General features: G+C 42.0%; 5 protein-coding genes and 1 long non-coding RNA gene across 7 annotated transcripts; 2 read left to right on the top strand and 4 right to left on the bottom strand.

The window, feature by feature from the left end:
* Window positions 1–12,672: 12,672 nt before the first annotated feature.
* On the bottom strand, window positions 12,673–17,324 carry slc25a47a (solute carrier family 25 member 47a). The gene is made up of 6 exons (XM_080790946.1): window positions 17,125–17,324; window positions 16,331–16,374; window positions 16,168–16,239; window positions 15,383–15,562; window positions 14,633–14,897; window positions 12,673–14,100 (listed from the first exon to the last, which is right to left on the bottom strand). The coding sequence occupies exons 1-6, from the start codon at window positions 17,159–17,161 to the stop codon at window positions 13,787–13,789; spliced, it is 912 nt and encodes a 303-aa protein (XP_080647072.1). The 5' UTR covers window positions 17,162–17,324; the 3' UTR covers window positions 12,673–13,786.
* Window positions 17,325–18,046: 722 nt separating this feature from the next.
* On the bottom strand, window positions 18,047–29,590 carry LOC308334282 (mitochondrial basic amino acids transporter-like). 2 transcript variants are annotated; one of them, XM_080790943.1, is made up of 5 exons: window positions 29,270–29,590; window positions 25,498–25,541; window positions 24,392–24,475; window positions 22,546–22,759; window positions 18,047–21,748 (listed from the first exon to the last, which is right to left on the bottom strand). In XM_080790943.1, the coding sequence occupies exons 1-5, from the start codon at window positions 29,295–29,297 to the stop codon at window positions 21,177–21,179; spliced, it is 942 nt and encodes a 313-aa protein (XP_080647069.1). In that variant the 5' UTR covers window positions 29,298–29,590; the 3' UTR covers window positions 18,047–21,176. The 2 variants fall into 2 exon arrangements, with proteins under 2 accessions (XP_080647069.1, XP_080647070.1); XM_080790944.1 differs by lacking the exons at window positions 25,498–25,541; window positions 29,270–29,590 and having other exon boundaries at window positions 24,388–24,437.
* A 3,341-nt stretch (window positions 29,591–32,931) lies between these two features.
* Window positions 32,932–34,340, bottom strand: LOC308334562 (complement C1q-like protein 3; the record flags this gene model as incomplete). The annotated part of the gene is made up of 4 exons (XM_080791360.1): window positions 32,932–33,218; window positions 33,502–33,630; window positions 33,769–33,840; window positions 34,232–34,340. The coding sequence occupies 4 exons, from the start codon at window positions 34,338–34,340 to the stop codon at window positions 32,932–32,934; spliced, it is 597 nt and encodes a 198-aa protein (XP_080647486.1).
* Window positions 34,341–37,762: 3,422 nt separating this feature from the next.
* LOC308333850 (5'-3' exoribonuclease 2-like) lies at window positions 37,763–39,431 on the top strand (the record flags this gene model as incomplete). The annotated part of the gene is made up of 3 exons (XM_080790357.1): window positions 37,763–37,900; window positions 38,834–38,908; window positions 39,294–39,431. Exons 1-3 carry the CDS (start codon window positions 37,862–37,864, stop codon window positions 39,429–39,431), a joined length of 252 nt encoding a protein of 83 aa, XP_080646483.1. The 5' UTR covers window positions 37,763–37,861.
* A 184-nt stretch (window positions 39,432–39,615) lies between these two features.
* On the bottom strand, window positions 39,616–44,386 carry LOC308333851. The gene is made up of 5 exons (XR_013965828.1): window positions 44,277–44,386; window positions 41,630–41,739; window positions 40,814–40,903; window positions 40,231–40,262; window positions 39,616–39,726 (listed from the first exon to the last, which is right to left on the bottom strand). It is a non-coding gene; the product is annotated as an uncharacterized lncRNA (long non-coding RNA).
* Window positions 44,387–49,803: 5,417 nt separating this feature from the next.
* Window positions 49,804–65,827, top strand: vrtn (vertebrae development associated; the record flags this gene model as incomplete). The annotated part of the gene is made up of 10 exons (XM_080791359.1): window positions 49,804–49,868; window positions 51,512–51,660; window positions 52,237–52,477; window positions 52,674–52,943; window positions 53,654–53,740; window positions 55,131–55,232; window positions 57,904–57,941; window positions 60,585–60,591; window positions 63,162–63,478; window positions 63,947–65,827. Exons 1-10 carry the CDS (start codon window positions 49,811–49,813, stop codon window positions 65,825–65,827), a joined length of 3,150 nt encoding a protein of 1,049 aa, XP_080647485.1. The 5' UTR covers window positions 49,804–49,810.
* Window positions 65,828–72,089: the final 6,262 nt, after the last annotated feature.

The following is a 72,089-nucleotide window of genomic DNA, read 5'->3' as shown; positions in this document are numbered from 1 at the left end:
CTATCAATCAGCTGCCTTGAACAGTCACCATAGGAAAGAACACAAAAACAGCTAATAAAAGCAACAACAGGTTGGGTAATAAAAAGATAATAAAGAAGAAAAGAAGGAAAAAGAGAGCAAGGCCAAGACAAGCTTCTTACTATCAAAAGATAAAGATAAAGACAACTTTATTGTCCATTAAATCTTGCATAACGTTGCATTTTGCCTTTGGCACACTGGCAGTCAGTATACAACATTAAAAACATCATTACATAAAATACACAAATGCATTAAAATACTATATAGAATGCATTCCCATAACGCTGCAACAGTGATCATGGGCTGTAGGGATTAGGTAGTAGAGCTAGTTAAATATTTTCTTATTTAAAATGTCCACGGCACAAACGACGTCTTGTTGAAACCCTCCTTTTCTTTGCTAATAGCACTCTAAGCCTTCTGCCTGATGGTAATGGGTCAAATTCAGGGCAAAGAGGGAGGGTATATACTAAAGTTAAATATTTCTAAAACCCACAGACACACTTAAAAACTTTCAACCTGGTGTCCTCATGTTGTTCTAGTATATTGGCTATTGTTTTGCTATGTCTATCATACAACAAAAAATATGAAATAGGACATTCATTTAAACAAGACAAAACAATGCAATATGGAGATACGAGGTTTGCACCCGACAGCTATGATGTGTCATCGTTGGCAGGCGGCCTCACATACAGTGTGTGTGCATTGTACTGTATGTGGGGCTGTAGCGTTTAATGTTTAGCCCGGTGCATGTTCATGTGAGGACTGTGTTGCCCACGGCTGTTCAGTCAGCTTTCTAATTATTACCCAGAGGCGGACGTGTGGCCCCCATGTCAACACTTAACATACTGAGTCAATTTGCCGCGTGCGTGTGTGTGTGTCTGTTGGACTCACATGTCACGTACATTGCCCGTGCCACTGAGCCGACAGTTAACCTGAGAGAAATCTCCCCACGCAGAGGCTCTGCTCAGGGATTTCGTGTAGAATTCTGCCCGGCGGGGCCTGCGTGATGGATAACCAGGCCCACGAGATGGTTTATAAATGACTCGGAAGATGGCTGACGCACCTTTTCCCCACTTTTTCCCATATAATCTCATTTCACTCACACTCTGACAGCATAAAATGTGACTTGTATTTGATTGATTGAGCATTTTATTGACATATATTTGTACATATCTGTCAAAAGTATGGAACATAACGAAGCTATTACGGTATCAAAGCCTTCCTCAGCATGAAGAAAGTGGTCAGTGATATTGTGTGTACAAGGAGGGACGGACGGATGGACAGACAGACAAATCAACAACCTGCAAATGTGTCAAATAGTTGATAAAGTGCCTGATAAAGACAGGACCTCGTGAAATCCAGGTCAGGTTCTCTGCTGGCAAGAGTCTGAGCCGGGCATGAAGCACAGCATTATGTGCATTGGTGGAAAGTACTCGAGTACTGTACTTGAGTACAATTTTGAGGTATTTTTTTTCCTTTTCTGTAGTATTTCCAATTTTCAATACTAATATGAAGGGCTTTTCTGGTTATATCCTTTTAGCAGACCTTTATTGTACTGTAGGCCTACTTCCCTGTGCCTGTCCGTTAAACCGTTAATAAAATATTCAATCAATCTTTGTAGATTTAGATTTATATTATTTGACAAGCTTGTGAGCTTGTAGATCTGCTAATATATATTTTATATATATATATATATATATATATATATATATATATATATATATATATATAATAATTTAGTATATTAAGTATATCTTGATGCCAATACTTTTGTACTTTTACTTAAGCACATTTAGATTACCGGACTTTTACTTACAACTTGTAGTGTTTCTATGTTGCAGTATACTGGATACTTTTAAAAAACAAATGTTTTTTTCACCACTGATTACCGGTATGTGTGAACATCCTGAGTGGACGGTCTCACCAGCCTCCTCACATTCTCTGAGCTCAGCCATAACCTCGACTCTTTAACAACACTAAGACCTGAAGGCGATTCTGAAAATTCCTTGTAAATCAGTAGTTCTCAACACTTTCAAGATCTTTGAAACATTTTCAAAAATAGCAGATGTACAAGCTCGCAGCGTGGCACGAAGTTGCGCGATGATGTGGTCAACAAGCTATTGCTGAACACTGATGTGGTCAATAAGCTATTTGGACAGCTACCGGCACCGTGCCCCAGTTCAACACAACACAAGTTTTTAATTATTGGGCATCCTCTCCTTTGCCTTTCTCAGCATGTTGTCAGTGTTAAGACTCACTCTCCTGTGTGTGTGTGTGTGTGTGTGTGTGTGTGTGTGTGTGTGTGTGTGCGTGCGTGCACCCGCCCGACCTGGTCTGAACTTTTTATCATTGCACCGGGCTGTCAAGATCTTAAGAGTGATCTGAGATCCTAACATCAAGGTTGTTTGGACTTGCTAAGCGACTGATTTATAGATAGTTGCGCATCAGTGTTCCACGCCGGGAATAGTCAATCTACAAGCTAACACCACATCGCTCGGCGACACATTGTGAGCTTGTAGATCGGCTTTTTTTTTGTGTGCGACATGACATGCGATAAAGTAAAAGTCCTACCTGCCTACTCGTTGTCTCCCTGAAGGCAGAGGCCTCTCTCTTTCTTAGCTCAGGAGATTGAAAAATGGACGCCCTACCTTTTTTTTCACAACATGGTGGTTGTTGCTGGTCCCTGGAATACAATACATAGTAGTTTTGTGCTAGGACAGGAAGAAAAATACCAAACAAGGGTGTGTCTCAAAGGATAGAGCTTTTTTTGTCTTTATGACGATTGAAATGTACATTGTACTTCGCATTCAAAGATTCTCACACACAACGATGGAACACTATTAAACATTATAGAGTTTTGAGCGGTTCACATTCACACACCGATGGCGCAGGCAAGTAGGGGGTTACACGGGGCACCGGCGGAGGTCCCCTGGAGGTGGCCGGTGGTCCATACACCGATGGCCGGGCTCTGGAGGTGGCCGGTGGTCCATACACCGATGGCCAGGCTCTGGGCACGCCGGGCATGGACCGCCGGCAGGAGCCAGGAGGGCACGTTTTTTGTAGGGTTGGGATTCGGGAACCGGGATCAGTTCCAAAGTTTTTAATTTGAAGGACCACTATAACTCTGAGAGTGTACAGGGACCACAGCTATTCTCGCCAAATGCTCACTTATTTTCACAAGAGTTCTATTTTTGTCATATGTTCGCCTACTATTACATGCCCAGAATAGGGATGCTAGGGTTCACGTGGTTTAAGCGCTGACATGCTGTTTTAACTTTAGTGTGTGTTTACATGTTTAATTACCTGTTGCACCATAAAAACTAGAGCCTGAGAATCTAGTCTGATGTGTGCTCAGAAGATACATGTCTTCAATTTTGTTGATAAAATTGGATAAACGCAAGCACTCCATAAAACCCAAGACACTCAATTAGTTTGGTGTTACCAAAAGCCACATCATGTCTGCAAACACTTTGGAATGTCTTTGTGTGTTATTTATCTGGCTCGCAAAACAAGAATACCCGGAAAGTGTGTCCACATCGACTACCAGCGCCAGAGATTTTTTGTCTTTGAGTTGGTTGAAGTTTTTAACTGAACATCTGTTTGGTGTTAATGTGTCTCCTGTGCAAAATAAACAACAACGCCGGCGGTACAGAGAGAATCTATGACCCAAGACAGCATCAGGTCTGAAGGTGAACATTGGAAAGACAGTTGCTTGTTGATGTGCACTGTGTGTTGTTGTAGTGGTCAGAAGAACAACAGCGCCCTCTCTCCTCCTCCACTATTCAGCGCTCTATCAGTCTATCTCCTTCTGTGCTCTTCCTTTATCCACTGTTCATTTGACTCTGTCTGTCTGTCTGTCCCTCATTTAAGATTCAACTTTACCCCAAAGCAAACCTTTTTCTTTTCCTTCCCACTGCATTTCTCCCAAGAGTCTCTTCCTCACCTTTCTTTCCTCCTCTCTCTCCCTCTTCCTCTCGATGCTATCTCCTTGTGTCTAGCTGCTCGAGTCTAGCATATTCTCTGGTATACTGATTCTGCATCCCCCAACACCCACCACCATTCACCCCCCCCCCCCCCCCCCCCCCCCTCATGGTTCTCTTGGTGCTGCCATGGTGCTATCTGAGGTAGCACGGGAGCTGCAAATTTACCCAGCAGCACGCGTCACTGGCAGCGTAGACAGACATCCCAAAATAGCCCCGGCCGAGAACCCAGTGAATGGATGGATGGGGGCCCAGGTGGTCGTTACAGAGAACAGAACCCAGTGAATGGATGGATGGGGGCCCAGGTGGTCGTTACAGAGAACAGAACTCAGTGACTGGATGGATGGGGGCCCAGGTGGTCGTTACAGAGAACAGAACCCAGTGAATGGATGGATGGGGGCCCAGGTGGTCGTTACAGAGAACAGAACCCAGTGAATGGATGGATGGGGGCCCAGGTGGTCGTTACAGAGAACAGAACCCAGTGAATGGATGGATGGGGGCCCAGGTGGTCGTTACAGAGAACAGAACCCAGTGAATGGATGGATGGGGGCCCAGGTGGTCGTTACAGAGAACAGAACCCAGTGACTGGATGGATGGGGGCCCAGGTGGTCGTTACAGAGAACAGAACCCAGTGAATGGATGGATGGGGGCCCAGGTGGTCGTTACAGAGAACAGAACCCAGTGAATGGATGGATGGGGGCCCAGGTGGTCGTTACAGAGAACAGAACCCAGTGACTGGATGGATGGTGGCCCAAGTGGTCGTTACAGAGAACGGAGAACCCAGTGAATGGATGGATGGGGGCCCAGGTGGTCGTTACAGAGAACAGAACCCAGTGAATGGATGGATGGGGGCCCAAGTGGTCGTTACAGAGAACGGCTCCTGACAACAAAATGTGGCCTTTCAGCCAGGCGCGCGTCACCCGTCCCAACAGGTCTCACGGGCGCGGGCGCGTGCACATGCGTGGAAAAAAGGCAATGCTCGCGAACTGTAGTGCATAGCAGATTTTTATTTATTTTGTCATTTTTAACCCTAACCCTAAAGTCTAATTGCACACCGCCACCAGTATCACACAACTAAAAATGTGACAATCTACAAGCTCACACAATAAGCTTGTAATGTAGATCGGCTCTTTTGGGTGTGTCTGACAGCAGTGCACAAATACGTGTAAATCTAGCCTAAATCTACAGTACAAATTATTTGTCTTGCGAGCACCAGGAATGGTCCTCACAATGTCCATTTTCTCAAATTCTCAAACGGATGCAAGCACACACACACACACACACACACACACACACACACACACACACACACACACACGCTGGCTGAGCAAAACCAGCCTTTTCTGAATCTGGTCTGTGCTAATCCAATGGGACGGTTACGACGTGCGGCAGACATGTTTAGACTAGCAGTTATTCTGGATGTGTTTTATTCCTTCATGTGGTTGTTGTGTGTTTCACTGTGGAGCATTTATTATTGGACAGTTTGGGTGGAGATCAGCGTTGCCATGTCTTCTTGTTTCTCTGTAAAGTTACTTGTAAATAGCCTAGTTGCGGTTGCGTTTTTTGGGGTGCCTTGATTCTAAAATGCTGTTGTTTATTTGCTGTTGTTTATTTCCTTGTTAAGCCAGCCTGGGATCAATCTGATCCGGTTGGGAGTGGAAATGACGTCATGTTGTATGTAGGAGGACTGCCCTTAAGTCGATCAGACCCCCCCTTAATTAGTCTGACCTGTGCTGCGGGTTACAACAAATCATCCGTTACCTGTGAGATTAGGGTTATGTTAGGGTTTGGGATAGTGTTAGTAATGGTCAGACTAATGGGAGGTCGTTAACATGTTGTAGTCACTGGTTCGTAGTAGTCATCAGGCTGGAACCACCAAACCGGAACCAGTATTACCCAAAATAATTCCCTGCGATCAAGGCCATCATAATTGTAAGGCCTACTCAATAAAACCCTTGATATGCGGCGTAGTTTCGCTTATAGGAATAGTTTGTTTGGTATATCCATCTTCTATTCCAACTCGTAGCGACTGGTGAGTTAATCTCACTAGTAGTTACTCGATTTAGCATTAAATTAGGATTGGGGGAACCAGAACAATAAAGCAACGCCGAAAAACGGGAACCAGCTAAACCGGAACCAAAAAGCCAAAAAACAGAAATGTAAATTGTATTCATATGTTCCAGTGTTCAATGTCTAGAGCAGATATGAGCGCTGAACCATAAATAGAAAACAATAACAGAAAACATGCAGGCTTTCAACAGATGACACGAGGTTATAAAGCCCAAGTCAAGTGTGTTAAAGTTAATCTTTTCAGATGTTATGTGCATTCTTGTGCTAAGCCTCAGCCACTAGCATGGCCTCTTTTGGCCAACAGGCGTGAAAACTTAATCCGTCATGTCTTGGCCCAGGAGCACCAATTATCCCGTCCGGCCTCAAGTTTTGTGCAAATCCCTTCACAGTAGCTCGACGTATAATATCCTGCTAATACTAAGAAAATATGATCTGCTCGGTAGAGGTAATTGTAAATTACTATGGATTTAACATATAGGCTGTCAGAACTCAGAATTCATAAATATGCAACTCTATGATTTATGTAAATTGTTGCCCTTTTAATAAACTCAGAAACAGGGCACATTCACACATGGCTGGTCCATTCAATTTAAGTGAGAAAAGGTGTCACAGCCAGTCACTGCAGAGCGACGATCTTTAGATGTTTGCATAATTGGAAGGCGTCGTTGCATAAGAGAGCGACACATGGGGGATATGGGTTCATTGATAGCAGAGCTGCCAAAGGCATCCATCTAGTAGCAGACAGACTCCTCTGATTCACAAAGCATTCCTCCGTGGTACAGTCCTTGTTCTGTGTTGTTTGTTTTAATGAAGCTTGGCATGTGCTTTGGGGCCCAGACTGAAAAACAGTGAAATGACATCCTCGCTGTGTGTTGAGTTTATAGTTTGCGTGAGCCACTAACGATCCAAAGAACAGCATCGTGTTCGCCAGATGTTAGTACTGTAGATGTTTAGTGAATGCGAATCAATCCTGACTGACACATGAAATCAACCAGTCAGTCCGTCAGTCAGTCAGTCGGTCAGCTCAGCAATGCAGAGATACAGCGTAACTGCTATTTAAGGAGACTGACATTGCATTAAAGGGCCCCTTTTGCAGCCAGATCTTATTTTTATTATTTTTGGGAGACAAACACTTTCCTTGGGTTTTTATGTGGTTAATATGTGTTTTTAGATATTTTAGTATTTCAAAGTGTCCATGATGTCCTGGACACTGGGCTCACTTACTTCCTGGACTACATCAAGGAAGCTTTGAGAAGGAAGAGAAGTGGTCACGTGACTGGTCTGTGCCATGATACTTTCATGACACTTTTCATTTACTTGGGAACGATGCAACTTGGGAACCTAATAATACCCATTGTCATAGCACCTGTTTTAACTATCTGTATGTGTCCCTTTTGTGCCCATACTGTATATAGAGATCTCTGTAGTATGCAATACCCATTGTCATAGCACCCATTTGAACACATTTATTGCCCAGGGTTATTAATCCATTAATAAAATGTGCCTATAGCGTTTATAGCGCCTGGAGCACTTTTACCGACGGACCGGATGTTGTCCCGGATGTGGTTGTAGCAGCTAAGTGTAGCCAAGTAGCGATGCGATCGACGACAACGGGAGGTAATTAAATCTAACGCGACTACCGACTGGCACTTTTACCGACGGACCGGATGTTGTCCCGGATGTGGTTGTAGCAGCTAAGTGTAGCCAAGTAGCGATGCGATCGACGACAACGGGAGGTAATTAAATCTAACACGACTACCGACTGGACTAACTTCTCCGACAGGACTGATATATGGCTGTGTATTTGGTATTTGGAATACATGAAATGTATGTAAGATTACAGACATTCTATGGCTATTAACAATATTGGAAAGGTGATGATTAGGAAAGCCAGACAATAATGCCAGACAATATTGTTGGCTGGTATGAGTGTCACAGAAAAAGCACTTTAATACTTGTCCCAGACAAGCGGACAAGCCTTGATGTCAAGCCCTGTTTTGTACCGTGACCTTGAGTGCCCTGAAAGGCGCCTTATAATTGAAATGTATTTTTATTATTATTGAAGTCATTCATTGAGTAAATCTGTTGTTTGAGTTCATTAAGGCCAAAGCTCTGTTCTTTGAGTCTTTATAACAGGCAAGGAGGTGATTAGCATTCACAGGAACTGTGAAAGCATTCATTTAACATGCATGATAGCACAAGTACAGTACACACTTAAGTTTCAATCCCAGTTGGTGGGGAACCCCAACTAAAAATAAAAGGTGTTAATGACAGAAATGAGCAGTAAAGAATTGTGTGTGTGTGTGTGTGTGTGTGTGTGTGTGTGTGTGTGTGTGTGCGCTCGCTTCATTCAATCATCTCGGTGTTCTCATGGAATCTGGATTTCATATTCGTTCCGTTATAATCACATTTGTTAGTTTCACAATAACCTTGTTTGTCTCCGCAGCACTAAGAGGTTGGGGAGGAACATACTGTTCCTCTTGGCTCTGAGTGACTAAGATTTTGGTAAATTATAATTATTATTGAGCGCTAAAGCGATTTGGAAGGGGTGTTAGTAATGCTGTGCGTTGACCACAAAACACAACAAAAGGAGAGAAAGATTATCGCGCTGGGACGTGTTGTGAGCTTGTAGATCGGCTCATTACGACGGCATCAAGGCACGCCAAAACTAGGCTAACACTAAAACATTCCAGATGACTAAAACTAAATGAAAACTATTCAAAAGACTATGACTAAAACTAAAATCAAACTTTGCTGCCAAAAACAACACTGTCACCAGCTCTACTGTTCATTCAACTCAACCATGTAACTACAATGTTCTTGGCCTGTGCTGCATGTCAAGTATCCCTCTCTCCTTTACAGTTACAGGCCACTCCCATAGTTAAATTATAGGCCTACACTATATAGGCAGCATATATAGAATTATATACCATAGAGCTAGCTATATTATAGTCTATTATAATTATAAAGAGTGTTGTATACATTATTCCACATGGCGTTATATTCCATAATTATATGGTCCCTCCCAACGGAACAGCAGACAATGTGTAGTAAAGGATTCACCACTGCAGTAACCGTATCTATCCATACAAATCTTTCCTCTGAAATCACATGGAGATTGGGAGAGTCCCGCCTTGTGTGTACAAGTAGTAGCTACTATGAATTATATAAAGGAAGCGTGTGTCCTTATGTCACTCTACTGTAGGCATTTATGCTGTAACAGCACTTAGATCTGTGTCTGTCCTGGCTGGCTCCATGCTTCCACAAATCACAGTCATCTCATTGGCTGTGGAAAAACGGGCTGGGTGTGTATGATATTATGTTATATAACTCAGTAGTCACAACCCAACCAATGTTGCCAGGTCAGATTATTATAAGCGACTTTGAGCTTGTTGCTGCTTTTGGCTTTGAGGACCTTTGCGCGACCTAGTCCTGATGAGTGAGTCTGACCCCGAAACACCGCCTAAGCCAATGGAAGGTTGAACCCATACTCTGAAACGCTGCTGCTCTCTAGATATATAGCCTATTATAACTCTATGGTCTCAACACAGTCTGTAACGCCACAGAAAAGGGCGACAGATGCACAACGGAGAACGCTTGTTTCACCACGTTCTCAAACATTTTCATATCAAGGAGCCCCAGAATTATGTGTAATTGGCCGCCGACCCCATCTGAAAAATATGTTCTTCCAGGGACCCCCCCAGAAGCAAAGATTTGAGCTTGTAGTTCTTCTATTCTTTTAATCTTTTAATAGCTAAAGTATAACTAAATGTTTAAAACACCACCAGGGGTTCCCGTCCAGAATGGGTTAATGATACACGTGTCATTCTTGTTTTTCTGTAAAGTTGCTTATTTGTGTAGTTGCAGTTTTTAGGGCTTGTTTCCTAATGCTGTTTAAACCAGTGTTTCATTTTCAAGTTAAGGACCCCCAAATTAATATATATTTGTCTGCGTGCCACCATCTGAAATGGTTTCATGCCATGGACCCCCATACAAGATTTGTGTTGTTAAAATGTTGGAAACATATTCCACATTTTTAAAAATGTCTTCCAAATGGCAGATCTACAAGCTCACAACGCATCACATCACAATGCGTTGTGTGAGCTTGTAGATCGGCCTATACAGTACAATGTATGTTTAAAGGTCAAGCTTTTGGGCTTGTTTTCATAGACCTGGTTGCTTGTTTCTCTCACAACACCTGGCAACACTGAACTGAAGTCAGCCCTTGAGTGTCAGTTCATAACATGCATTGCATACAGTAGGCGGGAGGGGAGGGGCTGCCCCACCGACTTTGCGTAACAGCACATGTGGGGAACCCTGCATGACGTACTCTAATGTTGCCCTTTTGACCCACTAGGTGTCGCTTCAGCACCGTGGTGGAAAAAGTACAAAATAAATGTTTTACTTAAAGAAGAATTCCATACTAGAAGGCTTTCTTAACTTTATTTGTAGTTGTTACATCCCCACCAACGACTACAAATAAAGGTAAGAAAGCCTTCTAGTATGGAATTCTCCTTTAAGCAAAAGCATCAATACTGCTTACAAAATAAAAGCCTCGATTTCAACATTTACTTGAGTAAAAGTACTGGTTGCACAAGTTTTCAAATGTATAAAAAGTATTTTGAAAACAGCAGATCTACAAGCTCCCAATGCATTGCGACGCATTTTCAAATGTTCGAAATGCTTGAGTGATTAATGTATGTGGAGTAAAAGTACAATATTTTTCTCTGAGATGTAGTGGAGTAGAAGTAAAATTATAGAAAATTGGACATACTCCATTAAAGTAAAAGTACACGAAAAATTGTACTTAAAGGACTTTAGTTTTTTTTAAACTATGTTTTAGGTTACTTTCCACCACTGTTCAGCACCACACCTCACTTAAGTTTAATGACACTGTCCTCACTCGTGTGTACAGTATTTTGTTACCCTGATATTTCGAATATTAATTTTTAATTGTGCCATGATTGGTTTTTCTAAAGGTTGAATTGTTTGTGAAATCACTAAACTTGTCTTGGCAGGCTGTTCCTACTAAGGGCTTAATCTCTAATAAATCTGCAGATCGTGCTAAAATGAGTGTAAAAGAATTAAAATAGCTGCAGAGCCTAGGAATGAGTGACAAGTATGACCGCTAATGGGAAACCTCTAATGGAAAACTAAAACCAAAAGGGTTTATGATCCTAATACAAATACCACTGATTAATTGTGGCCCAGGCAGTCAAGCATCACTGACTGACTGTATTGTGTGGAAGGAAACTGTAAAGGGGTTTTCCGTCACACTACTGTATAGCAATCAATCAATCAAAACGCATAGATTCCAAGACACTTTTAAATATACTGGCATATTTTGTTTGCTTTCATTTGCATCCATAAGGCCATTAGTATACATTCTGTTAAAATGTACAGCTTTATCCCAAGATCCCTCAGATGCACAGATTATTTATTACACCTAAACAGCACTTTCCATTTGCCATTAAAACAGTGAGACACTTCACGTGCACATTCATATGCTTGTCAGTCCATTTTAAAATTGTGCGCTTTGCAGTTTACTAAATACAGCAAGACGTATGTACATAGTGCAAGTACTAGCATGGCTATGAGTCCTGCTTTGTGCTTAACTGATCAATATTGGAACATTCTTTTATTGTTACTGTGTAGTGTGTACAGTGGTGGTTGATGCCTGGATAATTTCAACAGTCACACCTGCCCTGAGTCACTGGCAGCCCAACTCAAACGTTAAATCAGGTCTGAAAAGCAAAAAAACAAACAACAAAACACATGGAAACAGATTTCGGATTTGAACAGCATTCCTAACTGTTTTGAAATGTGATTCAAATCTCATTCCTAAAAATGTCTCAGTCTGGACACTCGGACAATGAAGCCTGATGAGATGTAGCCCTACTCGCCGTGTCACAATCTCATTATACAAGTAGAGAGTCACATGGTTGAACCCAACCATTATGCTCCTTGACGTTACAGCAACAAGGAAACGTAACAAAATAGCAGCATACTAACAATATAAATAGCAGTAAAACGTGTACTAAAAATATAATACATGATTTGTGGTACGTTTATCTAAAAAATGAGCCTCCACTTTCTTTCCCATCCGAATGACGGGAGCTTTTTAAAAGCATTGGGCAATCTGCTTATTGGTTGTTGACATTCATACATCCTTACTTTGAGTAGACATACCGATACCGAGGCAATGATCAGAACATATACATCTCCTCCTGTCCTAAAAGCAAATACACTAGTATTTTTCAGATTGCAGCAATGCCCTTAGTTTCTCTGTATGCAACCAAGTCTATAATCTAAGGCAGTGGTTTTCAAACGCTTTGTGCCCAAGGCACACCGATGGGCAATTCACCTGTATTCACAGCGGAAAACAGCATATCTCCAAGCTCACAGCTTGTAGATATTGTCGATTTTGGAAAATGTGTGAGGAAGGAAATGACAAATTAATCATTTAAATGTGAAACCTTTGTATGTCAGGTTGAAAGTAAACAAACAGCAGAGGGCGCCGTTCTTTACTTTTTGTTTTTGCAGATGGGTTCCCAGATTGGGTTGAAATTGGTTAACATCTTTGTTTTAGGGTATAGAATTTGCCTTTGTAGTCTGTACTGGGAAATGATGAGTGCAAAAACAGTACTTAATTTCCTGATACAGTATAGTACGTTTAACCGCTTAAACCCTACTACAGTTCATTCACGATGTGATGGCAATCACAGCCACTACTGGCCAATCACATTGGGTCGTAGGCTAATCTAATAGGGCACACCTGGACCTGTCTGACGGCACACCAGTGTTCCTCTGCACACCGTTTGGGAACCACTGATCTAAGTATGAGAATAACAACCTGATGAGGAACGCATCCATCAAAACAACTTCTGCCAACAGTTCTGGCGTCAAAATATAAAGCAATATGTTCAAGACAACATAATTGTATATATAAATAAACAGAATACGTTTTACTTTGTGGTCACAGTGTCTTTAAGCAGGCACTAATACTTCTTGCTGCATGCTGTGAAATGCGGCAATGCAAGATCATGTTAGTGTCGTTGGTGACACTTGTACAAGATTTAACATTACACAGCTATTTATGTCAAATTATGGCTGCCATGAAAAAGGTTACCATGTACTGGGTAGCCCTGAACGAGACCGTGAGAAAGGTTCTGACTGTAGTTCATCTGGCTAGCTTGTGCACAATACGAGGACCCTAATGTTGTTACAGCCGCAAATGTGCCAACACGCCAATATTTATTTCCGTCTTAAGTATACCGAGGCCCTGAGCATGGGAAACTGATCCCCAAAATAAATATTATACCATATTATACCAGCGTAATGCATGGAATCCAGTGGAAAATAACTAACTAGCAAGAAACACTAGGGATGCACCAATGTATTGGTCACATATATCGATATTGATAAATCTGCCATTAACCGATATTTATCTGTTGGTTGTGCGTTGGTTATCTAAAGCCTACCAAGCTGTAGTAGATATTTGTATCCCTGGTACAAAAGGCTAAAATTAAATGTAATAAAAACAATAAAAACTAAATAAACATATATCGGTATCAGCGATCAGCTAAATTGTTATTTTAAACATCGGTATCGCAATCGGCCAAGAATTGCCCTAAGAAACACAATGACAAAATGTAACAGACAGGTTCCTGCAATGCGTGTGGTTGCACTTCTCATAATGTTTGCATTGGCAGTGGCCACTACTCTAACCCAAGTCTGGGTGGGATACCATCCTCAGGTTTGGCTCGGAGGACGTCTAGGAGAACCTCGTATGTAACAAATACTACCATGTTCACGGGGAACGCACGGAGCAAGTTTATGCCCAGGCTCCTGAAGAACACGGCCGCTCCCTCCGTCCTCGCTGTCTCAGCGATGCAGTGGAAGAAGCCCTTGTATCGTTTGATCTCCCGCGCTCCGTCCATTTGCAGACGGGCCTTGATCACGTCCATAGGCGTTCCCACGGTCCAACCCGCCATTCCTGCCAGCCCGCCGGCCAACATCACAACACTCCACTCTGGAAATCCACAAGACATTATTGTTTAATAAAGCAGTGAGATACAAGAGGCCGTGGTTAACAAAGTGGAGTGCCACAACCCCCTAGCTGTTCGGAAATCACGGTAAATTACAGCCTTGCGTAGTTTATTGCTTTTATAAAACGTTTACTAAAGATGGCAACATGAAAACCATACACCATACACAAATCTTGAAAATGTGTTCAAATCTTTGAATAGATACTGTATGTATTTTTGAAGCAAACACTTCTTAACTCAAATATTTGCTTCTAGGGGCCCTGGAACAAAATATTTTGAGATAGGGGTCGGCGGCAGTATACATTTTTAATTTTGGGGGTCCTTGAGATGAAAAAGTTTGAGAATCACTGTATAGTTGATGTTTTAGAAGATTTAGAATAAGTAGAATCAACCTCGGGTCTTAATGGCTTAAAATAACATCTTAAAGACAATTTCACTACAGGAATATTTTCTAGCACTAGGGTTCAAGTGGTTACGCATATTCTTGAAAGAGACAAAAGGCAGAGTCTGGCTCACCTGGTCCATTCTTGCCAGAGTGACTCAGCCAATCAGAAATGATGCTGTACGTTAAAAAGTACGTGGCAAAGGATGGCCCATCTCTCAGCATGAGGGGGAGTGCCCCTCTGTACAGTCCCAGCACCCCTTCCTCTCTGATGATACTAAGGAGGCAGTGGACTGGCCCGTGGTATTTGGGTTTGGGCAAGTTGACGCCTCCCTTCAAGGACTCCGTCTGACACTGCAGGCGCACTTTAACCATGTCACCTGGTGACATCACCGATACCTGTCACAAGGAAATTGCAGGGGCTGAGTTAAACATGGTGATTAGAACATAATAAGTTAAACATGGTGATTAGAACATAACAATCACTTCACTCTTCCTATGAGCAACGTTGGTAGATTTTTGGGTCCAGTGATTTTCCACAAGCTCTTAAAAAGCTTCCTTCATTCAGATGGGAAAGAAAAGAAAGCATTAATTTTCAGTGGAAACTGGAAACACATAATTAGGCCGGGAAAAACTGGTTCAACCCCCGGTGTAAAAGGGGCAACAGTGTATTATTTTTAAATTTTATGTAGACCTAGCACTCTAGTCTATAGTGTATACTCAGGTTCTTAGCTCGCTTATGATCCTTGATCACTATCTCTATGTATTTGATATTACCATGTGGTGTTCTTGCTTACTGTAAATCCCTCTGGATTAAGCACGTCTGCTAAATGCCTAAATTGCATTGATAATTATTGTATAATGCCGGCTCCATGGTTGATTACCTGAGCCACGCCTCCTGCCAAACCAGAGAGGAAAACCTCCAGTCTGGTATTGGAGTCTCCTGAAGCTCCTCTGAACTGGCGGAGACACTGCAGGCAGTTCCTGTACGTGCCGAACACCACGGAAGACGTCATGGAGATCGTGGTGACGGGCAAGGACATGCCTTTGTAGAAACCAGGAACCTGTTGAAGGCACAGAGCAAGGCGTTCAGAGGCACACAGTGAAATCTATATATCTTGGATTATCCAGTTTTTTAAATTTCATGAACCCAGAGAGTTTGATATGCATTAGCCCATGGACCCCCGTCTGATACAATGTCCGTTGTATAAAAGACCCTCAGTCCATTCGATTCCTCAATCGTTTAGCTGGGGGGTCCTGTAGTCTAGATCGAATCCACATGGATTTTTTATTTTGTCCCATGGGGTTAATTTGTCTTGCACATATCCTAACCAAATCACCCCCCCCCCATACGTTGTATTGGAAGTATACAACGTGCCCTGCCCTACTAGTAGTAGGAGCGCTGTAAAACAAGCGCTCCATCAGCGCCCATCGACTCCGTCGCCTTTACTAATTAACTTTTTTCTGTTTGACCTTTTTTTGTTAAGTGTCTTGCTCATCTAAAGAAGTTGAACTGATTTTGAGGTTACATTAACTCATTTAGCTGCAGGGGACGCCTTGGAACCTGCTCAAGGACCCCTATGTGTCCCCCGGGCCCCACGATGAGAACCGGTGCTCTACATTGTCAAAAGCAATGTGTGTGAAAGACATTGTTGTGTGTCACACTCACCCCTTCTTTAGCAAATGTCGCTGCTGTACACTGCCATATTCCAGTGAACTGCTTCTGTGTTTGTATTCTGACCTGAGTAGGGAGGAATTCAGCAGATAAAATCTATATGAGCACCAGACCTTATGAAATCAGATTTAATTTAGGCTGCATTCATTGTACTGACCTTTACAGTGTCCAGAGGGTAGCCTACTGCAACTCCACAAGCACCTAAATGACAAAAAACTCACTTAACATCTTTGAAGCTTACATACGGTATATCACTCGCACTATAATAATGGCAAAGTGAGCCCCCCCCCCCCCCCCCCCCCCCCACACACACACACACACACACACACACACTGTATACACAGTAGTACAGTCTAGTAGACAAGCATACACATAAAGACAGTTTTGCAATTTGCAACCACATGGTGGCAGAAGTGGCCAATAAGCATGTGCCATTATTAACAAAACATTATTTATAACAGCTTGATAACAAGACTGTAAACTTGACTTGCATACATGCAAGTGGTGCGAGAGATTAATTCTGCTCATCATGCTTAATTTATAAAACGATTGGGCTATCAATCATGCTTATGATAATTAATAACTAGCAGGGTCAGGGTGTGGGCAATGCATTTAGTATAGGGCTTGAGTGCAACTGTAAAGTTTCTGAGACCTTCGCCAGACGTATGGACGTCTGGTCCATCGAGGTCAGGAAACGTTTCTATCTTTAGATTTGTTTGGCACATTATGCCAGATGATGACGTAGGGCAGTCTAATGGTTATTATGCCGAAGGTGTCGGCAGATCATGATCATGTTGATAATGCAGAGATACAGATACACTATATGATAATCAGTATGTCTGAATGCAATGCATGTTTTTTCAAGCATAAGGAATATACTCTGCACATTGCCGGCTTATTGTAAACACGTGCATACTGACACTGTACATATTATGCTAACTGCCAAGTTACCTCCAATGGACCCAGCCACAAAGTCAGCGATATGCATTCTGTCCGGTTACAGTTCTGTGGCTCGATTCGGATACTCGGACAGTCCATTCTATCCCGTCATAACCTTGAAAGTAACTATTGCCATTGAATTGAGCTGCTAGGTCTGTGTGTGACTAGCCTGTGTGCTGCGCAGCTTGTTGTTTTCATTGCTAAACTGAAGACGCGTGCCACAGACCTTGTGTTGTTACGAAACGCGCGACTCACTCCGACTTTAGCCGAAGATAGCCGATCATGGGGCTATCTTCGGCTAAAGTCGGAGGGCGCGCGCACACACACACACACACACACACACACACACACACACACACACACACAGTTCATTCATATAATCGGGGAATAAGGGATTTTATATAATTTTATACAGTAAGATAACATAATAAAACTGCAATTTCCATTTTTTCTTTTCTTTTGAACTGCTGTCGGGATACTATAGGCATATACTAAAATATACTAAAATAAGTCAATTATATAAACGTACAGAATAAGCGAGTAGTTTTAATTAGGGGGTGGGGTGTGACTTCGAAGTTCTGCAAACAATAATACAAAATAATATATAAGCTCTAAATGTGCACACACGCTGTACATTCAAGTTCTTACAGAGGTCTAACAAAGTATTTTCTATATTGATCTGCAGCTCCCCCATGTGGCTCCCTCCCTTGTTGCGTCTAAATCTTGCAGCACATCACTTCTTATTCGTTATCCTTGTTTTTGACTGTTACTTGTTCTTGTTTTAACTGTTTCTCATAGCGTTATGTTTTCATTGTTTACTTTTTCAGATGTAGTGATACAATACTATAGCCTACTAGTGCTAAAAATATAGAAAAGGACAACCAACCACTATAATCTAAAGTCAGTCATGTTTTATTTTCCAATTGTACAGATTATGATTAATCAATCCAGACAAACGGGTTAACTGTTTCAGCTTTTGAGGTATGTTACAAAAATATCAGTTTGTCTCAGTTTTTGCATTCTAATCTCAGTCGTGTAACCCGATAACTGCAATCGGAGACTTTTAAAACTGCTTAAACGTATAGACATTCAGGTGACCACATTGCTAATGTAGACCGAAAAATATTTTATATTATAAATATACCGGTATGTACATTTCCCAACACTTTAAAACAATCTAGCACACATCTTGATATTTACAATTCTGTACATATTGCATCTGTTAGCTGTATAATTGCAAAATACCAATCAACTATTACTTCTGTGAGATAGATACACTTGGATCCAACAGTCACAGGTCAAATCCAGTGTAACAATGACCTTACATAGAGAACAGTCCCTGTTAAAGAGGTGGAATGCCGGGTTAAGGTAACAGATATATCACAACATCCATCTACAGTGGTTAATACTTTAATTTTGTTAGCAGCACCGCCACCGTCTTGCTGTTATAACAACATAACTGCATTTACCTGTTGTCCCAGGCCGTGCTAGTCACTGATTAGACAACTAGACAAGGACACCAGGTGAATGTAATTTAATTTCTAGTACAATTTAACAAGCTACGAGGACTAGGAGTGTGCGATCGGGGTATTTTAACCACTTAACCCTATATCATTACGTCACATAGCAGACCTACAAGCTAACAATGCACCGCAACGGGACGTGTTGTGAGCCTGAGTGTATAGATATGCAATTTTTTGCCAAATGTAGGTATATCAGGACATTGCAGATGTTTTATAGCCGTTGTTTGTATTCTGCTGTTGTGTAATTTTCTCTGCCTCTTGTTCAGTTCGCATTTGTAAAAGAGACCTTTGTCTCAATGTGATTTTACTGGTACAGGTTAACCCATTCTGACCGGGCACCCATTTTGGTGTTTAGCATCATGTTATGCTTTACCTATTGAAAAATAGCAGATCTACAAGCTCATATCGCGCCACCGAGTGGCGCGATACGAGCTTGTAGGTCTGCTATTTTTGAAAAATTCGAAGAACGACTGACATTTTTAGAATCTGATCTCAGGTCAGAATGGGTTCATCAGACCAGTGTGTGACCAGTGTGGAAACCTTGTATGAATCTGATCTCAGGTCAGAATGGGTTAAACGTATGCCCACAATAGGGACACTAGGGTTCAAGTGATGAAGCATCAATGACTTTTCCAAACAAGAGGCTGCAAATTGCAATACAACAAGCACTTAAAGAAAACATTTGTTGATTGCACAGTGCATTGAGTGCAATCAACAAATGTTTTCTCAAAGTGCTTGTGGTTCTCAGAGCTACAGAGCGTTACATTCAACATGCTGCAGTATTAGTGCATCTCTGTGAATATCTTTGCACACAAATGAGTGTCCAAAGTATCCAGTGGGACACGCGAAATATGTCCACAAACTAGCCGTTGTTACCACTTTGTAGTCTTATTTATAAACCATTCACATCTTACTATTTAGGCAGATTGTACATCATCTCATTCACAATCTTTGAGACACACATACTGTATGTCATTGTGCAAAACAGTTGCCACATAGCTGCTTGCGAATCAGTTCAAATGATTTCTCTGCTTTCGCCTGTACATAATAGAGCATCAGTTTTTACCGACGGGATTGAATTACGAAGGTTGATTTTGTTTTAGACGAGACTAGATTGATTTGCAGGAATAATTTCAACATTCAGGCAAAGAAAGAAGACAGAAAACATACATACATATCTGATACTGACTTCACACGCATGCACAGAGCACACAACCCCCACATTCTAGCAAATAGGGACATTTAAATACTTTTAGATGACAAAAAACAATAAATAATAAATAAATCTCAGATTAAACACACTGTTTATAAGTTGTTCAAGTCATAACTTGCAAGTTGCAATAGCAAATAATATATCTCATATGAATTCAGTCCAATCAAGACACTACAGATATGTTCCATTCCAATGAATGTAACATAATTCTGGAGACTAGGTATTAAACCAGGCGTCTGTACTTGGCCCCTTCTCATAGTATTCCTCGTCACTCGCTACATCCAACTTTTCCCTCTGGCTTTGCTTTTCAGAAAATACAGTAACGTGCTTCAACTTCTTGTATAGAACATAATAAATATAAGGCAGGGATGAAACGCTTCTTTCAATATATAAAATAAAACTATATATATATATGTGTATATACACACAGATATTTGCAGTATAACTCTGCAAAGTTAAAGATACACATGAGAAAGAGACAGATTAACTTTCAATTTCAACATTGGCTCAGTAACAAATCTTGAGCAATGGCTCCCAAATACATTAGAGGCAAGATACATGATTCGGTATGGTGCTTCTACGGTTTCTCTTCTTTGAATCACCATAACAGTAACAGTAACTTTTATAACTGCAGAACTGCCTTTACAGTTCAAAGGAACCATTCACAATTATCATGGAGGTTTGAAACATCTGGCTGCTTGAGTATTATAATTGGGAACGACTGGTCTTGTATGTAAACTGAGCCAGATTGTATTAACCACTTAAGCTCTATACTTCCATCGTACAACAAATCAGGTCTAGGATTTTAGATATCGTATACTGTATTAGCAGTTAATCCCTTAATCACAAATTTAAAAGAAAAGTGATATCACAATATATTATTGTCACAATATTGATATCAAGGTACAGTATTTGGTAAAAAATAGTGATATTAGAGTTTGTCCATATCGCCCAGCCCTACTATGATAGCCGATCTACAAGCTCACAGTGCATCGCAGGCTGGCGTTGTGCGATGGTAGACGTGCTATTTTACTTATTTTAGAAAATTCATGATTTAGAAATATTCGCCTATACAGTAATGACACAGGGACGCCAGGTTGAAAGTGGTTAACAGGCTCGTGTGTCCCTGTCTTTCTGTTCTGTGTTAAAGTGCCTCAGTTGAAAATAGACAAACGCCATAACCTCCAATATGCCCGATTTGTGCTTGGTTGCACGATGTGTCGCTCACCAGAAATAGCTGATCTACAAGCTCGCTGCTCGCAAGCTTTGCAGATCTTCCAGTTGCGGTGCGCGACACCGACGCGCTACTGAAACATAAATCGGCCGATTTATACTTGGAGGCTGGAGGGCTGCACCTGCTGCTGTAGCTGCGCCTGGTGGCTACTGGGAGGAGGAGCCGGCTCGCAGTCTTTAGGCCCCAGCTCCTCGCCCCGGGCGTACATCAGGACCAGCGTGACCGTGGCGAAGGTGGCCGCGTTGACGGGGAACGCCCGGAGGAGCGTGGAGGTGAGGCCTCGCGTGAACACCATGTAGCCCTCCTTCTTCACGCTCTGGCGCACGCAGTCGGCGATGCCGCTGTAGCGGTAGACCCCGCCCACGCCGTCCGCCTGCAGGCGGGACTTGATCACGTCCACGGGGTAGGTGGAGAGCCACGAGGCGATGCCCGACATCCCGCCGGCGAACAGCAGCTTGGGGATCATGTAGGGGTCGTTGGGCTCGCAGCCCAGGTGGCGCGTCAGCACGTCGTACGCCAGGAAGTACACCCCGAAGCCCGGCGTCTCGCGGATCAGCGTGGTCACCATGCCGCGGTTGACCCCGCGGACTCCCTCGCGCTTGTAGATGCGCACCAGACAGTCCAGGGAGTTCTTGTACAGCTTCCTCGCCGACTTCTTATTCTCACCTATAGGCATGCGACGATATGAAAATGACATGTCACGATTATTGTGGCAAAAATAATTGCGATAAACCATACTATCACGATATTCTAAATATGCTTAGAACTTAAAATGGCACTTTTGTTTAACGACTTTAGGTTTAAGTGGTACTGAATTTTCAGCTCAACAAAAGCAAATTCATTCTAGTGTATGATGATTTCCAGACGATAAATTAAAATCCCAGCGATATGATTATTGTGTGGGGGGTTTTTTTCGCGATAAACCTGGGTTTTTCAACTGGTGGTCCGTGAAGGAATTGCATGTGGTGCCTGATCATGCATTTAAAAACATAGGAAAGTGAACTCTTCCCACTATGACCTGGTGACCTATGATGAGGCGTCAATGTTGTAATTTACTTGGAAGTTGGAGGTGAAGAAAAAGGAGTTTGAATCTCAAGAAGGGGAAGTGTATCCAGCCTGGTTCAGTCATCATTATTAGGAAATACATATTGCATGTTTGTGTGCTCGATGCTCTTACAATCAGTGTAAAAAAAATAGCTCATATCCCCACCCAACACAACAGTGGTTTCCAGGTTGATTCCAAGTCAGGGTGGTGGTCCCTAACCTGACTCCACCAGATTGCGGCAGTATTGAGTTCACACGTTCCCCCCTCCTCCCTGCATCTGGTCTCTCTCAAGTAGAAACGATGAACCCGAAGCAGCGGGACAAAAATCTGATATCTCCATATTCATTTTGAGTTGTAGTCTTGTTAGGTTGTGTTTACATCCCATAATAATCGATTATGGTCCCATGCCTACTCTCACCGGTTCCCTGCATCTGCATGCGGGTCTTGGCCAGCTCCATGGGGCAGCAGATGACGCACTGGATGGCACCCGCCGCGGCGCCAGCCGCAAACTGGTTGAAGGGCGTGTCCTGGTTCAGCATGCGCATGGTGTTGCCCTGCACGCCGAACACGATGGCGTTGATAAAGGTCAGGCCCATCATGGGGGATCCGATGCCTTTGTACAAACCGAACAACTGGAAGGAAAACGGCAACAACCACACTTAGTAACATCATTTAAAAATAAGGGAAACAAAACAAGCTCTTCAATGCCCTGGCTTGTAATTGTAAACAATCCAAACAAAGTCATGCTCCATTCAAGAGGACGACTGCAGTCACCCCTGATGCTGCTGTAGAGCTGCACTGAGCTGCATTCCAACTGAACCCCAAAACAAAAGCATCACATTCAGTCAGAAGACCGGCAGTGTGTGACCTTTCAGTTCACACTGACCTCATTCACTTTAAACAGAGACCAAAACAACTAGCTAGGGTGTTGCCTGTGGCTGCAACTATCGATTAACTTCTTAGCAATTATTCTATTGATTTCGTTTTTGATTAATACAGTAATCGAGAAGCATCTTTACCTAGGCTATGACATACTTTGTTGCAACATGTGGCACTGTGGCAGGCAACAAAATAGGCAGTCTGCAAGCTATTTATTTTAATCAAAATTGATTAGTTTGACTAACTGTTGCACCCCTACTTGCCTAGCTTGGCAAGTAAACAACTGACTGCAATGGCATGTTGTCTTTGCTAATTGCTCATGACTAAAGGGAACTTCTCCCAGAATTTATACAGAAATAATTTCTTGTTTCATATGAACCATCAAGAAATTAGTGTAGTGGCTAGACTAGATTAGTGTAGTGGCTAGACTTCTTCAGATAGTTTATGAGCAAACATACTGCCCCTGACAATGTCCTTAATAATTGTATAGTTAAAAATAATTGCGATTATGTAATATTTGAGGCAGGCCTACATATGACATATTGTATGTAGGCCTGCCTCAAATATTACATAATCGCAATTATTTTTAACTATACAATTATTAAGGATAGGGCCTGTTGCGGTCATAGTACATTTATTTTTAGGTCATTGTCAGTCATTTCATTGTACATTTCACAAACAGCCTTTGCATATTAAAGTTATTTGTCATATATGCCATGCACAACAATATCTTTGTAGTCTATATTGATATTTAATTCCCCACATCCCGACGTAATTGTATCAAGAAGAAAAGGAGTTATGCTGTGCATCAGCTATAGTTATAGGCAGTATACTCAGTAGATTGACCTCGAAACAATAGTAATTCTGTACTTTCTGTACTGCACCATGTTAATATAAAGGGCAGTAATAGCTTGAGCCCTAATTTACGTTTACATATTTAGGAGAAGGGACGGAGGGACTTCAGTGCTACATATTAGAAGATGAGAAATGTAGGCAGTAGTAATGCACAGGTCTGTTTTCCTCTTCTTTTTTTAACTTATTTTTTTAACCCACCCGACCCGTTATGAGAGGCCTACTGTACCCGACCCAAAATAATGTGTTCGTCCATGACCCGAATTCAACTCATTTATTATTTAAAGGTCGGGTTGAGCTGCACGCCAAAACATAGCAGCAATTGCATCTGAACTGAAGCTTTTCCAAAGCCGCCCGACCCGTGGGTTGTGGGTCGGCCTGTGTATCACTAGTATGCAGCATAGGGAAGGTTCTTGTGGGACACAACCCAGCAGTCAGCAGTGCTTCTCGTGAGGTTCCGCCTGGAACCTTCAAACTCAGGGGAAGGTAGTGGCATTTTCACATTCAGATCCACGTGTGAGATACATACATACCGACTCCTGCCGTACGATGGACTGGAAACAGTGGTAGGTCCCACGGTACAGAGGCTTGTCTACATTCTGGACCTGCAGCCTCACCTGGAAAACAGACACAGCGTCACAGGAATGTCTGGGGAGATCGCAGAGAACACACTTACATACGTGTAAGCTGATGTCGCGTTACAATGTTGTGTTATCACGTACTGATAAGGGCACTTCTTCTGCATATATTAAGCATAGTAATCATAGCCACATGATTAAAATCATAAGATCAACCTGGCCAGATTGTATGATGTACATACATTGTGGCATTGTACATTTGGTCTGCGAGGCTACAGCCAAATGCATAATCTATAGTACGACAGTTTCCTGTGTAAAAAAACTAGCTCAAAACACCTTGTGTTGCGATACGTGAATATTTGTTCAGTTATTTCCTGGACGCGATTACGTATGCTGACGGTGCCCCACACATTTACTAAATGATGCATGCATGATGCGTGTGTCTCATGCCACGAATGGACACAAGGATTATCTCACTCACACGCGACGTGCACGTGCACACACGCACACACACACGTCGACTGTACTATGTAGTATAAACATGAAGTAACATGTCTCAACAATCACACTTTTCAACAAACAAAAAAGGTACACGTAAGATCTTAATTGATTGGTTCCATCTCTTCAGGTGCGTGCTGCCTTTGTTGACAGCTCTCTGGTTGACAGTCAAGTAATGAATCGGAGCATCCATTCCAAACACGCTTCCCCATTTTCCCCCGAACATGCACTCAACGGATCTGCATGAGTCACGCGCACATGACCAATTTTAATTTTATGTGCTGCAATGTGTCATTCGACACACATCTCTGGAAGCATTAACTGACCATAATATAGGTACGTTCCCGCTGGACGTATTCATATACCGAGTTTACTGACTCCTTTCTTATTTTCATGTGTCCGAAAATCAGGGCACGTACAGTTCAACAACTGAACTGTCCATGACCCAAAACTGCAATATCTACCGAACTGTTAATTTTGTGAACTGTTAACACTCCGGCCCTAATACTGTTACTACAGATCATTTAGGGCGGGCAATACAATAATAAGACAACTTTGCCTACCTTCACTGTGTCAAATGGGTGACCAACTAAAACTCCAGCGCCACCTGGACACAGAGAAGAGAGATGTGTTTGTGAATGACAGGTCATTAAGACATAATACAACTAAAAAACTGACTTAACTTTCCTCTTCTACGCCGGATTTGAACCTGGTTCCTGCGCATTTATTGAGCTAATTTATCCCCTGCTTGCTAATAGGGAATTGGGGATTAATTGAATCTTGACCATCTGGTCCAAATTCGCCCCAGAGAAGAGAGACTAATTTGTATTAACACACTTTACAGATTTGACAAAATTACTTTCATTATTTTAATGAAAAAGGTTACAGTGCCGCTTATAAACCTTACTTATAAATATATTCTGTTTAATAAAGCCAGTCACACTGCTTTACCACTTAAAACTACTTTGTTGCACAATGAAATATATGTAAATCAGACCTGTTTAACTACTTAAAACCTAACCTTACGCTATACAATATATACATTAATTGACACCAAATCTCTTCCACCGAAAATAGCCGATCTACAAAGGCTGGCTAGATTGGCTATTTCCGCAGAATCTTTGATATGTTAACCCCAAATATGGACGCTGGGGTTCATATGGTTAAAGCAGGAAGTACAGTACAGTACAGTACAGTACAGTATGTAATCATGCAGCATGAGAAATGTGTTGTTGCCACAGGGAATAATACGCTGCCTCATCTGTCCAGCTCCTTGGGCATAAAGGCCCAGTAACCGTACCACCCTCAGCGTTACATAACCTCCTAGACTCATGACATGCCATTATACCCGTGTTCTGGTGCCAGGTTGGAACTCTTTGTGCTTGTGTCTTCGCTGTAATTCAATACGACATGCCTCTCTGACCTCGCTGAGAACCTCATGAAAACTTCACTCGGCAAGCATGCTGGAGCTCCGCTAACCGTCTATTACCCAGATCAGTTCAGTTTGATTGCTGTTGCACCCCTATTGATTTGGGGGGTAAGACACTGTTCACAATTACATCACTCTAGTAGTAACTAGTAAACCATAGCTTGCCAGCTAATCCCATCTAAGCACCTGCTTGGTCATATGACTCTGGGCCTATCAGGAGTCAGGACAGTCCTGGCTGTAAGCTTGGCACAGGGAACACATTGCAGACATGTCAGGCATGACAGGCAGTGAGGGAGAAGGCGGTGTGTCTTGACCTCATTCAAGTACTACTATATTTACAACCTTGAACACAGCAGGCCAAGGCGGAGGAGCATTGATGATACTGTATATTGAGGTTTCCTGAATGTCTTGAATGTCACGCCGCGTGCCGCACATGTCTTAAATGTCTTCTTGTCTTTGTACGTTGTAGAGAGGCTAGGCTGTACGCTACACTGAGACATTTGCACTGCACTGTAGCTATACGGTCAAAGCCTAACTGATTGAACTAAAGCATTGTTTTATCATGATGCCATTAATGACATGCTTGTTAGATCTGCCAATTTTGCTATTTATTTATTTTTTAGGGTTTTTTTCACTTATCATGAGATGGCCAAAATAGGGTTGCCAGCTTGAAAGTACTAGTAGTTAATTATATCCCTGCCATTGACTGGGACTATAACTCCCATTTCAGTCAGATAACTCCCTTCCGAGCACCTGACAAGAGAACCATTTAAGAACGGGGTCAGATAAATTATATACATAACAATCCTATTTAAAAGACCCCATACGGAAAGGAGATCACAATGGTGGTGCTGGAGTGGTGGTGACATATTGCGCCATCCGGAAGTCCATGTTGGCACACACACACACACACACACACACACACACACACACACAAAACCTTGGTGCCACTGACAGCAAGCGGGAGGAAAGGAACTACTGTGAATAAGGTTAACTTAAACAGACCCGTCAGATTGGTCGACTGCTTAACACGTCAGTTGTATGACGCGTCATATAATATATGACGCAGTATATTATACAGTATATTATACTGTAACAGTGTACGCCCACAAAGTGACACGCGTGCGTGTAAACCTCTCAAGTGTATGTGCCTGAACTAGCACACTTGCCAGCTATGCGTCATTGACTTTAAAGTGTTTGATTGGTCTGTTAATGGGTGTGCGCACTCTTGATAAGCCCAACTGGCCCATGTCTACTATCCCTGTGGCATGTGTGCATAAACACCTCGTCTATCTTCGGTTGGCATGCCGCAATATTTAATGTTACCGGGCAGAGTGTGTACCGTACGGCATCCACACATGCTTTACATTCTTCTGAAGACGTTAGAGGACGTCCAGGAGAAAGACGACTACCTGGAAATAATAACGCTGTGAATAAGTCAGCCCCATGCTAGTCAAGGCCCTGGGTACTCTATAGAACTTTGATATTTTCCACGAAAGCAAAGTATGTATACTGTAGTATGTGCATGCCCCAATATTATGTATACGGTAGCTACATATGGGCATGCAGGAGGCCATCATAACAACCAGATATCGTCGCTGTCAGGTCCAAAACAATGACTTATTACGTGACGTATCTTGCCTACAGTAAGTGGCTCCTCCTCAACAACTTAGGCTTGATATGTCATGTACAATGGTGGAAGCTAAAACATTTTAAAACTTTTGGAGCATAATCCAGTGTGCAGAGTTCTTGACCTCCACCTTGTCAGTAAATTACTACATGGACGGTCATTATAGGTCACCAGGTCATTCACTTAACGGTTTCTCAACTAGTGTATAATAAATAAACAATTCCTACATTACTAAGTGCAACAGGGACCACATGCAATAGCTTCACAGACCACCAGTGGTCCACGGACCACCTGTTGAAAACAACTGCTTTATTGTGTTTTATCCTTTTGTTTCCTGTTAGCTACTGACACAAACACTGCAACAGGAATAGGAAATAAACTTGGACTATAAAACATATGTTGTTAGTGTGAACATGTCTCTTATTCACAGCTTTTCACCTTCGCTACAAAATGAAATGGCCTGCAAGCCATGGCTGGGAAATACATTCATATTATTATACGGATAACGTGGTATGAGACTAGATATTCAGTGTGTGCGGCCACTCTTTTGTCTTTTCAAGACATATCTTTTTAGATGAGACTAGATATTGCCTGGGAATTTTGGATATAATATCGTGATATGGAAAAAGTGTCTTTTCCAGGTTTTTAAGGCTGTAGGATACAAAAACAATGTGACATCCTTTCCTAAACTTCTAGATTCTAGCTGCTGTTTCATTTAATTATGGAAATATTTTCGTGGAAGCAACAATTTGTCATCCACACCACACAATAGCACCTGCAAGTCAAATACAGACAAACGGCGATTATGGAATGTAGGTAATGTGCTCAGTGTGCTGTCCTGCGTGGAATTTAGAAAATGCACTTGTAATCATGAAATGGAGTTGCATCACATGTGTGGTGCTGTCTAGCTCTATATGCAACCACATTTCAACTTAAAATCCATAGGAAATTCATCCATGGATGGAACCAAATGGACCCATCCCTTACACCTAGTTCATTTGGAATTTTATTGCGTAAATGCCCTGAATGTAGGGATACCAATATACCAAAACAATTGCAACATCCTCCGTGTTTTAAACTCTTTGTCATTTAAGTGTTCCTTACCAAAATACCAACAATTAAAAAATGTAATCAGACTATTGGGTTTGTTTCCATTATATTATATTTTGTATTATTAATATACAAACTATCTAGCCTAATCAATAGAATAATCGGTACGAATAAACCTGTCATTATTATTTATTAGTGCCAAATCACAAGTCAAGCTGTCACTCACCTCCAATGCAGCCAGCAAGGAAGTCCATCACGGCGCTTCAAACAGACTGAGGCAAGCGCAGCTGCCTGCTATTATGAACTCAACTTACACTTTATGAATGAATGGTATGTATTTCACAGGTGGAACGTTATTACAATTAGCTAATAGCTTGCTAGCAAGCTGAACGACACCGTTATACGCGTCAACGTGCGTTTGTCTACCGATGGGCCCGCTTTAATTGTACTACACCCGGCGCGAAGTATCGTCAAACTGGTGGCGTGTGTTCAGTTATGAGTAGGTGTGTGTGTTATTGTCTGCTGCAGCACAGCGTCTCCTCCACGACCTCCATGAACTGAACCGTAATAATGACACTGCTGTCAACGTGCAACTAAACACCTCCGTTGTTGTCTGTCTCCGAGCCTTCTATTGGTCTGTCTGTCTCCGCCAGGGCGGGCCATGCCGGCCTCGCGTCCAATCACATCACGGAACCCCCGCCGACACCCCGCTCGTTGGACTCGCCCTCGTCCATTGGCTGCAGATAGACAGTGGTGGAAAAAGCACTCACATTTCTTACTTCAGTAAAAGTATCAATACAAATACATTACTGCTTTCATTCATAAAGTGCAAGTTGAGTTCATTAGCTGCTCTGCTTGCCTCTGTTTGAAGAGCGGTGACCATTTTTGCGGTTATTTGGTAGGCACCAGCACTTTGATTGATTAATTGAAGTATTAGATTGGAGAATATCAGTACATTTCAAGCAATACAAAACTGTTAACTGTGGGCGACACCATAAAGCATTACACTTGTTTACAATAGGGTCCACCATGTTCAATTCATCATAACATTTGGAGACGTACAAATATACACTACTATATAGCCAACCCTTTCACCCTGAGATTGGCCTCCCTGAGTGATGCCACTTAATTATGTGGTCATTACATGGCGTAATACAACAAAACGTATAAATACAAACGTAAATCAACCACCATAAACAGAGTAGATGATTTGACATGATATAGGCCTAGTGTAATAACTTTCTTTAAAATCAGACGACTACTCAGTGGAGACAAGAGAATACCGGCGTACGTATTATTCACCATAGATTAAAAAGAACTACAATTGATGGTAGTCTTTCCGTTGCCCACTTGCCCAGCAATTTTATCCGCATGACCTTGAATTGTGACCTTGATCTTTGAGGTCAAAATGTAATCAATCATCTCTCTGGCCATTTTATTTTGCAAATTGTATTAACAAAAAGGTTCATGAAATGTAGGCTATATGGTTACAAAAAAAAGCTCCCAATTAGCACAAAAGTCATTGGTGTTACCATAATAAAAACAGAACATAATGGCATTGATTTATGCAAAGTTGTATTTATTTGAGTCTAGTCTACCTTTGCATGTGTGTGAGACCTGCATGACCTTACATCTTGCAATTGGTGATCATGTTCTGCTCCAATGCCTTGATATCCTTGTACTTTGATATAAAATAATTGAGATAATGATGTGAGTTCGTGGGGCTATTGTGACCCCTTGTGGTGAACATGGATAAGGCAGCTTATGTCTGTCAGTTATTGAAAATTCCCTGAGATGTAGCCTGCAAATTGATGCTCTTCTCATCTACTGCCTACCAAAACCAAAATCAGTTTTCTCTTTTATCTCGGAAATGAATGACCTCACATAATTCAGCTGAACACCTATACACCAATTATTGTAATCCTTCAATTCCTTCAAAGATTCATGTTGATACACCCTCCTGCCACCTTGTATCTGTTAAAAATATATTTTTTCTTTTCTTTTCAGCCCTGCAGATCTCCCATATGGCCTCATAGTCCTACTCCTCCTCCCAGCCAACACTCCCCACTGACAGGTAGTCAATTAGTGTCTATTTCAAACAAAGTGTTTTTTGACTGGGGGCTGGGGGGTCATATTTTGACAGCAGGAATTGCCTGTCATAATTTGACCCAGTATTAGGATATATTAGGATGTTGATATTCATTCATCAGCCAACACTCCTCACTGACAGGTAGTGCCCCCCCCCCCCCCCCCAGATAGGACGTATAGGGCCTTAGTCCTACTCCTCCTCCCAGCCAACACTCCGCACTGACAGGTAGTAACATGCAAGCCCTTTGTAGAGAGTAGAGACGCTCATTTTAATGCTCAAATGATATGATTTATAGCAGGTCAGGAATTATGTTAAATATAGTCGACCCCTCGTTAACCCATTACGTAATGTTTTCTAAATCCTAAAAGCATTCTGAAAAACAATGTTTCTGTATCAGTGATGCTGCAGGCCCGCTCCCCAAAATGTCAAAATATGTTGTTCCAGGGAACCCCAGAACTAAAGAATTGACTTACAAAAGTTTGCTTAAAAATATATATATCCGAAGATTTCATTTTATTTTTCAAAAATAGCAGATCTAGTACTGATCTCACAGCACTCGGTTAATAGATTACCTAATCACAGGAAAGCATCTGGTTTCTAATTATGGTAAATTGACAGGATCAAAGACAGACCCTTGTAGAAATTCTCTACCTACAAGTTGAGCTACCCAGACATTATGTGTTTCTTACCCTTATTGTAAAGTTATTTGCACATAATACAACAACCCTGTCCTATTTTCATGGACTTGTACACAGTGTTGTCCAACTGTACAAATATTAATAGATATTTTTGTGGTCATTACAATTTGAAAACTACATGTTTTTTTACAGATGGGAAACTATTTTATGCAAAGGCAAAAGGCCCAGCAAGAGTCCTCTGTGGACCAGAAGAGGCAAAGGCCACCTTTGAGAGATTCCACAGCAGCCCTTCTGAAGGGCATTGTGGAATCGTTAAGGAGGGATGCCATCAGCCAGTGTTTTTACTGGCCTAACATGACATTGACTTTGTAATTGTAATTTACTGACACGTAAATAGGACGTAAACCAATTTACGGCTGTGCCTGAAATGCCCACATATTTCATATTTCATATTTCAACAGGCAGTTTAAGAGTGTTGCATGGTGTCAAATGCTACTAATCTAGGAGAACTAGGACAAAGCAGTTTCCTGAGTCCGTAGCTATAGTAGAAGGTCGTAGATCACCTTCAAAGGGTTGTCTCCGGTTGGTAGAAAGAAACTGTAGTTCTTAGAAAGAAACTGTAGTTCTTAGAAATAAACGGTAGTTTGGATATTGGTCTGAAATTGCTCAGTGCAGAGGTTAGGTTTTTTAAGGAGGGGGGAGACTAATGCAGTTTTGAAAAAGGGAGGAACAGATCCATGTATGTCCGTTTTGGGTATGAACAGCTGCAATACTGCCGGGTGACCTAAAGTGGCACTGTTGAGCAGCCACTCATACTGAGCACAAAGGGCCACTCACACTGAGCACCACAACTATAACAATAAAACTGTACCGTACAGTACAGTACAGATGCCACACTCTTGTATGATGAAGCATGGCATTCATTTATTCAAATACAATATATAAAAAGTTAAAGAATTGAGATACAATTAAGGCTGTTGCCTGACAGCAGCAATATACAATATATAATCATGAAACAAAAAATAAACAGACAAAAGTGCATTTCAATTAGTTTATTCACCAAATGAACATCAGGGAACTCTTTAGCAATGCTACCAGTAGCAATATAGAATAAACCAAAACGACACTCGACTGTATAGCAACGGTACCAGTATAGCAGTGTTACATGGAATAGACCAGAACACCAGTCCATATGCTGATATTGTTGAAGTCGTCATAGAGCCTGTTCATGGCGGGTAAACGCATGTAAACTCTATCGCTGGCCTCCAGCTCTACGATCATTCCGTTAGAGATGGATTCGGTGAATCCATGATTGTTGTATCCCCAGTTGGTCAGGAGAATGTTCTCGTTCCTGAACATCTGGACGACCACACGCTCGGCCGGGAATCCCCAGACGGCTGCAGTGAACCGGAAGTGATAGGCTCCTTTCACTGGTGCTGTGAAGATACCTATGAGAAGACATTGCATACACACAGTTGGTGATTTATTCACATTATCACTCCAAAGAGTAGACTCTGAACATGTCTGATATATTGTGGCAGAGACCTACAACAATTATTTAGTAAAAATAATACATTTTAAAATAGGCCCTAGTTCAAATAGCCGTGTATGACATATCATACACACGCATGCATGACGCGCACACACATGCACACACACAGCAGACTAGATTTGATACTTTTACTTAAGTAAAATGTGTGAGTACTTCTTTCTTCTGTCACTGCCACCCACCTGTAGATGGATCGTATGCGTAGCCGATGTTAGTGTGGACTCTCTTGAAGACCAGAGTGGTGTCAGAAATAAATGGACCCACTTGCTTATCATCACTCAGACCAGCAGAGAAGGCCACCTGTGGTGTGTCTGTCAACACAAAGGAGGGAGGGAGAGAGAGAGAGAGAGAGATAGAGAGATAGATAGATAGATTGATTTTCAATGGATACCTGGGAGATATATTGCTTAACAACATCAATATTTAATCTTCTTTATAAGTATACTCACTGGACAGTTCTTTCACTGCATTCTCACTGGCATTGAGCCTGGTTTCTAGGATGAACATCTCATCGAGATGGGCTGAAAGCAACACATTTACATTAAATCAATCATAGAGATACACTTATACTGTATGTTGGTTTGTTTACTGTTGAGTGAGAAAACAATGATGCACATTGAGCTAATCGTCTTTAAGTACATTTTGAATTCCGGACTTTTACTAGTAACAAAGTATTTCTATATTGCAGTATTCATACTTTTACTTAAGTAAAAAAAAACAATGTGAGTACTTTTTCCACCATATTATGATTGTATGTTGGTTTGTTTACTGTTGAAGGAGAAAACAATGCTGCACATTAAGCTAATCATGTACCAGGGGGACTCCCAGCATAGCTGATGTTCAAGCTTCCTTGGCACAAAAATGGTTTGAGAATGCATGTGTAGGCTTTAAAATAAAAATCTAAAAGCTCACCTGCATGTTGTGCTTCCAATTTGCCCACTCTCACCTCCAGGGTGTCCTCAGTTTCCTGTGCTCTTGTGGCAGCCAGACAGAACAGGATCAGAAGCCAAGCGCCCGTCATGGTGAAGTCTGGATGTCTGACTGTTCTTTCTCTGAAGACACCAATGCCTTGTGTTTTATCTGGACAGGGGGCGGGGCACTACATGTTCAGACTTAACACTGATTGGTTTCTTCCTTCAGGGGGGAGTGACAGGTACATCGCCATCCGCATCCGGGGGCCTTACTGGGTTACAGTAAGTGTATATGTATTTTTATTTATTCATTCATTTTAATAAGTAACTATAGCAACTAAGAGGTCAAATCATTGTAGTGGAGTGAAACATGACAATAAAATCGTTAATTACCCTCTACTTAAGTTATTAACTAGCTGCTAACAGCAGATCTGGGAACCCATCGGCCTGTCCCCTCTGGCGCAGCTCCGATTCTGTTCTTGAGAGATTACTAACATCCTAACAGTATCTTCAGCTGGCTTTAAATAATTAAGAAGAGTGACCAGATTCCAACAATAAACCAAAGTATGCCTACATGTGTTCGTACATGTCAGGGTTATCACTGTGTTGGATGCTTGTGGCGGACATTTCTGTCAAACTTCCTTTTTGCCACGGACAAACAAAAATAACCAGACAAAAATATTACCAGAAACACATAAAGAGCCAGCCCTGAATGACCATAACAGGTCTGAGTGTAAAAATGGTTCAAAAGGTTGGCTCTAAATGTTCTCTCAGAGTTAAAGGGGGTCCTAGCAAATAAAATGTTTGAGAACCACTAGTACTAGTGGACTCATAATGTGCCATAGTGTGTCGTAGTAAATCAGTGAATATACACATTCTAATGAAAACCATGAAGTAATTGTGTGTGTGTGTGTGTGTGTGTGTGTGTGTGTGTGTGTGTGTGTGTGTGTGTGTGTGCGTGTGTGTGTGTGTGTGTGTGTGTGTGTGTGTGGGTGTGTGTGTGTGTGTGTGTGTGTGTGCGTGTGTGTGTGTGTGTGTGTGTGTGTGTGCGTGCGCCGTGGGTTCAAAGGTTAGTGTTGAGCACATCATCAGTGCTGATTAGTGTAACTGGGTAAACCTGTTGATATAATGTTGCTCAAGCGTGTAATCAGCTGCTGAGCTGCTATCTTACAATACATATCAAGGCTTTGTCCTTTCAGGGTCAGATGTCAACTAACTGTTTCAGCATTTCAATTTTGAGGTAGGCCTATTTGTACTTTATGTGAGTATTTCCAATTTCCAATACTTTTACATCGACTCCTCTACATCTCGGATCCAAATATTGTACTTTTAATCCACTGCAATGTAGATTTTAAAACATTGTATTAACCACTTCAGCCCGAATACATTCCCGCCATTTGAAAATAGACGCATTGTGAGCTTGTGTAGTCTATTGAGTATTGATAATAGTGGGTGTATACCAGGCAGGTTATAAAAAAAAGAGAGCGTCCAGGCGTGTCCTGTAGTTCTAAGTTTATTCAGGACATCAATGAGTACCAAATCATGACTTCAGCATGCTACATTCTGAACGTATCTCTGACAAGAAGCATCTCCAACCAGAAACCTCTCAGAGCTGAATTCGGCTACCTCCTAAAAAGAAGAAGCAGCCCAGTGCGGAGGAAACATGACAATTTATATACATGGGCAAGTGCACGCACATGCACTAAAATGCACGTGGTGTAATAATAATAGTAATAATACATTCTATTTATAAGGCGCCTTTCAGGGCACCCAAGGTCGCCGTACAGGTGTGTGTGTGTGTGTGTGTGTGTGTGTGTGTGTGTGTGTGTGTGTGTGTGTGTGTGTGTGTGTGTGTGTGTGACCATTAACAATACGTAACCAAGGACGTAAATAAGGACGGTCTCAAGATAATATAATATATTACGATGGTAGTCACATCCATTGATAACTTTCCCTGGGAACCACATGACCTGTACGACCTCAGGCCTGCAGAACTGTGGGTGCACATCAGTATTTAAAGTCTAGACTATATGTTTTCTTCGATGGCATATAGTATACCATAAGCATTACCTTGTGTGCAGCCATACTTAACCTTGTACTTAACATTATGCTGAGGGTGTAATACATCTGTGTGCAGTAAGAATGTATATTTGTGACACGGCATAAAGACATGTTGCTTGTTGCCTATACATCACATCAGAGCAGGCCTATTTGTCTCAACAAAGGGAAGGAGAAAAGGGTTGTCTCAGAGCCTTGCTCAGGCTATCTGGAGTTCTACATGATAGACTACATAATATTAAGTGTACTATGTGTATATGGGGTAACAATATGAATATACTACACTTGTAGATCTGCTATTTTCAAAAGATGTGTATATACATCTTAATATACAATTGCGGATCGGCTGATCACTGCTAACATTTCGGTTCACAATCATACTGTATGCTCAACTCATAGACCGTGACGCAACTGCTCTGCGTCGGCTCTGACGTCGCTCACTTCAACTCTGCGTTGTAGTGAGCGGCGTAAAACATAGTGGCTGGTAAAACATTGACCAAGAAATGGTTTTCAAAATTGACGATCTACAAGCTAGATGGCTATTTTCAATGAATGTCTTCCCCCCCCACCCCCCACCCAATCCTCCAATTACACTTAACTCTACTGCTGGTTTCTACCATCTTCAGGAGGGTACCTGCCACCCCAGGAGATAAAGGAGAGGTTTGACAGCAACTGCATCACTCCAGTAAGTTGGACAAAAAGATTTAGTTCTTGGGGCTTTTTATTCCTTTATTGATAGTAACAGACAGACAACCGTCTGGGCAGCCTAGGTGCCCAGGCGGTTGAGCTAACTGTCCGTGGCAACTAACGTTTTTAGCGTTTGTCGTAGCGGTCTGATAAGTAAAGCACCATTCTGTCGTGACTTAAGTAGTTGCATGGCGAATAATTGGTGTGGTGTAATGGTATAGATTTCTGATGTCTTTTTATTGACGAGCATGAACATATATTTGTATATATCTATCAAAAGGATTAAAGCCTCAAGTTTATAATTTGTTTTAGAGCACAGATGCCAGCGTTTCCTTATTCCTAACTTGTCAAACAAAAGGTTTTTTATGATTATTCAACAGAACAGTTCATGGTGAATTTCAGTATCTTGACATCATTTTGTGTGTATGTCTCTCTAGGGAACAGAGTTCATGGACAACCTCGCGAATTGTCTTCGCTACTACTGCGCAGACAGACTGAGCAATGACCCAGGATGGCGTAACCTCACACCTTACACATACACTGCCTAACACAAGTTTCCCGAGATTGATTGATGGTCTTTCTCTGCCTAACCCGAGTTACCTGACTTGGTTTTAGTTCAATTTCCTGAAAAGTAACGACTTTGGCGATACAAGTGTCAAGCTGACCATGCACGCACACACACACACCATACAAAGGAGGTATATTGGTGGAAACTAGCACCCCATTTAACTTATTTTGTTTCTAATGTCCATTCTGTCCTTTTCTATTTAATCAGCTGATCTGATCATGCTGGGCCTGGCTACTCACGAGCCGAACTTCACCATCATCAGAGAGGAGTTTAAACCCAACCAGCCTCGGCCCTGTCCTCTGTGTAATCAGATGGGTCATGAGCTCAAAGACTGTGGCCCGGGAGAAACAAGGAGAGGTGATTATTATGTTTTTATTTATCCAAGGGAGGTTTGCTGAACATGAATGCTTTTTTTCAGCATCGCCCTGGCTGCTTCACAATCACACACACACACACACACACACACACACGCTTTCAAACCTGAGTACTGGCCAGTATATATCCACAGTCCTTATGTAGTGTTGTTACCAATATTATACCAGTATAGGAAGAGCTGCCTAAAATGCTGGTAACGCTACAAGTATCGGTGAGTATGCCATTCCGGTATCATGTAATTTATCACATGATATGGTGTCATTTACAGTCATAAATTATTTTGATTGAATGCTTCAGTTGATTTTGCACTACTGATTTATATTTACTGTACTATCTGATCGGTATTCGGTATTGACCAATTGGAATCGGTATATCAGTATACCTCTAAATGGTTAAGTGTGCATTTAGAGTGTGCATTACATTCCCTCATTCACACACATTCATACACCGATGCCGGAGGAAACCATGCAAGGCACTAACCTGCACATAAGGAGCAATTAGGGGTTCAGAGTCTTGCTCAAGGACACTTTGAAACTAACTATGGGGGAGCCAGGGATCGAACTGGGAACCTTGCGGTTCCCATCCGGTCACTCTACCCCTGAGCCACTGCCGCCCCCCCCCCCCTAGTCTTAAGCTGTTGGCCCATGAGCCCCTAGCAGGTGATTGAGGTTCAGTGCCTTGCTCAAGGGAATCGAACTGGGAACCCACAAGCATGCTTCTCTAACCTTTTGGCTTCTGCTGCCCCAACCCCAGATCTAGATGTAGAGCGAGAGAGCTTACACATTCTATATTACATTTTGTTCTGATATTTTATTAAAGCATTATTCTTTAAGATCCCACAAGCAACAAACAAACATGTCATGCTCTTCAGTGGATCCTCTCTCTGACCTTGTCCTTTACTGTTCATTATTCCAGCACGACCAGTTTGCAGACACCATGCCAGTATCTGAACAGGAGTTCATCTTCATCAGGCTGTGTGTTTTGCGCGAGGTATGGAAGACGCACACACGGAGCACACTTCCACCCTAGCGTCCCTATTGTGAAGTGGGATAGTCTGCACCATGAGTGCTTTGAGACGAATATTTTGCACATGCATGCAGTGAATGGCAAATCACATCAAGTTTAACGTTGTTTAATGCAATCAGATAGACTTTTGTGTTTGTATATGGGCTGTCAAGGCCAGACACTCTGGAGGTGCTCTCGCATAACTTCCGGGTATGATGATGATGCCATGCGCATACCCTCTTTACTTTTGCACTATTACTCCAATAATACAATTTGAATAGAGGACATTGTGGTATTGCTTATTGTTAAGTAAAAATAAAACGGTAGTACTTTTATTCTACCACTGATGTTCACTCTTTCCCTTGTGCAGTATCTGGAGAAAGAGTTGACCATGGCCAGCCTGCCGTTCCCCTTCGACTTTGAGAGGAGTGTTGATGACTGGGTGTTCATGTGCTTCTTCGTCGGCAACGACTTCCTCCCTCACTTGCCGTCCTTGGAGATCAGGTGAGTCGGAGTTGGGTTTTCAATTTCAACCCATTGCGATCTTCGGATTTGGAAGACATTTGTAGAATTGTCCCAACCGTTTTCTGTGGTTATGTTTCTCAAACTTTTTCATATCGAGGACCCCCAAATGTCAAGATATTTTTGTTCCAGGGACACCCAAAAGCATTCGCTTTAAATGTTTAAATGTTTAAATATTATAATAAAATAAAACACAAACAAACAAAGACAACAGGTCCTCCCCGATGCACGTCCCACTGGAATGAGACCCCCATGCAGGCAGACCAAAGGAGGGATCATATCTGGAACATACATGGATGTGTGATTAGACATAGAGATAAAAGACATGCATGTGTTATTACAGGGGTTCTCTACATTTTTGGTTGGGCACCCCCGGTAATGCTTTGGCCATGTCTCGCGACCCCCGTCCCAGGCCGTCCCCCTCCCCACCCCCAGTACAAATCAACCGCTACAATAACCTTAATATAATAGAAAATACACCATAAATAAATACTGAGGGAAGTTTATGCATGTACTATGTGTACTATGTAAAGGCTTAATTTCCATTTTCCAGCCATTAATTTTTTCCCCAAAATAATGTGGCGAGCCCCCGTGTTATTAGACACTAAAATGAAAGGATGAGCAACGGATGGTCAGAAACCAACCTAAACATTTTAGTTAGAATATGGCCTTACAAACATAGAAATGCCTTGCAGTGCAGTGAATTTATAGAACGTCATTCAGTGAAGCTGGACTTCGACTGCCCAGAACCCAAAATATCTGCCGTGGCATTCGTTCTTGCTTACCTACTGGCACTCACTGGTCAACCTCCATGTCCCTGAAGGGAGGACAATGAAACATGTATAAATACATAGGCAGGATTATGTAGCATCTGTTTTATTCTGGTTAGGTTGTTTTAATCTGGATCTCGATGGCCTCTAGTATGGGTCAGTTGGACTGAATTATGTTAACTCAGGAGAGTGACATGCATGATGCAACTGAGTCCGCTTGGATTGTATCCTACCAACTCTCTCTATTGCTTCGCCATGACTGTTCAGCTAAACAACTGATCTAATGCTTGTAAACATGTAAACATCTAAAGACATATTCCATGTTTAACAGCATCAAGCATATCTGATTTCAATGTGCAATATTATGAAGGCTTTTGATTATTACCGGTATTTAAAAGCTTACATTACTTTTATAATCACTAGTTGAGGTATACCATGCACGCACACACACATGAACGCAACACACACACGCGCGCGCACACACACACACACACACACACACACACACACACACACACACACACACACACACACACACACACACACACACACACACACACACACACACACACACACTCTTTGACAGGATGACACTCACTCTGTGGCTAAATGATGACTAGTATCTGGGGGATCCACCTCCATCGCAGTGTCTTGTTGTCCACGAGGGAACTGGAATGCTCTCACTGAGCTAAAATACATGAACACACAACACCATCACCTTTACAGTTCAGTCAGACAACTCAAGGAGGATGTAATATATATATTTATTGAATATAAGATAATCAATGCAATATATTTATTATGGTTTGGCGATGTATTGGATCTGCTTTTTAGGTACGGGTCAAGCGCATCAGTCCCGACCATAGGGACTCCGAATCCCCCGTACCTAAAACAGTAGATCCAAAACGACAGGTGGTAGCTGGGGTGGAGGTGGGTGAGCACGCACTTGTATACAGCAGCGCACAGTATACAATAAAGCATTTAGCAAGTAAGCAAGCAGAATGAGCGCAAGTTGTATGACAGCAGCACGCTGATACAGCAGCAGTGGGCAAACAAGAAGGCAGAGGAATGCAAACCTCTGGTTCAAGTAGCCGGTATGAGAGATGGGGTGAGCTGTGATTGGCTGAGTGAATCATGTGGATGATGCTGTGGTGGCCCAATTAACGGCCGGCGCGCTGACTGAGGTTCCCTGACTGAACTTGCTCTGCGCATGTCTACGACAGGCGCAAATGCTCATGACAATAAATGAACCAACTCCTAGTGCAATACACTGTATAGTTGTGTTGGTTCGATTTGTTGGCTCGATTGTTTTGTGTTGTGTTTCAAAACATGTTAAATTACTTTTTTCTTCCCTTAATAAGTACCGTACATACTGTAATTGCAAAACATGGTACGATGGTACAAATGTACTGACCTTAGATTGCCTTGTCCATTGACAAAGGTTCTCAGCGATGCATTTGTCTTCACCTCATACACCACCACTCCAGGAACTCCAGATTGATTGTCAACACATTGGACTGAGATCTGCAGAAACATGTTGTTTATATTAATCCATGTGGTCATGTTAATATCTACTTTACTTCCATACATCTTTATTTGTAACTTATGGCCTGTATAGGCCTTATCAGTGAAATAATGTCAATTATGTTTTAAGCTCAACAGAAGTGCCCTATCATCTGGCATTAAGTGTGTGCATTAATATTAATTAATTAATTAATAACACACACACACACACACACACACACACACACACACACACACACACACACACACACACACACACACACACACACACTTAATTGCATCCAAAATAGCTATGTCTAAACAACAGAATATTATTCTATTCTACAGGTTGGTTTGAATCAATCCATTGCTATATGCGATTCTCTGAGGGTGCCGCGATCACTTGTGCATGAGTCAGTGGGCCCTCCGAGAGGTGTATACCACACGGCCATATTATGTAACAAATGTTGCTGACTTTGTAATTTCACTCCATTGGTGCAGAATCATCTACATCTGCATCCTTATGCGTTTTTATTCTGTTACACATTGTCACCACAAACAATACCATCGGCAATGCCATCCGGAAGCAGCACAGGCTCGACAACAATACAATCACTTGACTCTGCTACCCTAAAGACAGTACATATGAAAACGTCCTACAATAAGTATCAAGTAGGCTACTATACTGTAACTAAATGTTTATTATTGGGGCTAATAATATCAAATATTTAGTTACAAGCTAACTTCATACAGTACCAGAAGTTCTGTGGCCGCCATTTTTGTTATATTTCCTGTTTGTACCGCATGCGCAAAACGTATACTGTACCATGCACCCCCCCAACACACACGCATGCCCATGGTTCGCAAACATTTTAGCTCTAGAAGCTTTAGAACATATAAAATTACAATAATGACTACATTTAGGAAACAAGAAATAATGGTTATTCACCCGTGATGACCCACAAAACATATTTGAATATTATAACCACACCTGGGGGTATTAGAGTAATGTTTGTTAACGCCATAGACGAATCCAAAACAAAACAGAAGAAATCACGTCACGTCATCTTTAAGCCAGATGATGTCGCTAGTCCACCATATCGAGGCACCATCTTATAATCATTGTCAAGTATACTACTGTACGTGTTCAAACTGTTCATAATTATAAATGACAACCTAATGGTGAAGTTCTTTAGTGTGCAACTTGGATCAAATCAAATCAAACTTTATTTCTATAGCACATTTCTAACGACCAAGGTCGAACCAAAGTGCTTCACATTACAGAGCATATAACAACATACAGGCAGAAAGATTGTTGTGTTCAGACGCATTTTCATCTATCTTCACATTTGTGGAATATTCATCCTTTGGAAGTTAGACAGATCACTAAATTAAGACTCACTTCTACAGAACTGGATATTGTATCTGCACTTTACCTGTACTTTACTTTTTGCTGTAACTTGTAACGTAACTCTTTACATTAATTTTCCCATTCAGTAACACCATTACAGTTACTGTGTTTTCAATGGGTGAGTTAGTATAGTTACCCATGTTACGTAATGTAATCCAAAAGAACCGTCTCCTTCTCCTGCCAGTGCAGTCATGTAAACTGACATGGTGCATGGTAACATAGAGTAATTACTTTAGGCCTGTCTGTACTGGGCATCAGTATTATATCTATATCATTAGACTGGATATTGTCTGTGATTTGGGATACAATTGGCATAAGTGTTCTATTCCTGTTTTTTAGAGTAGATCTTAAATTTAAAAAAAAACTGGACCAGTGACATTAGGGAATATTTTTTCCTTGAAAACAATGTGTCTGAATTGTAAAATCATATTTTTTTTTAATAAAGTAAAGTAAAGTAAAGTAACAACTAGTAACTAGTTACTTACTTACTTACAACAGGAAAAAGCCCTGGATGGAGTCTACACAAGAATGCTTCGAATGGCACTACAGTAGGTGCCACATGGACGGACGTACCGCATCAGAAACCTCTCTATGGGGACCTACCACGGGTCATGGACAGTCAGAGAGAGAAGGATGAGGCTGGCAGGGCACTGCATCAGGCACCCAGAACTTGAGGCAAGTAAATTGACTCTATGGGAGCCAACCCAGTGCAAAGCCAGGAGGGGACAGAAGCGTACCATATATGTAGACATGCTGTGGTGCGACAGCTTGGCTAACAACACTGCAGAGCTCAAGAACCTGATGTTGGATAGGAATTTGTGGAGGGCAGCGATCCAGGAATCCCCAGTTGGTGTTGGCTAGACCTCAAATAGTTACTTTTTCAGACTAGTAATTATAACTATAACTAATTACTTTTTAAAAGTAACTTGAACAACACTGGCTGTATTATAATGTATTCTTATTCTTATTATACTACTCACTTTCACTCCACTACATTTCAAAGACAAATATTGTACATTTGAATCCATATTCCTAGGAAGGCTGTCATTACATGTTTTATACATATATTTGTTTTTTTTTCCCCCTCTTTTCTTCTCTTTCCTCTCTTCTTGTCTATAACAACAAACAAACGTACCTATTTACTTACCTATATTTCATCAATAAGAATGTTGGTGCTTTCGTCCATCCATATCTGAGATAGTGTCCATCATATCTTGGATTGATGTCTGTCAACACATTTCGCCACAAACACCCAGACCTACCAGACATACCACGGTTACCTTTGGTATAGGGATCAGAATCACGCGCTATGAGTTGCACTTCCTCAGTTATGACTGACTCAGCCCAGTTTGGGACATTTGACTTGACTTTACCCTCTGTTGTGCAATGCATATTGACTTTAGATGTTCTAACTTTGTGGATATTTGATTTAGGAAAACAGAAGATCTACACGTTATGGATTAGGTAATTTTAGCAAACAAAGCTGCTCAAATAAATGCATGTTCAGGGCATATTTCTTGATGTGTTTGATTTGATTTGTCGTTGTAAGGATACAATTGTGAAATTCTGGAGTTTTCATTTCTATAGTGGATTCCTGACTGTTTCCCTTTTTCCAGTTTCACTTGTTAGTTGGGTTGTTTACAGCAGTTTCGTGATCGCGGAGAGCAAAATAAATGCGATGAGGTCAGCACATTTGTGGCTTTAGAGGGCCAAGAGATAGTCACATCTCCCACATGCACTTCAGCACATTTCAACTCAGACGGCTAGTGAATCACAAGACAGGGGAGGTGGGACCTGGAGAGAGAGAGAGGGGGGGGGGGGGTGGAATACTGGACAACTCACTCACTCCCGGAGTTTTCCCCAGTGAGGGGGATAACTTGTAATATGCTATTGGCTGTTTGTATTCTTTTTGGAAAAATATAAAAAGATACTCCTATGGATTAAGGCTTTATCATTTATTTTACTTGACCCTATAAACAATTTAGTATAATGTAAGGTTTTGCCCACTCAAATGGTACCTCGTCAGATAATCCCCACATAGCCTACAACAACTTCCGTGAACCGACTTCACTGTAGTGTAGTAGCCTTTTCATACATTTTATTTGTACTTAGGCTGTCTGCTGTCAGCTATACAACATCAACTATACAACAATCTGTTGTGCAGGTATGAGTGAAGCCTAGGTGAGTGGATAGTGTAGTGTGGGGTGTTGAATGGTGCAAATCAAAGTGCTGCTGCTCTCATGGACAGAGAGAGAGATACTGAGTGTGGCCACACCCAGTCTTTTATAGTGCACCCTGGGAAGTGGGAACACTGGCCAGGTTCTCCCAATGCACATGATTGGCAAATAGTCAAATACATAGTTCTAAAACGGTTAGTCCCAATACTTGATTCTGATTGGCTGGTTGCCATGGTAAATCTCACGATAATCCACACCTCAATCACTTCATATCATTCATAGCTGCGTTACATTGATCCCGCAGCGCTGAACTGGGGAAGGGGAGCACTTGATTGCCTTACAAACACTGGCCGTGCGGGCGTCTAAGCACCGCCCGCGCTCATATGACTGAATGCGTGGCTCCGGGCGGCCTCGTAAAAACATCAAGCGCCTTCTATTCCCCCGTCTGAGTAAAAACAAGGAAGTGTGGGTGGCTGAAAGGGTCGGACACACTCCGCTATACGCGCCGTGTCTCACTACGCCTCTCAGCCATTATAAAATTCATTCACAGGCCTGATTTGGCCCCCGGGCCTTGAGTTTGACATAAGGCATACATCATGAATTCAAGCCACAAGATGGGTGAGGTTACCTTGTATTTTATAATGGCTGAGAGAAAATAAAACGTATAAAAAATAAAGCTAACATATCGACTTAGCGAACAGACATTCTCAGTGACGAAGGAATAGGAGGCCACTCATTCACAGTCCTATGAGCGTGGGCGGTGCTTAGAAGCCTGCATGGGCAGTGCCCAATCAATCCCTCCGAGGGCCCGGGAGCTACACCAAATCTAAATGCACGTGCAATGTGCGTGTGATTCGCATGCGCGTAACAGAATCAAGAACAACACCTTTTGCGTACAGTGAATGAATGGGCATGCGTTCAGCGCGCCGCCAGCACTATCGCTGCTGCTCCCATAGAGTTATAAGGCTGCTCCCCTACACTGGATTTGCTGTTACTGTTAGCTGAGGTTCCTGTGTTGCGTTACATTTTTAGACGATATTTGAAATAGTCTCGCACAGGGCCCTGCAAGCTGCAGGCCCTGGAGCTCCAAAGGATCAGGTTGGGACAAAACCGTTTTAAGGTAAAACACACCAATGCAACTCATTGAGTTTCATGTTGCATTGGTGTGGTCTACCTTAAAAGCCGTTTTGTCCCAACCTGACCTTTGGTGTGGCTTGGGCCTAACCGGCGCCGCCACTAAATTCCATTGTTAATCTGGGCCTGCGCATGGCCAGGGTTTGTAAGTAAATCAGCTAAAGAGATGCCTGGATCACTCTAACAGACCTGGGATTGATATAAACTGATTTAAAGTGAAAGACCACTTGGGGTTGGGTTTGCCATGATGTAACTCCAAATGTGGACAAGAAATTAATAATAATTGCTCATAATCAGAAACAAGTATTGGGACTAACCATTTTAGAATGGCATTTGGATGGATTGCATTCTAATTAACAATATATTGTTTTGCTTTCTTGCTCTTACTCATCCCATGGGGGTGTCATGGTGGATGCTTGGGACGTCAGGGATCTCCAACGCTCACGATCTTCTGCTGTGTGTAGCAGGGTTTGGAAGCCGCAGCCAGTCCATTCCTTGGAGTTGTCCATTTCTCTGCCTGCCTCTTCTCCACTTTCCCTCTACTGTCCCCTGTAGGATGGACTTTGACAGTGAAGTATGCCTTGTGACATGACGGCCAAGTTATTTTAAGGTATTTGTACTTTACCTGAGTATTTCCAATTTCCAAATACTTTTACTTCTACTCCACTACAATTATTTAAAAATGAAATACAATTTAAAAACTTGAGTTACTATAGTTACTTTGTAGATTCTGATTAGTATTACATACTGTAACCACTTCAGCACTATGTATTTCGTTTTTTACCAAGTATTTCTGCATGGCATGGCAGTATTGATACTTTTGCTTAACTCTAGAACACTAAACATCCTTTTAGTTAAACCATTACTAAAATCGGGTGAAATTCACCCGAACACCTGCCTGTAGAAAAAAACAGGGATGGGGCAGGGAAACAAATGACCTTCTATGATGTCACTGATCATCATGAAGGTACTGAAGACCCACCCACCTCAGACATCAGCAACATTGTTTATGAAAATTACAAAAATATTTTCTAAACCCGTGTTTTGTGTTCTATTGGGTTAAGTAAACTTTATGCTTTATGCTGGCTTTAATAGAGTTCGAAAACTCAAATTACAATCCCACTGGCTGAAAGTTGTAGGCCTACTGTTGTGCTTTATTAATTAACCATGAAGTCTGCGTACAGTTCTAACTATATCACTCACTCACGCATTGTTTGTTTTCATGTACTGTGTTGGAAAATGTGTAGAGCCAATTATAGCCAAAGACATGTTTTTCACAAAGTGATGACTGGTTGAACAGATGTCTGTCGATTTCCTCTCATGCAATAGGCTTGCTATGTCATAAGAGACTTGTGACACTGAATCTCCTTTATTATTATTCACTTAGCTAGTGTGCCCTCTTGTGGTGAATAAGGGAATTACAACTGATGTCTGTAGCCTGAATACTGTTAGTAAACTGTTTTGTATGATTTCATTTCAGTACACCTCGACCTCAGATTAATTGATTGATCATTTTATTAGCAGTTTGTATAATGGGTACATTTCAAAGAAAGTACAGGTCAATAGAGCATTTCTGGACCCGGTGACAAATCTGACATTCATTTTTCCCATAGAGATTTACTGTTACACAACTATGTATCAATTATTCTAAGCCTAGAATCAAGCCATCCAGGATCCTGGTGAATCATGACCATAACGCCTTTGATTCTGTGAAGAAAGACAAATGTAGTCATATCATATAATTTAATTATTCAAACATATTTTCTTTCACAGAATCAAAGGTTTTATGATTCACCAGGATCCTGGATGGCTTGATTCTACGCCTAAAATTATTGATCTCTATGAGAAAACTGCTCTATAAAAAATCTGCTACGAGGATATAACCAGACTGGTTTACATCAGGGTCCTCTATTTTCAATTCATCAAGACATTTAAAGACATCTATATACACATATATGCAAAATAGAAATAGAAATCATCACATACACAGTTAGGGGGGAAAGGGATATAGGTTTAAAGTGCTCATGTGGCCTAGTCATTTTTCAGAGCTTGTTTTCAAAAGACTGAGTAGCTTATTACTCGCATAATCTGGCAACACTGACCTGAATGACCTCAGTTTGAAACATTACATGACCTTTTTAGCACTCGTAGTCGCTGTCCGGCAGAAACCAGCGAATCCATTTATCAGGTTTTTGATTTTTCACACTTGTGTGAAGTCAGGGGTGCTCTTATCGTCATACATCATGTTATTGGGCACAGGCACATTTACGCATCAAGAGGCGGACAGAAAATGCTTAGAGTAGGCATTTCTTCTGGTGGATGGAAATGAATTACATTTTACCCGACAGGAGAGATATGTAAGTGCTTTGTATAGTTCTGTTCTCTAGAATCTAGTGATTTAAATACATTTAATTTAATATAGACAATATATTATGTGCCCACTCAATAAGTCAGGGATGTTCAGTGAAGCCTACCCTATCATCTGTCAATATAACCACTGTTTAGTAAACTACCTAAGATTATATTGTATTTATTATATTGGCCTTTGTTATTGGCAAATACACTTGCTGGCTGTTTTCTTGTCTATGTTGTTGTAACCAGCTCAGTGTCCTCCCTGAGACTGGGAGGTCTGGATTCGATCCTTGGCCGGGTCATACCTAGTAAGACTCAATTCCCTTAATACTCAGCATTAAGGTGGAATTGTGAGTAAGTCCCTGTCATGCTAGCATCATGTCCAGGAGAGTCCACATCAAGCTGCCTCGTGCTACAGAAACAGGAGAAAGGCTCCTGGCCTCACATGGCTCGGCAAGACGTATTATATTTTGTTCTATAGATTCGATATTTCTTAAGGATCCTCTCTTCTTTGTCTCTGACTGATAACACACCAAAAATAGTCCTCCATTTATCTTTATACACCACCTCTTTGCCCAAAATGGCCGATATATACAAGCTCCCAATGCTCACAATATGAGCTTGTCTGTGGCTATTTTCGAATAGCAGAAATGTGTTATGTTTTGTACTATACACCTGCAAAGTAATCGTAACTATAATTTTCAAATAATTGAGTCTCTGAGGTGTAGTGCAGTAGAAGTATAATATATTGAAACGTGGAAATAGAAATTCCAGTAAAGTAAAATATATATATATATATCTCAAAATTGTACTCAAGTACAAATGTACTTTACTCTTTGCACCACTGATGTGGTTAAAGGGTCACGTGTGAGTAGCGTTTCCGTTGTCATCACACATCGTGTCTGTAGACAGAGACAGGATATTGTCACACAGGAAGTGCATGCATGGTGATGCGTTCCGTCCAGTAAAACCAAACGGGAGAACAGTGTGACTGAAGGAACAGAGAGAGAGAGTCATCATGGTCTTCGTCCACCATGTTCTACTGCTGCTGCTGCACGTTCTCTTCAGCAACACAGGTGAGAACACCTCCCCAATACCTCACAGTGTGACACACTTAAACCCGGAGTCCCTCAGGGCTCCATACTAGTTTTATATATCTTTGCAGGATAGTAGATCTACATGCCCAACAAATTCCCAACGTTCACAATATATGAGCTTGTAGATGTGGCTATTTTCGAATAGCGGAAATACGGCTTAATACTAAGCATTAGAGCGTTGGGATCTACATGCTTACATCGCGTCACTTTGGCACTTTGTAATTAGTGACTTTCCAACCTTTTCTGGATCAAGGGCCCACCGGCCCACCTTGAAAATCTCAATAAAGATTAATTAAAGATAGGTTCTGTATCTAGAGAACTATTCTCTGCAGAGATTTTCCCACAATGAAAATACTGAATGTTGAAATTATTGAAACATGCATGGTACAAATACTATTGTTGCCGTCGGTATAGAAACCTTGTGCAAAACAGTTCCTTTTTAAAATGGCCTTGCAAAGCGTTTTGTATATTGCTATTTTCACTACTTTTATGTGTGACGGCAGTGTGTATAGGGATGCCTACAGGTGCGTGCATGCGTGCGTGCGTGCTTGCGTGTGTGCGTGCTCGCGTGCGTGCAGCAGGGAGTGTTAGGCGGGAGGAGTATCCTGTTCCATGTCATCCCAGTGGGGGCTCCTCACTGGCAGATGAGTCAGTAGGATACATACAACACACAAAATGTGTGTGGCAAGGGACTAATTTTAAAATGACGAGAATGATGAGAAAAATAAACAAAGATATATTGTATTTATGTAGACTGTAGGCCTTTGTTGTGTTATAGGCAAATACATCTATGTGAAAGGACACTAATTGAGGGCTGTTTTCTACCAGCTCACAATGTGGCATGACCTTATGGCAGACCGCACCAATGCAACTAGTCGCAACAAAACAGTTTTAAGGCCAGTCCACATCGATGCAACTCCTTGCAACTGCCATTGGGCACCCAATGTGGTTGCAAGGAGTTTCATTGGTGTGGGCTGGCCTTTAGATCGGCTATTTACTTATTTATTTTTGAGCTGTGCACACTGCTCCAATTATTATATGTACAGGTATGTCTGTCTGTTTGGGGTATGAACAGCTGCATTACCGCTGGGTGACTTAAAGTGGCACTGTTGAGCAGCCTAAAGACCCATTCACACTGAGCAGCACTGTAACGATAACTAGTAGGGATGCAATCGGTAGCATAAATTGACCATATCTACGAAATGACATATCGGTATCGGAATGGTCTCAAAATAATACTGATTATTTAATCGGTTTTCACCAGTTTCACCAATTAAAAATAATTCTACATTTAATTTGTAAATAAAAATAATAATCGGAGATCGGATATCGGTCATAATTTCATAATCGTGCACCCCTAAATAAAAGTACAACCAACTACAGTACAGTACAGTACAGTACAGTACAGTACAGTACAGTACAGTACAGTACAGTACAGTACAGTACAGTACAGTAACTATCACAATAAAAGTATAGTTGCACCACTAACTTCACACAGGGGTGATTTTTATTTTCAAAAAGGTTTGCCAACATGCTCACAAATAATGGCATCAGGTTGAAAGTGGTTGAAAATCAGGACACATCTGCTGCATATTATTGTCCTTACCGATGTCCTCCAAAAGGTACAGGTGTCATCGCCCAACGCAGATGGATCATAGCAGAGGGCGATGATGCTGTCTTGCCCGAGAGATGCCCAGACAGTGCGGAAGATGTAGCATCCAGCCTCACTGCTAAGGTCGTCAATGGAGCATCCAACCTCACTGCTGCTGAGGTCACCAATATCAAGGGAGCATCCAACCTCACTGCTGCTGAGCTCACCAATATCAAGGGAGCATCCAACCTCACTGCTGCTGAGCTCACCAATATCAATGGAGCATCCAACCTCACTGCTGCTGAGCTCACCAATATCAATGGAGCATCCAACCTCACTGCTGCTGAGCTCACCAATATCAATGGAGCATCCAACCTCACTGCTGCTGAGCTCACCAATATCAATGGAGCCTCCAACCTCACTGCTGCTGAGGTCACCAATATCAATGGAGCCTCCAACCTCACTGCTGCTGAGCTCACCAATATCAATGGAGCATCCAACCTCACTGCTGCTGAGGTCACCAATATCAATGGAGCCTCCAACCTCACTGCTGCTGAGCTCACCAATATCAATGGAGCCTCCAACCTCACTGCTGCTGAGGTCACCAATATCAATGGAGCCTCCAACCTCACTGCTGCTGAGCTCACCAATATCAATGGAGCATCCAACCTCACTGCTGCTGAGGTCATCAATGGAGAATCCAACCTCACTGATGCTGAGGTCACCAATGGAGAATCCAACGTCACTGCTGCTGAGGTCTTTAATGGAACATCCAACCTAAGTGCTACTGAAGTCATCAATGGTGACACCGAATCCAGCCTCACTGATACTGAGGTCATCAAGCGGAATGCGCACATCACATCTTCGCCAGGGATTCTAGTAACAGGTCCTGAATGCCCTTCACATCTACCAAACAAAGCCATCACAGCAGAAGATGCTGGGCTGTACTGCTGCCGAGATGGAACAAACGACAGGATTCATGTGTCAGTCCTGAGCAGTGAGTGTGATAATAATAATAATACCGGTAGTAGTAGTAATAATAATAATCATAAAAGTCTAATATTTCTAATATGAAGTATTATATGAAAGCTTCTGCAGGGAGTGTATTTCAACCAAAACACAACAGAACAAATTTCCATTCAATGAAATAAAGTTGTCTGTCTGTGTCTCTCTCTCTCTCTCTCTTTTTTTAGGAGGGTCCATTCGAAGATCTAATTCAATCATCTCATTTGGCTGTATGCTGGTCACTGCCAAAGGGCGAGGTGCATGTGTTGATCCTACAGTGAGGTTGAGGTGGGTGGACGTTGAAGACAATGAGATCCAGAACCGAGTATTACGCCGTAGCTCATGTAACACCCGGATCTTTGTTCAGAATGAGGACAGCAGGGTGTTTCTATGCCAGGCGTACCGTGGTACGGAGGTCAAAGCAACCCTGTCGTTCCCCATGAGACCCCCAGGCCCAGGTACGCATGTTGTCATCCGCCAGCACAATCCCAGACAATATCAAGTCTCATATCACAAATTCACAATATCATTTCAGTCAAACAAACTCTTAGAATGAATATAGCATATTTGAGCAAAGTTGAGCATGGATATATGAAGCATAGATCGGCTCTGTCCCCATTCATGCCCTGAATATGAATATACATTGATGACATGATGAGATATAAGACGAAATTGAATTACGCTACAGGGAATGAATTAAGACCCCCATGCAGGGGGACCTAGAAACAAAGCCTACAGGTGGATGCTGGGGAGGCGGTGGGATTTGCAGCAACTTCATGAGCAGAGCACAGCAGATAGGCAGCGAGGCGGAGAGCAGAGAGAGAGCAGCAGCGACCGCACAGCAGGAGAGAGAAGCCAGGAATGGCAGAGCGGCAGTTTAAATGAGCCGCCCTGATCAGGTAGAGAGTGCACGTGATGTGACTAGTCACCTGATCAGGTAGAGAGTGCACGTGACGTGACTAGTCACCTGATCAGGTAGGCGCGTTCACGAGTTGTCTGCCTGAACTAGCTACGCAGGCTTCGCATAATATATTGATATACAGAGCCAAAAACATTATATATCATCGGCTGCATGGGGGGAAAATGAATAATTTAACAAATAAAATTGGTAGTTGTAATATAAAGAAGACCAATCTAATTAATAACTTTTAAAAACGTTTTCATATAGGTAACGGGAGGCGTGGCATCTTCGGAGGACCAGATCCTAATTATTCTGATAATAATTATGGTTCTGAAGTGGATCCTCAATCTCAAGGTAATGAAATCACACACACACACAAACCACAATATTGATGAAGCTGTTTGTCTTCATATTCTGCAAGATCAGAACACATTATTTCATTCATTGCGAATTGTCATCAGAACATGTAATTCAAATTCACAATGGTGTCCATGAAGCTCAATGCAAATATTATAGATGGGAAATTGCAGCATAAGATTCAGGCTATGACACAAGTACTAGTTACTCGTTAGGAAACAGCTTTGACATAACATGGTGTTGAAACAACCCAGCAATTAACCTGCACAGCACAACTTGACATAAGACTCGCCACAATACGGATGTACAGTAAGTAGGACCATAACACTGTGCAACAGGACATTGCAGAACATACCATATGCAAACAGAAAACTATGCATTAGTCAAGTCGTGTCTATACAACACAAAACAACAAGTATTAACAAAAAGCTTATTGCCTCTGTCGGCTGAAAACCTCATATGTTACAGTATACAAATTCAAAAACAGCAAAAGTAGCAGTGCTCGAAGCGTGGTGCAAAGCGTCACATTTCGAGCTTGCAGATCTGCTGCTTTTGATGCTTTTGTGTGACGCTGTGGTATGATCAAGTAGAGTACAGTAATTAGACGGTTAACCCATTCTGACCTGAGATCAGATTCATACGAGGTTTCCACTGGACACACTCTGGTCTGATCAACCCATTCTGACCTGAGATCAGATTCTAAAAATGTCAGTCGTTCTTCGAATTTTTCAAAAATAGCAGACCTACAAGCTCGTATCGCGCCACTCGGTGGCGCGATATGAGCTTGTAGATCTGCTATTTTTCAATTGGTAAAGCATAACATGATGCTAACACCAAAATGGGTGCCCGGTCAGAATGGGTAAAGGGGGAGAGGGCAACACGCCACCAGGCTGATTACCAGCCTATAGGTGCCTGGACCGCTCAGACACGGCCCAGGCCAAGATATGAGATTTCTACCCAATAACAGTGATGAACTGTATCCATGTATGTTAACAATATACTACAACAGATAAAGTAAGTGTATTGGAATGTATTGAATTGAACAGAATTGTACTGAATTTACTAAATCGAATTGTGTTGAAATGAACTGAACAGAATTGGACTGATCTGAATTTAACTGAATTTCATTGAACTAAGTTACTGAAATGGCCTGCGCTGGGGTAGCAGTGGCTCAGGAGGTATAGGAGAGGCCACATCAGATTCGGGAAAGGTTCCCAGTTCGATCCCCGGCTCCCCCTGTGCTACCGTCAGAGTGTCTTTGAGCAATCTGCCTACCTGCTCCCGATGAGCGGCTTGATGCCTTGCATCATGGTTTCCTGTACAGTACAGTGTGTGTGTGAACTTACAGTATATATGCTATAAATGCACCATTTAATTTAATTTGCAGACAGTGGCAATGGAGGTGTGGCTGTTGTGCTGGTAGGGGTGGTGAGCTGTGTGGCGCTGACAGCTCTGCTCACTCTGTTTGTTGTGAACAGAAGACGGTCAAGTAAGTTCTCCAACACCCTCTGATGTAAGCCTTGTGAGATGATTAAGTCAGGGGTGTTACATATACAGCCCCAAGCGAATGGGGTGCAATCTGCCCCGTGGAAGGATTTTTGGGGGTTATTCACGACCATTTATTTAATATGTATCTGTACATGCCATAACCTCGCCTCACCAGGCTTTCCACCCTAGTACAGCCAGGGTTCGAATTGTAAACAAACAGATGCGTGGGGTGGGGTTCTCACTATACCCTATACAGTACACCCTATTCTTGAGCCTCCCACAGTGTGGCGCCACTGCGCCTGTCTCTGTGTGCTGCTGTTTCTTTTCTTTTCTTTATTCTTTTTGGATATCTGAAGTATAAAATAATGGTAACTAAAGCAATCAAATAATTGAAGTAAAGAAAAAAGTATGAGGAGTAGAAGTAGAAGTATCACAAAATTGATATACTCTACGTCTACGATAATGGTTTTCAACCAGTGGTCCGGGGACCACCAGTGATCCTTGAGGTGGTTCCAGCTAAATGATGGAGATTTGGTAACCAAATTTAGCCTTATAGATCTTTAAGTGTTGAGAGCGTAAAATTAAAACAAATGGACACTTACGGGCCCATTTGGTTTCATTTTACGCTCTCAAGAGTTAAATTATTGTTAAACATCTGCATTAATTAATTAAAAGACGTCTACACAATTAGAGAATGGAGAAGAATTGTTCTTTTGATGAACGTTTATCTCTCCTATGGTACCAAAATCAATTCAGCATGGAATTGTGGACAAAATCTTATCTAATAATAACAAAATATTATTTAGTTTTGGGTCAGAGAGGCTAAATCTCAGCAAGGGTTGGCACTTGGCTCTAGTAAAAGTACCTAAACATTGTGCTTAAGTACAGTACTTCTCTGAGCAAATATACTTACTGTTCGCTCCCCACTGTACAACAGTGTACAATTCTATTAGCTGTGTCAGAGATAACTTGTTCATCTGTGCTCACAACGTGTTGCGATGCGACACATTTTAAGCTTGTATATCTGCTATTTTCAAAAGATTTCTATACATTTTAGACATAATATGACAACTTCATACATATTGTAACGTTTGATTGCAGGAATTTTACTTGTTACTTGAGTGTCTCTACGTTTCAGTATTGATACTTTTACTTATTAGAAAAAATGTGACACCACTGTTGTTCAGTGCATGGATACTACAGGTATATACAAATACAGGGATAAAACTGGAAGAGTGACTGGACAGAGTCTCTGTATGCCAATGAGGCTAAATATGCACGCACAACAACATGTCTCACAACGACCCAAGTAGATGTGTAGTGTATTGGGACCTGTGCCGTCTGGCACAGCACAGTAGTAAGCAAATGCAAAGTGGACGTTTGGAACAGCCTTTTGTTGTGAAACCAAAGGCTTTAATGTCCTGTTCATGCATGTACAATTACCCCCCCCCCCCCCCTCACCCCCAATCTAACAGAGTGCTGTGTATACAAATGCACAGAAGTCAGCCTCTGCTGTGCCACAGATACTTGTGTGTACTTAACAAAACAATAGCAGTAGTTAACAACCACCGCACTGCACAAATCACCAACTCCCATTCTTTCCAGCACCTCAATAAGGCCAGTGTTTCATCTGAACTCTTTATATCATGGCAAACTCTCACGTTCACATGACACATGCAAACACACACATGCACGCAACATACACACACACCCTCTGGGATCCTGCTGTACTGTGATCTTTTAAATCACTTATGTTTGATGTGCTAATCTGTTTTTTTTACACACAGTAGCCTGTGAGTTACGTAAAGTTATTGCGGCTCACAGACTGGTACGGTTATCAAATTCTACAATACCCAAATCTAGAAGTTTGAAGTCAAGTTACATAAACTTGTTGATTATTCACCTTCCCAGGCCCCTACCTAGACCTCATGTATGGGGTGGCAGTGGCTCAGGGGTAGAGTGACCGGATAGCAACCGCAAGGTTCACAGTTCAAACCCGGCTCCCCCAGAGTTACCCCCTTCTTGAAACTATAGCTCCTTGCCACTCGCCCTACACACTTCCACTTGGTTTGAGCATAGATGTATAAATATAATATAAAAAATATATATAAAAAATAATAGAGATGGCACTGGATGGGAGGGGAATTCTGGTGCCGTCACTATTATTCAGAGCAAGACTCTGAACCCCTAATTGCTCCCGATGTGCAGGTTGGTGCCTTGCATGGTTTCCTCCGGTATTGGTCTGTGAATGAGTGAATGCAATGCACAATCTCTGTAAAGCGCCTTGGATAAAGGTGCTATATAAATGCACCATTTACATTTACTCATAACCTATGCCTAAACATAACCTCCTAATGCCACAGCCATTTTAACCATATACCTAAACTCAATCATATCTAATGTCTAAACACAACATAAATGTATACCGGTACATACACTTAACAATATCTAATCTAAACGTAAACGGAAGTTTAAGTTTTGTAAATGACTGTGTTTGATAATAGTAGGCCTATAAATGTATATAGTTGTTTGTAGGTTAATACATAATTGTGCTGTGTTGGTATATCATAGGCTACGTATTAGCAATACTGCTGTTCCATGGCAAAGGCATTAATTGATTTACACACAATTGTAACCATTCAAGTGAGTATGTTTGATGTGTTGTATTACAGGCAAGCCGCTGCCAGCCAACTCAGACAACATCAACCGTGTAAGTTACTTCAAATAATGAATATGAAAAGTTATTATACGACTGCTTTGTGTGTGTGTGTGTGTGTGTGTGTGTGTGTGTGTGTGTGTGTGTGTGTGTGTTTGTGGTATATGTGAGGGTCAAATGCTCCCCACAAGTGTAGTAGAATTGATTAATAGACATTGTGAGGGAATTTTTCCTGATCCTGATCTACAAGCTCACAACGCCTCATAGCAGGACACGCTGTATGCTTGCAGATCAGCCATTATCGGTGCATGGCAGCTAGGGTTTGGGTTAAAATATGGCATTCATTCAAATGTGTTTATGTCCACACAAGTATAGTAATACAAATGTGTGTGTGTGTGTGTGTGTGTGTGTGTGTGTGTGTGTGTGTGTGTGTGTGTGTGTGTGTGTGTGTGTGCGCGTGCGCGTGTATTTAGGATTTATGTTCAGATGATGTGGTCTATGCGGATCTGGACCTCCCGGTGTCCAGTGGAGTGTTTATTATGCCTAAACAGGAAGTAACCGTGTATGCTTCCGTTAGGACACACATGTATGACCAGTAAACACTATCACTGGTGCTTCTGTTTTTATTATTAGGATGTGACATCATTACTTTTCTCTTCAGGGAAGTTAACACAGTAATCAAAGTGGTTAAAAGTGGTCCAGGGACCTTCAGGGTTCCTTGACGGGTTCTCCAAATGGACCCTATAGCAGGTCTGTAACTCGGAGAGTGTACAAATTGTACAAAGTGTACTCTCTCAGAGTTGTGGTCAAATTTCAAATAGATTGAGTACTGTACTGCAGTAATCTGGACAACAGAACATTTTACAGAAGCTTTTGACAGTAGGACATGGACATTGTGTAAAAACATCAACAGCAATCTTGACATTCAAATAATACTTATTTTGTCTAGAGTAGAAATACGTTTTCAAATACTTTTCTTTTTGTTTGCAATTTATTGTTTGTGTGTGTCTGCTGTCGCGAGCAGCACATCTTCAAAGTTGATACCTTCCTGTTTCATTTTTGTCATTCAAATATACACAAAGAACTGTATACCTTCTTCTCAGAATAGTCCTTTTAACTTGTCTACCTCCCCCGACAATCATGTGTGTGTACACACACACACACACACACACACACACACACACACACACACACACACACACACACACACACACACACACACACACACACACACACACAGCAGCCAGTCTTGTCTTATTTGCATTTTAAACAGTGTACTGTAGCACAGCACAGGTAATCTACACACTTTAGGTGTGTGATTGTCTCCTAGCCAGTTGTTTTTGCCAGTGTTTCTCAAACTTTCTCATGTCAAGGATCCCCAAATTAATATGCATTTGCCCATGGAGTCCCATCTGAAAATATGTTGTGCCAGTGACCCCCAAACAAGATTGTTGTTAACCCTAAACCCTTTCATAATTTGGGTAAATACACAGCTTCATTCATTTACAGAAGGGTTAAAGTGGTTTAACTGATTTTTGAACCCCTTGAAGGACACCATGGGTTTGAGAACCACTGATGGAAACCAGGCAAGATAAGACCGAAACTCTCTGTACAGATCACATGTTAATATGAAGGATTAACTTCAAACATAGACAAAGTGCTTATCTGAATTACATGAACTGGAAAAAGGGCAGCAAATGTCCATTCTTGTAATGTAGGAAAAACAATGCACTTGTTGATCTACATTCACAGCAAAATTCCTAGTGTTGATTTACCTCAGAAGAGTGTACCATTTGGTTTCATTTGTTGTACACCCCCCAATGAACACTGGGATTTTATCGTACATTAAAGTGTCAGATTCAGAATTTGAAGCAGTTACACTGACCTGACCAACTACTTTGCAGATTCAATTAGACTGGGGTCAGTCATATTTTATCTCTGGAACCAAAATCTAAGAAATGCAGTGATTTGATCTGATATGTTGTATATTCCTTTATTCACATATTTGTGTATGCTTCTAAATTGTTTGTACTTACGCTATTTTGATTTATCATCCATCAGGTCAATGCATTTCTTGTTGTACATTCTTGTTGTACAACAAAGGGCTGTGGGTGTGAGAGGGCGAGCAAGCTATAGCTATCTATATGTATCTGTACTGTATGTAACATGTATGTAACATGCATTTTGTTGTATGTGTGTGTGTAGGACCAGGACCACTTCGAAATTGAGATGCTATACATCTCAAGTGCTACACTTTCAATAGATTATTTCAAAACAATTCTGACAAAATATGTCCTGTCTTAATTTGATCTCTCTCTCTACTGTAGGTAAAGACTATACGGTGACATTCTGATCAAAACAGACTGTACTGTGATTGTGAACATTCATGTACATTCTCCAGTTGTATTTAGGTGTACATGCAATAATGGTGAAGATTAACTAGCAATCATTTACCCATAGGGACCCCCTGGAACCCCCCAAGGGTCCCTGGGGGTTCCCGAACCCCACACTGAGAACCACTGATCTATACAATAATACAGCAAAGTAAATATACAGCTATGTACAGTACACCAAACATAGAGATGTCCCTCTGAGGGATGGCTCTTCGAATGGTAACCTTCAAGAACCTGGAACTTTCCAGAACCAGTGATGTCTTTTTGTGTTCTCCTGTATGTATTTGTGTATCCTTCCTTTTAGCATTATTGTATAACTGTACATCTGTACTTTTAGCAAACTGCAAAAAAAGTATTGAATCAAAGCCACCTCTGAAGGGGGAGCAGGAGCCAACTTAGGTTATGAGAACTTTAAATTGAAACCACGCGAGCCATATGAGGAAACAACTCCACGGCCTGTGAAATACGTTCTTGTAACCGAAAAGAGCCTGTATATATTTATACGTGGTGACAGTGTCCAAGACAGATTTATAACATCTGCACGTAACATCTTGCCCTGGATATCGAATTGAATTAATATAAATATGTGTGGTGCGTTCCATGTTTTGGTACGTCAATAATTAAACTCATCCACATTGAACAAACTGCAGAAACGGTGCCATTCATTAGCAAACACTCTCCCACTCTGTGTAGTGCAGATAAGGTGCAGGCCAAAGGCTTGAACCCCCAGAGAACCCACGATGAAGATATGCAGACCATTCACCATGGCACCAGCTTGTCTATCAGCTACCTGCAGTGGACAGGACTGGATGCTTCTGTCCCATGGTGTGTGTGTGTGTGTGTGTGTGTGTGTGTGTGTGTGTGTGTGTGTGTGTGTGTGTGTGTGTGTGTGTGTGTGTGTGTGTGTGTGTGTGTGTGTGTGTGTTGGGGTGAGGAACCGTATATGCATGCTGGGGGGTTGGGACTGGAGGAATGGTTGGGATTTGTGTGTTAAAACAAAAGGCCTAGATTAGCCAAATCCTGCAAAAGGCTAGGAGAGGAGAGGACAGAGGAGGAGAGGTGTTAAAAATGATACTCTCTGCAGAAACAAGCAGTCTCGTCTCAGACGAGAGTCTCCAAATCCCTGTCTGCACATTCACTCTAATCCACAAAATAAACCTTGTGCTATGTAGAACACAAAGTCACAATAATTATGTCCAACTATACTTAATAGGCCTTTTGTTAAAAAATGACTATAATTATAATGCTGAGTAATGTTTAATAATAGGCCATGTTTCTGTTTGTTTCAAAATTGTGCAATTATATGAATTTGGAATTTTATAAAGTTGTGCTGTGCCTGTAATTCTATTCTACTGTTCCAAAAATTATTCTACACACATCTTCAGAAATGAAAAGGGTGGGTGTACATGCTACCATATCATATTATTATCTATCCAACTATCTCTTGTTTAAACTTTATTTGGGCTACTATAAAAAAAACAATAGCATAGCGGTCTAAAAATCTAAATTGAAAGGTGTAGCCTGTGTAGGCCTAATATTGTGCATGATCCATAAACTTGGAAATCAACCTTATTGACTGGGTCTGGGTTTGCTTTCTTTGGCAAAGAAAAACAGTCAACATGTTTTGAAGCAAAATACACCGAAACCTGCGTCTATCTAAATGTTTCTTTGACGATGGCCCATCATCAAGGTGGCTTTTGTTATGCGCCTTTCACATTGAAATTGACCCTGACTGCAGTCAGCCAAGTGGAGGAGAGCTGTGAGAAGGTGGGAGGAGGTGTTGCTCCAAGACAAAAAGCGAAACGGCGATTGACTATTTCCTGAAGGTTTAAAGGGTAGTGTTCCTGCCTCCTTATCACCACATCTCTAGCACTGTCCTCCTACTAGGACCTCAGGACACAGCACAGACACACAGTCACACACACTCAGCGAACGCACGCACACACAATGGAGTAACCGCGAACAAGCCACAATAATATTTCAGTGCAACTTGCAGGCCGCAAGCTCCGTCAAACTAAGTGACCGTCTGAAGCAGCAACCTACCTAGGAGATCCATCGAGTTTTACAGGTAAGCACTTTTTAAACTGTTATTTCCAGTGTGGTTTTGTGGTAATTGGCTTTATTTCCTCAGCGGATCCAAATGCTTCGCGTCTTGTGCGCCCTAGTCTAGTAGATTAAACTTTCTCGACCACACAAAACAAAGTGGGTTCAGCAGCATACTCACACTGGCACACAAGGGGACGATGGCAGATGCATATCAAAACTTACAATTTCGTTCGTTTGAATATGACCACTGGCAACCTGTCCTAATGTGTAGCTTCTTACAGTGGGTTTAATTTAAGAATGAATGAAATGATTCTGTTGACTGTTGTATCACTTGTGTGCTACACCGAAGGATTGTGTGCAGATTGTGCACTTGCTTGTGACTCAAACAGAAGTGGCACTATTGCCTACTACAATAATGCATTGATTTGTAGGCTATGTATCCTAGTATTTTTCTCAAATGAATTAATTGGTATTTGTATATTTGAGCCTTTAAAAATCTCCAACCTCTAAAATCATCACACTAAATCATGTATTTCTTCTCAGTGTCATGTAACATTTATACACTGAGGATTGTACTTGCATTGTCTCATAAAAGATCATTATGGCCTAATCTAATGCATAGTCGCGTGGAAAATGTCCAAATGGTTAGGATTAAAATAATCTTTAAGTAGCATATCCACAAGCTCGTTTTTAGCCTAGAGAATTGCTGATTTTGAGTGCCGCTGTAGTATGATCAAGTAGGGCATTCAGAGGGGTCTGACATTAAATGGGGGTCATTGAAATTAAAAAGACATCAATCTAACAGTCGCCTGTCCTGCCTCGTTCTGTCTCTCAGGTATGCTGAATCAAAGGAGCGAGGTCGTTCTGTCCGTGCTGACAGAGCTCCAGAATGCCACAGAGAACTCTGGCCTGGAGGCCCTCATGTTGGTGGCCAGAGAGGTGGAGCAGATCCTGGCTCCCTTCCAGCTGCCCCAGGCCCTCTGCCAGGACTTCCCCGCCACCACGGACATCGACGACATTGCCCACAGCCTGTACCCAGCCGATGCCCCCGGCGACCTTCTGCCCATCGCCTGTAAGGGCGAGGGCAACCTGCTGTTTGATGCTGCCAGCGTTCTGCTCGTGGGCACAACGGCACTCAGCTTGGAACTGCAGGTGAGCAGAGATCAATGGGCAATTCGTTGTCACTTCAACACCTATTACTTTATGGGTAAAATGCTAATCACAAACGCAGAACCCACTTGGTCATCATATATGCAAGAATGTATTACATTTTCTACAAGCTTACAATGTGATGTATCGGCTATTTTTTAAATAATTAAGAGAATATTAGTGGTTATTGGTTTCTTGTCATACATTTAAAAAGATCATAACGTTTTTTATTATTATAATAATACAATAATTGTATACATTTACAAACAAATCTAAGAAAATTATAATTAAGAAGTAGTGAAAATAGCCGATCTACAAGCTTGTTTTTTATTCCCGGGCAGATGTATAATCAAAGCTCACTTTTGGGATGTTTGGGAACCACTGTGCTAGAGCATACCATCATTTACTTCTGTATCATACCCAGTGCATTCATTATCAATGATTTTAACATGACTGCTGTTTTGCTCACAGGTGAGGACTGTGGTGGAGATGCTTCTGTGTAAACGCTACTACCTGTGTGGGATGATCGACTCCAAGATGATGCTACAGGCGGTGCGCTTCAGCCTGTGCGCCGAGGAGTCTGAGGCCATGATCAACCTGCCCGTGGCCGTCCTGGAGGCCATCTTCGACGCGGACGTCAAGGCCTCCTGCTTCCCCGGCTCCTACGCCAACATGTGGCACGTGTACGCCCTGGCCTCGGTGCTGCGCTGCAGCGTCTACTCGGTCTACCCCATGTTCAACCTCAAAATCCGCCCGTACTTCAACCGCCTGGTGCGGCCCCGGACCGGCGACGCGGCTGCCCCCACCCTGCACATCATGTGGTCCGGGGAGCTGCGGGCCGGCTCCGTGTTCATGCCGCACCACTTCGTGGCGCTGGCCCAGGCGACGGATCTGAACACGGGCAGCCCTGCCAACGAGCAGAGCAAGACCCTGCAGCTGCTGAACAAGGACTCGCAGCTGTCCTACGCCAGTCTGAAGGACAAGTACAACATCACCAAGACCACGTTCTACCGCTGGCGGAGGCAGTCGCAGGAGCACAGGCAGAAGTCGGCGGTGAGGTACGAGGCCAAGCACTTCCTGCAGGCCTGCTACCGGGAGGGCAAGGTCGTCCCGCTGCAGCAGTTCAAGGAGTTCTTCCCCGGCATTCCTAGGTCAACCTACTACGACTGGAAGCAGGAGCTCATGTCGTCTGGGGGGAACTTCTACACCACCTCGCCCTCCACTGGCGAGGTGAGTCCCGTTGACAGTACGGAGCCGGAGTCCTGGCCCTCCTCCTCTCCAGAGGCCAGGCAGAGCGAGTCGGAAACACACGAGAGCGTGGCCAGCATGTTCGGCCTCACCTATGGCCAGCTGGAGACGGACCGTGCCCAAAACGTCGCCCAGATGCAGGACGCCAAGCGGTGTCTGCAGACCTGCATCGCCACCAACACCTCGTTTCCCTTCAGGGCCTTCAAGAAGAACTTTCCTGGGATCTCCAGGTCCACCTACTACAACTGGAGAAGAGAGGCCATGCTGTTCAATCGAGGATACAAGCCCACCGCTGGTAGTGGTGAAGACAGCTCGGACGCGGACAAGAGTCATAGTCCAACGAGTCTGCCCTCCCCACCGATTCTCTCTGCCTCGCCCTCTGCCCAGCCTGCCGCTCCAAGAACCAAGCTCTTTCGGCGAAAACATGAAAGTCTCCGCCGGGCATACATGAGTAAGAAGTGCCTGAGGGATGAAGCAAAGAGGCACGTTCAGCGGTCCAAATGGTCTCTGATGAAGTTCAAGCTGAAGTACCCGTCCATGTCACCCTGTTTGTACTGGCAGTGGCGGAACGAGCGAAAACGGATCGTTCCCGTTGTCGATGTCTCTGAGAGCATGGAGAGAGACACTATGACGACACAGATGGAAGAGCAGGCGATGGAGAGGAGTTTTGGTAGAGCCACCACGCCAATGGAGGAGCAGGCCATAGGGAGAGCCGCTGCACAGGTCAAAGAGGAGCCGATTGAGAGGGCCACAACACAGATGGAGAACGAGGCGATGGAGCGGAAGATGGCTGGTCAGCATGTGTTCTCCTTTGAGGGGAGTCCTGAAGGTCTGAATAGCCCCACCATGCCCCACATCAACGGCTCTCTTTCTCTGTACAGTCATCCCGCCATGGCGCCCACGGAGAACCACATGTTTGTCATGGACGTTGTGGCTCTGGCCAACTTCAAAGCAAAGGCAAAGCTGTTCCTGCAGCAACGTTTCGAGGAGAAGTCTTTCCCCACGTTCAAAGAGTTCAGGTCCCTTTTCCCCCTCACGCCTCGCTCGACGTACTACATGTGGAAACGAGCTTTGCATCATGGGGTTCCATTGATTCATGGGTGAAATTATGAATGTACACTAAATGTATAGCCGAATGAATATTATCGGTGCCCTCTCACAGAATTCATGCTCTATCCACCCAAAAGACAAACGACGTACTTTTCTCTTTTTAGACATTGTTTTTTAACTTCATAATCTGTTGAAGAGAATGGCCTTTTTTACACTGTAGGTTTCAGCTGAATGTATTGTTCTGTTACCACATCCCCCTCTATCTCATGGAAATTTGCACGTGTGTGTGAAAGGAGACCACCTTGGTCTTGAGGTTCCACTTAACTCCTGTGTGTTTCCCTTCAGGCAAAAGGCAGTTCAAAGTCACTGGTGTGAGGATGGTTTTTTTTCTCCATTCTCTTGTTTTGAACACCCCCACCCCATTGTAATTGGGATACTTTATTTTCCTTTTATTTCACTGCAATAGTTCATTCTTAACTGGATGCAATTTTGTTGTTAATGCACCTGCATGCACCACCTGGTAGCTTCCTGGCCTTTCATCATTTATATTCCTCAACATGGAGGGATACGACGCAAAGACTTTCAAAGCTGTGTTTTTGCATCTATTTTAAGGTTTTATGCAATTTTTCAATCTTTTTATATGTTTTGAGAATTTAATGCACACTTCACTTGAATCACTTTGTCTCTGGTGTTTCTTTTCTGATGTCAAACATTAAGAAATGTCAACTTCCAAACCAAAATAGTCATAGTTTGCACTATAATAGTTCCATCACATTGTTGAAACGTACTGTCTTAATCAGGCAGATGAGTTTGTCTCTCACTTTGCACATCCTATTTTTTATTTGCACCATTTGAACTCAACACGAGCATGCTATATTTGTACAGTTTTATGTTTAAAAAAAAAAGCTTCCTTTGTTCCTTTTGTCTATTAGAAAATACACTCTTGAATGTTTAAATAATCATGATGGACTTGATGACCAGGTTGTTTCAGTTTAGTTTCTCTTTAGACAAGCAGCTTGTTTGGAGATGGACACGATACAGCCTGCTTTATGCTCAACCATAATGTGACGTAATTTGTTACAAGCACAATATCAATAAACCATCATTCAACGAGTTTGTTTCCAGTGTGTTTTTACTTTACAGATGCTTTAATATACCTGAGTGATATCCTACTTTGTCGTACAACTGGGTTGCTTACTTGTAATGTAATCCGCAACGTTTTTCCTCTTAAATCCGTAATTTTTTGGAGTATAAACAAGTCAACAGCCATGGTTGTGTTCTTTTATTGCTGAATGCTGTAGGCGCTCTTAATGAAGTCTGTTGCAGTCAATTAGATTGGTTTGTCAATACACTATTTTTGCTACCACTTTCACCACAGGGGTTTTATTGGGTTCATTTATGTTTTTTATTGCCATCATTATCAATGAGGTGTAAGTTATTCAGGTTAAACTGGGGCCCATGTTATGTCCATGTGTGCATCTTTCACATTTTAACTTCCACACAGTATCAATGGGGAGAGGGTTATAACAATTAGAGTCTGAAAACATTGGTGACACACGAGTGGTTGTTTTTGCTTTGTGGCTTTCATTCGGAGGGTTGCTATTGTGCGTGTGCTAATGAGTGTGCTGGTATAGGGGGATGGAGGTAATTGTATGCATGGGGGGGGATAGAGGTGTTTGGGATGATAAGCAGTAAGCACATACTGGGGAGGGGGGATGCAATGGGCTTCTGTCCACTAATAAAGCGGGTACAAAGTTTCACTACAACTACGATTCAGTCTTAAAATCCAAGGACCGCCAATCTGATATGCTTCAGGGCAGGCCACAGACCCCCTTTTGGTACGTTTTTATTTTATGTCTGGGACCCCAGCAAATTAGACATTTTTATTGGTTGAGACTTGATTTGGTCTGAAGTCATTTAATCCACACTTCCTTTGTGGTCTGTGTAGTGTAGGCATAGAGAGTTACGGTACATTCTCTAGTTGAATCTAGTAGTATTTACTGTACGTGACAATAATGGCGAACATTAACTATCAATCATTACAGCTGGGGACACCCTGGAAACCCTTCAAGGACCCCTGGGGGTCTTCGGACCCCATGTTGAGAATCACCCCCTGTACTGTTTGCTGCCTAGCTGATTCCCTTTGTTCCCATTAGCATTGTTAGAAAATGCTGACATTATAGAAGAGTGGAATGGATCAGTAGAGCCTACTAGCCTAGAGGCCACCTCCAACCACTGCCGATGTGCTATAATATAACATAGGCCTATACCAGGGTTCCCCAATTAATTTTCCTCAAGGGCCATATTTTGACTAGAGTATACTGGGGGTCGAGTCTGCACTCGCGAGGTCGAGGTCTTGACCTGAAAATTCATTTTCAGGGCAAGACCCCATTTGAAAAGGATGCCCAGTTTGACATGCATAGGCTACTGATCCCCATTTAATTCCATTTATATCTGGGATTCTTAAAAACATCTTCCAGGGGCCACAAGGGGGCGCGGAACCCTGGCCTATACTCTACCAGACAGCTAGATTTGTTCAAATGCATTTGTATACTTTAAAACGTGTCCCGTATTGTAAAAACAGTAATGGTTATATACAACTCAAGCATGTCTGTGTGTAATCCGCGTAACTCGAGAACCGTTTGCCCCACCGTTTGACTTCAAATTCAACACACGCGTTCCACCCCACCACAGGGAGTGCTCCGAGTGCAGTGCCTGGTGTGGAGTCGGTTATCCCACGGTATACCCACGGTTATCCAGAAATGCCCCAAAAGGGCATCTGGACAGTGTCCATATCTGGAGCTGGCCTGTTCTGGCATCATTCTGACGTCTGCATAGACTCCATATTTGGGCATGCCTGACAAAGAACTCCATATGGGCATAAAAGGGACACAGATATAAATCTGGGTTGGGCATGCATTTCCTTACTTGCATCGTTCCAAGTAGGCGAGGGACCAATGGGCACCGCTGTAGAGGCCCCACGGGCACCACTCTAGTGTCAGAAATCACTCTATGTGGGGCGGCTGAAGTGAATAGTTAGATGATGATGATAATAATAATAATAATAATAATAATAGCAGCGGCTGCTAAGAAAATGAGTGGATGTGTTGAACACAATGAAACGAAATTGATGCCAAAACATACTGAATAAATGTCAATAAAATTGCTTTGTAATAAGCATTGCTTATTATCACAAGCTGTTTCACAATGTCTACAATACAGATTTTTGGCAATATCGTATTCCACTCCTTGTTGGTGAGAGCCAGGCCCAGGTGCATTTTGCTTTGTATATCTGTCCAAATTTAGAAGCATGCTCAACCTATTCTTAATCAAACAATTATTTATATAGCTTTTGCTTATTATTATTATTATTATTATTATTATTATTATTATTATTATTATTATTATTATTATTATTATTATTATTATTATTATTATTATTATTATTATTATTATTATATCATCGTCACACTATCAGCCTGGTATGAGTAGTTTCCTTCAATGCTGTGACTGAGGCTAGGTTTCTATCTACTGTTCAGAGCTCGGATCCTGTCTAAATAAAACCCGCCTACCGTACGCCACACGCACACACCCATGCACTATTTCTGTATCCGCTGAAGAAAAGACCGGGGCACCGGGCATTTATTTCACCCAATAACAGCTCTAGCATAGTAGGATGGGCGGGTGGTGGCCTAGCTCTCGACCAGTTACAGGTGCGCCCAGCGCGGTCGGATAATCGGATTGGCAGGAGTCACCTATTTTGATATCAACGCGGGAGGTCGTCAGGAGGTCACAGGAGGAAGACGCTGTGTTGTTGTTTTTGCTAGTTGTTTTGATTTTCAAAGTACCGGTGATGCAGAAGGCATATGGGGAAATGCCTCAGCTGGCTCGCAGTGACTGTATAGTTCCAAGTTAGTTTTATAAAACAAAATTACTAAAAAGGGAGTAGGCTAGGCCTAAAAAAAGAAAAAGAAGAAATGACATTCTGCATCAAGGACCAAGGTAATATAACTTGCAGTATGCCTAGGCCTACTGTGTGCGTGTGTGTGTGTGTGTGTGTGTGTGTGTGTGTGTGTGTGTGTGTGTGTGTGTGTGTGTGTGCGTGCGCGCGTGCGTGCGTGTGCGCTGAGCGCTCAAAAGAGAGAGAGATGTTTTAAAGTTGTTGGATTCATACTGCTATTTTTGGTTGCTTGACTGACTGCCACTGTGGTTAGTTTCTTTATCTGTTTGGTTATTTGGTGGAGATATGAAGCTTTGTATGCTTACAGTTACACACTATACAGTGTTTTCTGTTATTATGCAATGGTTTTGCTCTGTTACATGGGTTTTGGCCTTAATATATACTCTAAGCCTTAGAATATACTGTATATTAAGGCCAACACCCATGTAACAGCAAACTTGTTAGAGTCTAAGGTTTTGGCCGATTTTGCCTGGTTTTTATTGAATTGGGCGGGTTTTAAGTTGTGCTTGGGCTGGAAACTGTCATTCTGATCTGGCAACCCCCAATCTAGTAGGCAATCCAATATACTGGATTCAGTTTAGTGTGTTTAGTGTGCTGATTCTAATTTCTCAGTGTGTGTGTGTGTGTGTGTGTGTGTGTGTGTGTAAAGGTTTCGTGCTGTGCAGAGCTCCTTTTCCCTCTTTCACTTGACCAGAAGCCCTCAAAAGGCCACGTACGGGACGATACATACGTACGTCTGTATGTTTATTGTGATTTTGAGATTTATTTTGGGGGCTTGGGGCTTTTATGCCTTTATTGATAGGACAGTAGACTGATAATATCCTGGTGTCAGTATCATGGTGTCAGTATCTTGACAAGTATCAATAGTACTGCAATATCCTAATACTCTGTAGGCCTATAGTAGTCTGGAATTCAAAATGTACTTCAGTAAAAGTCTAAAAGTATTGGCATCAAAATGTACTTCACTAATGCAGACTACGACTAATTATGAGACTTCTTTTTCAACTCATTTGTATTACTTTACTTTCAGTCTAACACTGATCTTTCATTCATGTCATGTCTATGTTGGCAAAAAACACCCAAATTGGGTTAATGTTCCATTCATATGAAGGAAAAAAAACAAACAAAAAAAAACAAGATTCTCCTTCAGTGTAATCAAAATGTATTTTCTCCACTAGATGGCAGTAGTCTGCTTTGTACGGCATGAACTGCTGCTAGCTCTCAGTCACACCTTCATTGTTTTGGACACAAAATCAATGTGCTATAATGTAGCACATTGATAGCAACTATATCACATTCCATGGTACCGAGTGTCTTTTGCAGATTTGCTCACGATAACTCCATTAATAAATCATAATCCAACATCAGCAGTCAATATTACAGCAGCCAGGCAGGACGTGGGAAACATCATTAAGTGATAAATTCAGCAGTGAGGGAAAACAGTAGCACTGAATCAAGTGAGGGAGTACAAATGAGAGTCCTCATGTCATCCACCAGAGCTTAAAGGGATAGGTCAGAATTTATTTATTTAAGTTGTATGAAATACTAGCCATTAATATAGGGGTTGCAACTGTATTAATTGATTTCCTGAGTCCCGTGGTGAATATTAACAATCAACAATACAAATGACAGTGATGATAGTTTTGTGGATTCATTTACGTTTAATAAGTGACCCCAGTGACCCCCACAAAATGACCGGAAATAACCAAAACCAGAGCAGAATTCCCGACACGGGACTCAGGCAATCAATTAATACAGTTGCAACCACTCTATTAATGGTATTTCATACAACTTAAGTTAAAAAATTCTGAACTATCCCTATAAATTGCTTCCGGTATTTCTGGCACGTATTTTCTGACAGAAATACAAGGGGTTGGGCCATGCATCCAGCAAGCCCAACCCAGTAGTCACTTTGAGTGGCACCACACAAAGCCACGGGTGAACATGTAGGCCTACTGTATGTTGACATTACTATTACTAAACCTAACCCTAACCGCAAGCAAGACGTAACGCATGTCGGACCACAGCAAACTTTATCCTGCTTTCAAAAGTAAAGTTGACAAACGATAATTGACTAACTCTTTAAAACAGCAGACAAAGGCATGTCTATTGTCTATTAGTAAAGGTTCCCCTAATAGTCTATAGGGAAGTGATATGGGAACACTTGTTTCATTCAGGCTGTACTGTTAGGTATGCCAACTCCCAGAGTTTCAAATAAGGGACACCTCCTGGCCGGCCCTTGCGTCTTTCTGGTCAAACCCCACACAGTTTCAGGTCTAAATTTCGTGTCAAACAATTAAATTAAATGAAACAACACAGTACCATTTTTTGGGGGACCTTGACTATTTTTTATTA

Source organism: Protomyctophum bolini (genome assembly GCF_963924005.1).
Source record: "Protomyctophum bolini genome assembly, chromosome: 19".
Taxonomy (NCBI): Eukaryota; Metazoa; Chordata; class Actinopteri; order Myctophiformes; family Myctophidae; genus Protomyctophum; species Protomyctophum bolini.
This window is presented reverse-complemented; position numbering and strand designations above follow the sequence as displayed.

Excerpts from the sequence above, each read along its gene's own strand:
- slc25a47a (XM_080790946.1), bottom strand. The coding sequence starts at position 17,161 with ATGCATATCGCTGACTTTGTGGCTGGGTCCATTGGAG. Across the intron at positions 15,563-16,167 it reads CGACATTTGCTAAAGAAGGG|GTTCCTGGTTTCTACAAAGG; the intron begins GTGAGTGTGACA and ends TGCCTTCAACAG. Across the intron at positions 14,898-15,382 it reads TGGCAGGAGGCGTGGCTCAG|GTATCGGTGATGTCACCAGG; the intron begins GTAATCAACCAT and ends TCCTTGTGACAG.
- LOC308334282 (XM_080790943.1), bottom strand. The coding sequence starts at position 29,297 with ATGGACTTCCTTGCTGGCTGCATTGGAG. Across the intron at positions 24,476-25,497 it reads ACCCATTTGACACAGTGAAG|GTGAGGCTGCAGGTCCAGAA; the intron begins GTAGGCAAAGTT and ends TCTGTTTTCCAG. Across the intron at positions 21,749-22,545 it reads CATGCAGATGCAGGGAACCG|GTGAGAATAAGAAGTCGGCG; the intron begins GTGAGAGTAGGC and ends GCATGCCTATAG.